This window comes from Eucalyptus grandis, chromosome 8, assembly GCF_016545825.1.
Source record: "Eucalyptus grandis isolate ANBG69807.140 chromosome 8, ASM1654582v1, whole genome shotgun sequence".
Lineage (NCBI taxonomy): Eukaryota > Viridiplantae > Streptophyta > Magnoliopsida > Myrtales > Myrtaceae > Eucalyptus > Eucalyptus grandis.
Genome location: NC_052619.1, coordinates 71,695,418 through 71,767,506, shown reverse-complemented (window position 1 = coordinate 71,767,506; position 72,089 = coordinate 71,695,418). Strand labels below are relative to the sequence as shown.

The 72,089-nt window shown below is 40.0% G+C and overlaps 2 protein-coding genes and 1 pseudogene across 4 annotated transcripts in view; all 3 read left to right on the top strand.

Moving 5' to 3' along the window:
- Positions 1–4,039, top strand: part of LOC104428919 (acidic leucine-rich nuclear phosphoprotein 32-related protein 1-like) — a 10,188-nt gene extending 6,149 nt beyond the window's left edge. The window contains exons 4-7 of one of the 3 annotated variants that reach the window (XM_039301012.1): positions 1–115; positions 2,198–2,233; positions 2,306–3,037; positions 3,468–4,039. The exon at positions 1–115 is cut by the window's left edge and continues 1,486 nt beyond it. In XM_039301012.1, coding sequence (XP_039156946.1) covers positions 1–115; positions 2,198–2,233; positions 2,306–3,037; positions 3,468–3,599 — 1,015 coding nt within the window. In that variant the 3' untranslated portion in view covers positions 3,600–4,039. Of the gene's footprint in view, positions 116–2,197; positions 3,038–3,467 lie in introns of all 3 variants that reach the window. The other 2 variants (XM_039301013.1, XM_039301011.1) reach the window with 2 other exon arrangements.
- A 28,061-nt stretch (positions 4,040–32,100) lies between these two features.
- On the top strand, positions 32,101–35,784 carry LOC104416031 (gibberellin 20 oxidase 2). The gene is made up of 3 exons (XM_010027474.3): positions 32,101–32,666; positions 33,423–33,744; positions 35,168–35,784. The coding sequence occupies exons 1-3, from the start codon at positions 32,110–32,112 to the stop codon at positions 35,435–35,437; spliced, it is 1,149 nt and encodes a 382-aa protein (XP_010025776.2). The 5' UTR covers positions 32,101–32,109; the 3' UTR covers positions 35,438–35,784.
- An 8,010-nt stretch (positions 35,785–43,794) lies between these two features.
- Positions 43,795–44,965, top strand: LOC120287511 (annotated as a pseudogene).
- The last annotated feature ends 27,124 nt before the right edge of the window (positions 44,966–72,089 follow it).

The following is a 72,089-nucleotide window of genomic DNA, read 5'->3' as shown; positions in this document are numbered from 1 at the left end:
GTCTTACAGAGAGAAGACTCTAAATGCCCCAACACAAGTGTCGGACTCTGAATTCAATACTACTTTTTACGACTGTGAAACGGAAATAGCAACAAGGGATCTTCTATCGGAACAGGTGTGCCTTTTTTCTATTTATGGATCATCAGCGTCTCTTATGCTTTATTCGCTTTCTATTTCGGTTCTATTCTAGTGTAGAGAGAGAAAATGATTCCAAAACGTGCAACCGGGGATAATCACATAAAAAAAATCCCCATATTACTAGAAATTTTCATCTGCTATATGTGTGTCAACTTCAGAAGTGAGGCTAGGAATCTTATATCACTCACCATCTGACTGAGAATTCATACTCTCCTTCATCCTATTTGTGCTCTTAGTTCATTTTGTGGTATCACAATTACTCAAATGACGTGGAGCCTATTTTTACCCTAAAAATTGGAGGATGAAACTTCATGTCTTCTTTTTTCCACTTGCTAAAATCAATATGTGTAATAGGATCATGCAATTTACCAAAATCACAAGATACCAGAAGATTAAATAAGAAATAGATTCAATACACCACAATTTGCGTAGGTCAACTCAAAAAGTGATCTAGATCCACAGGAAGTGTAACAGTGATAGATCCACCACAAATGAGGAGATTCTAACATAAAAAATAATCTCTCGATTCCAACTTTTGATTTCACCCAATTCTTATTCAGTGTTTCATTCTCTCGTGCTGTTTTTTTCAAACTAAACTCACAGAGAACCTAAAACAAGGTTGGTGCTCTTTTTACCTCCCAATATAACTAAATTCACCCTATTTACATTAAAAGGACTTGCCCTTAATCATTCAATTACAAAGTGATGGTCCCATTCTTTCTTTTTCTACCTTTTCTATTCCTATTTAGAATCTAAATATCACAATTAAGCATTTTAAATGTTTTATTTTTTAGTATATGAAGAAAATCTACAAAATCTATCACTTCATCGACAATCTGCTAATGTTTGTGCTCTTTTTGTAACTCCACTTATTTATATGTACACCACTTAGATCTTTCTTTACAATTGCTTACTCTCTCCTATTATAAGATAGAGCAAACTCATCAAAGGTAACGTCTTCGCTGATCATAACTCTAGATAAAAACTCATAGTTGCACCATATCTTGTGTCTCGGCGCCAATGCATAGTTTAGGAATATGTATCTCCTTGCTTGAGTGCCATCTTTCGCATGAGCATAAATAGGGGAATTACAACTTCTCAATCAAGTGTGATAAGTAACTTGCTCAACCGCATATCCTCAAATTACTACAATCAATTGATATTGATGGTTATACTGTATTCATGGCCAAAATTGTAAAGAGTGAGCTCTCTCCAATGAAGTTATATTCATCTATCCTTTGAGTTTGCTTAAGTGTGGTGTGTTCACAGTAGTGTGGTGTCTCACTAAGCTCTCCTCAGTGCAAATCGGCTAGAATTTATATATAGAAAAGAAGATAGAAATTAGGGGAAAAAAGAAGGTAAAAGAAAAGAGGATAAGAATTAAAAGAATTACAAAGCGAAAATATTTTTATTTTTTTGAAAAAGAAGGTAAGATTGTGGGGCTGCATCGGTGAGGGCTTGTGACCCTCGTTGCGTATCAGTGAGGGCTATCGACCCTCGTCGCTCGGAAACGAGGGCTTGCCAACCCTTGTATGTGTCTAACGGTGCTGGCACCAGTATTGCCACAAACAACCTACCAGCCATTAATCAAGCGAGCACCATCCTCAGCCACCATCCTTGTTGAGAGTCGACACAACAAGCTATGACACCAACGTGACCCATTTTCCACAACTATCGTACCAGTATTTGATCCCTGCAAATATTCACTTTTGTCTCCAGAATTAGATTTCCTTCTTTTCTTCATTTGTATACAAAATCAGATTTTCCTTGTTTTCTTCATTTTGAGGGAACGAAGATATGTGAGTATGTGAATGCTGCTTGATTCTTTTAGACACATGTTCAATAGATGCTTTAGAAAGCATTTTTAGGGGGATTAAGTGTAGGGAAAACCCTTTATGTTGATTCTTGCTTGGTGTTTGCGTTTGGGTGTTCAAACTTAAGATTATAGTCATATGATTTTTGAGAAATCTATCATCTTCTTTAACATGTTTAATCCACATTTTTTTTAACAAAGTTTAATCCACATTAGATATGATACTTTTGAACCTTCCTCTCTCAGCAAGATGATGGTGACGAGCATGAGGACGGTGACAAGGTCGACGGCAAGGAGGATGACGATTTCCTCTCTTGGCAAGATGATGGTGACGAGCATGAGGACAGTGACAAGGTCGACGGCAAGGAGGATGACAATAGCGAGGACAATGGCAAGGAGGATGACGATGATGACAACCACGTGCATATAGATGATGATGATGGCAAGGAGGATGACGATGATGACAACCACGTGCATATAGATGATGATGATGGCAAGGAGGATGATGATGACGATGACCATGTGCATGTGGACAATGAGGATGATGATAGCGAAGATGATGAGAATGTGCATTCATTGGGTAAGCCTTCGCCGGTTTGTTCGGTGGACGGTAACGATGAGAACGACAATGTTATCGAGGAAGGTCAATGGGAAGGTGACATCAACAGCCATAGCAAGGACGACGAGGACGAGGACGATGATGGTGAGGATGACGAGGACCACAATGTGCATGGGCTTTTGCATTCGTCTAGGGAGCCTTCGCCAGTTGGTTCCGTGGACGGTAATGATGAGAACGACGATGTCAACAAGGAAGGTCAATACGAAGGTGACAGCAACAGCCATAGCAAGGATGGTGAGGACGAGGACGATGACGGTGAGGATGATGAGGACAACAATGTGCGTGAGCTTTCTCAATCATCTTGGGGGCCTTCACCGGTTGGTTCCGTGGATGATAATGTTGAGAATTATGATTTCAATGAGGAAGGCGAAGGTGACGGCTACGACTACAGCTATGGCGACGGCAATGATGATGAGGGCAAGGATGAGGACGAGGAGGAGAGGGATGATGAAGAAGGCAAACAAGAGGTAAGAGACGACAACAACCTAAAACTCAACTAACTGTTCTCTGTTCAAAACTCATGAATTTTTGAAAAGCTTAGATTAAATCTAGGGATAGTTAATCGCAAGCTTGCTGCATCTATTAACCGTAATTGAAGAAATTGATATTGAATTGTCGGGTTTTACTCAAGAGAAGGGCTCTCTGCACATCTCTATCCCTTGCTTTGCCCTACTTTCTCCAAATCCGAGTACCAACTAATTACCAGGAAAAAGTCACGTCAATAATTTCTATCAATCAATTTGGATAGAATTAAGAGATTATGTTGATTCTTGCTAGTTGCTTGCGTTTGGGTGTTCAAACTAGGGATTAATGTAAAGTAATATAATATTTGGGGATTTTGACATTTTCTTCTTAAGATGTTTAATCCACGTTGAACATGATAATTTCAAACCTCAGCAAGATGACGGTGATGACTACAACAACAACGAATACAATGACAACAAGGAAGACGATGGCGATAAAGATGGTGACGAGGGTGACTACAATGGCGAGGGTGAATACAACGGAGAGGACGATGACGGCTACTAGGACGGCAATGTGCAGGAGGTTTTATGGTCATCTTGTGGGCCTCCGCGGGTTCATTCTGTGGACAATGACAATAAGGAGGAAGGTTGAAGGCAAAGGCGAAGGCGGATGCGATGGCAACAACGAGGACAAGAAAGAGGGCACTGATGAAGAGGCCGAAGAGGAGGTGAGTGATGGAATGGAATGGTGTACTCGGCTTCTTTTTTTTCCTTCAAAACATGCGGTGAGATGATTATGGCTAGCAGCTAAAAGATTGTCGATGCCTAATCCTTCCTGTCTCAAGAGCTTATTAGTGAAGCAACCCTGGTTTCTCGCCTCTTTTAGTTCTTATCAGGTTTCCTTTTCGATAGTTCAGATGTTAATTCCCTCCTTTCTTTTCCCTCCATAAAACAACTATGGTGTGCAAATGCCCCTATTTATATCACAAATTAGTTTGGATCTTACTTGTTAGTCAGTTCTAATTCTCTGTGTATGCATCTAATTATGTCGAAAATTCCCCAGAAACATGCTTCATGAATCTGTCTTTGCTGATATTGGACAAGACTCATTGACTAAACACTCTATGACACTCAAAAACCATAAAAACGGTACTAATGTTCCTTTTCTAGACCAAATCCTTCGTCCTTTGCCTTCCAGGTAAACAGGAGATTCCCACAATTCTTCTTCTTGCTTTTTCATTGTTGATCACATTATGGGCCGACTCCACTTTGTCTGTGAAGGCAGGTCCAATTAGTCAGGGCTTCTTGTCCATCTCCATAATGTAATTTCATTGTCGACATTCTTACTTGTCATTAAGGTATATAAACAATAACAAGTCCATCTCATTGGGATTAAGAAAGGAAAATAACACAAATGGTCCATGAGCTTTGATCAATATGTGATGCGGTCTATGAATTTTTAATTTGTTTAATGTGATTTATAAACTTTAGTCCAATATATAATGTCTTCCTTGAATTTTTAATTTATTCGATATGATCTTTGAACTTTTGATATATATTCAAGTTAGTCTCTGAATTATATGAAAATATTCAATATCATTCATGAACTTAAAATAATGAAATGACAGTATTGGATATTTTTATATAATTCAAGGATCACATTATTTATTGTGCCAAATTTCAGGAACTATTTGTGTTGTTATCCCCATTAGGAAATGAATTAATGTATTCAATCTCATGTACAATTTGTCCAAGTCGATGCGATGGCCTTTTGAAGGACCAATTGAAGACCGCAATTGAAAAACACTTGCTTACTAAAAGAATGAACGCAAATCCATCAGCAAAAGATCGCTTCAAGTGCCAAAAGTTGGCACAAATAGACACTTAAGTGTCAAAAGTTACAAAAGTGACACTTAAGTGCCAAAATTGGAGTAAAATGGATCACTTCAGTACTAATCTGGCCAAAATATTAACATGTGCAATTTCCGGCGAAGCAAGTGTAAAACATCGTTATTTTGCACATTAACGTGGCTAGACAATGCAAAAACGACATCGTTTTGGTGCGATGTGGTAAAAAATTAATTAAATAAAATTTAAAACTAAATTTATTTAAAACAATTAAAAATTAAAATTAAAAAATTAAAAATATATATATTTTGAAAAAAATTAATTAAGAAAAAAAAGTAGGGTGGCAGCTAAGGGTTGAGCCCTCGCCGAATTGGCACTTAAGTGTTGCTCTAATTTTGACACTTAAGTGTCACTTCCATAACTTTTGGCACTTAAATGTCCTTTTATGCCAACTTTTGGCATTTCAGCGGTTCGGGTGTCCAAATCCATCCAAGACGGCTTTGCAAAAAGAGAATTCATCAATAATGAATGAATTAAGCAAGAACGTACGCAAAAGGAGAAGGTAGATCAAAGGGCCCATGGTGACAGAAAGTTAGAAACATTGTTTACTGTGCACTTCTCTTTTACGTCCTCCTTTGATGAAATCTTAAATAGCAGTCTAAAGTAACACAAAAGAAAGGGTTCTGAGAACAAGGCTATATGATTTTATTTTATTTTTAGTCGGTAAAGCTTTCTTTCATTCTATGTATGATTAGAAAGAAGAGATTTCATTCAAAATTGTAACTAACGACGGTGTTGTTGTCCCAAGTGATATGTATTTTGCGTGCGCTTTTCAACGTTGGATGAATGTGCATTTTGCGTGTGCTCTTCAATATTTGACTTTCTTAGTCCTTTTATTGTGTATCCAATATTTTATTGTGATTGAAACACGTTATTAAGAAAGTGATCGACAAGGAATAATAAGTTTATAGTTGTCCCAAGTGATACGTATTTCGGCGCATCCTCTTCAACGTTGGAACCAGAATGTGCATTTCGCATGTGCCCTTCAATATTTGACTTTCTTAGTCATTTTATTGTGAACTCAATATTTTATTGTAATCGAAAGAAGTTATGAAGAAAGTAATCGAAAAGGACTAATAATTTTATAGTTGTCCCAAGTGATATATATTTTGTGCGTGCTCTTTAATATTTGATTTTCTTAGTCCTTTTATTGTGATCGAAACAAATTACAGGACTAATAATTTTCTGGTTGTCTCAATATTTTATTGTGATTGAAACAATATTTTATTGTGTACGCTCGAATACATGTGTGGAATATGCGGTGCAAGCATGACTCGTGAGCGTTTCTGAAGTGATACATACGAGCCACAAATTTCATAAACCGGATGCTCCTTGAAGATTTGTCTCGTGTGAGATGGAGTGGGGTAGTTACACTTCCCATGCTCGATAGTGCTTGAATTACACAAAAGAAGCTGTGATGAGCGGGTAGGTACGAGATCAGCCGCTATCAACTCCAATGTGCAGTTTGTGACAACTCAAAATCCAATTTTAGGACTTCCATCAGTTCATCTTGATGTTTGCACGACCAATCTCTCGCCGTTGCAAATCAAGAACAGGACCCCAATTGCGACGGCAATCAATCAAATCCCAAGATGGCCGGCATATTGGGCCACGTTCACGTGCATGACACACGTCCAAGGTTATGATTAAATCTTATGAGGGTTTTTTATTCATGAGCAGTGCATACAAGGCCACTTGAATTTTTCGATGGGCTCGAACTATTGCCGATGCGTCCAGTGATGTCGTGTGCGCACATAGCAGCGAACAACAAGCATCGCAGAGGCAAAACCCGAACTGGATAATTCTCTCTTGTGGGTTTGGATTGCAATTGGGCCCTTCTTTTTCCCATAGAAATGTCATGAAACGTCTGCTATTTTCTTTGTGCTTTAATTTCCCACATTCTCAAGTATCTCCGATCCACGCACTCTGAAGATCGACATGACGGTTCCTTTGTTGCCGAATCGTTGGAAGGAGCCATCGCCTGCATTTGTCGAGACTCCATGGGTTGATTGCCACGGGTTGATTGGTAGACGGATTTGCGAGATTAGCACATGCTAGCTCGGCCGCGCGGGTGGAGTGCATAGTTATGGTGGAAATCCTAATCTTCCTCTCCCTTTCCGCATGAACTGAAGTTTCGTTTAAGTCTTGAGTCAGACAATGCAGATCTAATAAGAGCCTTATCAATCACAAATCAACTGAACTAGGGAGTACAATGGATGCACCAATTGAGAGAAGATATGATATGATGTTGAGTTTTTTAGGCCTTAAGTTAGCCAATTGCAGCAGGGAGTCCAACAAAATAGCTGACTAGGTCGCCGAAGCCTAATGAAAGAAAAGTCCTAGTAATTGGACTATTTATCCACCTCAAGTCCTTTGGAACTTGATTTGCTCTGAAGTTTAAACTTGTGTTCACTAAATACTTCTAAGGGACTGGCATTTACGCTTTCAGACATTGGGAAAAAAAAAAATCTCCTTCTGATTGTCTTTTCCAAAAAAAGTTTTGCACTAGATTGCCATGGAATTTGCTAGATTAGCAAACAAAATGGACCCATACAAATTTTAGTGACAAAACTAAAACATCGTGGAATGACATTGCTTGAGATGAACGCCAGCACATTTCGCACATACACACATTATCATATGGAAATAGATTTACTCAACTGAACAAGAATAGAATAACACTGAGAGCAAAGATTATGCAAAACGAATCTGACCAAATATCTTACACGCACACCAAAATCTGCGTTAGTTTAGTGTCAAAATCGCGTGAAGTTAAAGAGTAACCTCTATATTAAATTGACTATTAAAATTGATAACGATGCACAAGATTAAATCAGATGCACTCTTGCTAGGTTTTGGCTAGCTAGAACTCCTCAAGTCCAACGAGCCAAACGAATCTCGGAATTATTGTCAAGATTGATCTTGAATGAGGAAGATGTCCCAACAAATATTGCACTTGGTTTGTTTGCATTTGTCTAGCCCAAAGTCGCACTTCCTACCATGTAATTCTGTCTTTTGTGGTGTTTGATCCTGTCGCGTTCGTCCTGTACATCCAAAAGCCGAAGAAAAATAATGAGATCAAATGAGTTACTGGGTCGATGTGTAAGCTATCGCTTAATCCGTCTAGAATTTTCATTTGTTATGAAATCGCACGTCGATTCAGAAAAATAACGCTCGCAAACAATTCACCAAACAGAACATAGTAATAAAAGAGCAGAATCAGATGAACATGCCAGAAAATTTATTATCGAAGTTCATCCAAACTTGGACTACATCTCCACGCAGAGGCACTTTGCGAATCCACTAGACTTTAAAAAAAAGTTGGAATACAACGATGATCTTCTTTTAAGATCAGAGCACAAAAAGATTGAGAACCCTAATAAAAAAAAAAAACTCACTTTTTTCTTCTCTCTTTTTCTTGCTTCTCTATTTCCTTTTTCAGCGTCTTGACGGCTAGGGTTTTTCCATCGCTAATATAAAGATACCGCTTTTAACCTAAAAGGAAATATAATAAAAAAGACAAAAAAAAAGCCCATAAAAACAAATATTTGACTTTATCTCTAACAATTTCCCATTTGAAGACAAATATACCCAAGCACCAAGCAACTTTGCATCTATTTTCTTCAAGAAATAGTAGTTGAAAAACTTGTGCCTCTGCGATACTCCTCATCAATCAACATGGAGTAATACCAATGGTAGTAGTACAGAAAATATGCTTCTCTCTGTCTACTACCTTGGTCATCATGTCAGCTGGATTCTTCAAGCCATCAATCTTCTGTAGCTTTAACTCATTATCTTTCAATGCTGACCTGATAAAGTGATAACGCTTCTTGATATGTCTAGTCCTTGAGTGATAAGCTGCATTCTTTGCTAAGTGCATTGCACTTTGACTATCACTCCAAAGTGTACTGACTAGCTGTTTTCGATATAACTCATCCATATAATCTTGTAACCACATGATTTCCTTGGAGGCTTCTGTAACCACTACATATTCTGCCTCTGTCGTCAATAAAGCCACTACTTTTTGTAGTTGAGATACCCAACTCACTGTTGTACCTGCAACGGTAAAGACATATCTAGTAGTACTCTTACCACTATCTCGATCACCCGAATGATCTGCATCTACATAACCCTGCAACTCTAGAGATGTACCACCATAACAAAGTGAGTAATTAGAAGTACCTGCTAGATATCTCAATATCTATTTAACTGCATTCAATGCTCTCTACTTGGGTTTTGCATATATTGACTCACAACTCCCACTGCATGTGCAATGTCTGGTCTCATGCTCACCATGGCATACATCAAACTCCCCACTGCTGATGCATATGGAACTACCGCCATCTCATCTTTGAAAGCCTGAGTGCTTGGACACATATCCTTGGAAAGTTTGAAGTGACTCGCTAGAGGAGCTGCAACCAGTTTTGCCTTGTCCATGTTAAATCTCTTTAACACCTTGTTCACATAGTTTTCCTGCGACAACCATAATTTCTTATTTTTCCTATCCCTGATAATTTTCATGCCTAAAATATTCTTGGCCTCTCCCAAGTCTTTCATAGCAAACTGTAATGATAACATCTTTTTCACTTCTACGATTCTCTTCATATTGAAACTAGCCACCAGTATGTCATCCACATATATAGAGATACACAATATCACTATCATCATATTTGCGAAAATAAACACAGTGATCAGATTCACAGTGTCCAAATCCTTTTTCTTGCATGAAATTATCAAATTTTAAGTACCATTGCCGCGGAGCTTGTTTCAAGCCATACAAGCTTTTCTTCAAGCGACATACCATGTGCTCCTTACCTTTGACTTCAAAACCCTTAGGTTGTGCCATGTATAATTCTTCATCTAAGTCATGGTATAAAAACGTTGTTTTTACGTCTAACTACTCAAGATGAAGATCCTCCACTGCAACTATACTCAGCAGAACTCTAATTGATGTCATTTTCAATACAGGTGAAAATATCTCGAAGTAGTCGATCCATTTTTTTTTTTAGAAAAGCCCTTGACTACAAGTCTCGCCTTGTATCTAATACTACCATCTACTTCATTCTTAACCCTATACACCCATTTGTTTAATAAAGCTTTTTTACCTGTGGGCAACTTGGTCAACTCCCAAGTTTTGTTCTGAAGTAACGAGCTCATCTCGTCTTTCATAGCACACTCCCACTGCAAGTGAGACGTGTATGCCTTTGCCTCATCATAAGTCTCCGGTTCTCCTGAATCTGTATATAAGACATGGCTCAGAACGGTATTAGTTGATGGATCAAAAATTACCTTTGGCTTTCTTACACGTGTAGACCTTCTCAAGACAAGTACTTCAGGGTCATTCGTTTGCTCCGAATCATTGCGTTCTTCTTGAACTACCTCTTCACTAATAATAGGCTCATCTTGAACCTCTCTTTCAGGTGAACTTTGATATACTGGAAACATCTTCATGGGCATTATGTGTAATTCAACATATTTTGGTTGTACTACCTTCTCACGCTCTATCTCTGTCTGACAATCCTTGTACATCTTTTCTTCATGGAATACCACATTGCGACTGCGGATGACTTTGTTATTCTCATAATCCCAAAGCCTATAACCGTACTCGTCGCCACTGTATCCGATAAAGACGCACTTTTGGGACTTAGTATCAAGCTTTTTCCTATCCTCCTTATCAATCAAAGCATATGCAATACAATCAAACACCTTTAGATGTGAATAATTAATCTTTTTACCTGACCACCGCTCATATGGTATTTCTCTATCCAACACACTAGATGGACTTCTGTTGATAAGATAAACAGCTGCATCAACTGTGGCAGCCCATAAGTGTAGCGGGAGACCCACGTGTAGTCTCATGCATCTCGCACGTTCTAGAATAGTCCCGTTCATTCTTTCAGCTACACCGTTCTCTTGAGGAGTTCTAGGAATAGTCTTTAGCCCGTGTATGCCTTCTCAACTCAAATGTTCTGCAAATTTCTTACTTGTGTATTCTCCACCATTATCAGATTTCAGAGCTTTACTCTGATAACCTGTTTCTTTTTCTACCATGGTCTTCCACATCCTGAACATCCCAAATACTTCTGATTTTTCTTTAAGAGCATAGACCCAAGTCTTCCTTGTTGCATCATCAATGAATGTGACAAAATATCTCTTACCACCATAAGAGTGTTCCTGAGCAGGTCCCCATACATCAGTATGAACCAACTCTAGCTTCTAGCCTTTATTTTGTCACCCAGTCAATTGAAAACTAACAGCCTTTTGTTTTCCATAAATGCAACTCTCACAAAAATCTAACTCAACTTTTTGTAAACCTGGAAGTAATTTCCTCGAGTGTAACTGCTTTACACCTTTTTCACCAAGATGTCCCAAACGATAATGCCAAAGAGTAGATAAATTACTTGTAGTCATTGTAGTTGTAACCATATCACTGATATTGTTTCATTGGAGAAGGTAAAGTGTACCCGTACGCTTTCCCTTTGCTACTACTCTTACCCCTAAGGTTATCTTCCACTATCCGCAGCCAAAGGTTATTACCAAACCTTCTTGGTCAAGTTTACTGGTTGAAATTAGATTTTTCTTTAATTCCGGAATATGTCTAGTTTCACGCAAAACTAGACGTCCTCCACCTGAGATGTCACGGTTCCTTTCCTAATAATTGGACACATGTGGTGGTTTCCCACAACCACTTGTCCAAAATCTCCACTGGCATAATCATCAAATATGTCTCTTTGTGAGGTGCAATGAAAAGAAGCGCCAGAATCAATAAACCATTTATCTCAAGTCAAACCCTGCAGACAAACACAAGTTATCTAGCAAAGATTCATCACTAACTACATTAGCACCTTGATTCTCATCTTGTTGCTTCTTTTTGTAGGCTTCACACTGAAACCTCCGGTGTCCGGTTTTGTGACAAAACCAACACTCATCTTTGCAACCTGTCTCCCACCCCTTGATTGTGATCTGCTACGCCCGCTGAATTTTTCTCTACTTTTACTTCTTCCACGGTTCTCTACTGCAAGTGCCGTTGAAGATGTAGATGCAGAAAAATTATCTCCACCTGAGACTTTCCTTCGCATCTCTTCATCCATGATACTATTTACAGTATCATCAAGAGTTAAATCATTCTTCATGGTGCTCCAAATTCCCTGCACTGTGGTATTGTAGCTTTCTGGAAGAGAACATAAAAATAATAAAGCTTGAAGCTTCATATCTAAATTTATGCCTGTGGATTCCAATTGACCCGTGACCTGCATGAAACTATTAATATGCTCTGCCACATATTCTCTATTAGATAACTTCATATTAACCAGTTTCTTCAGCAAAAATACCTTATTTGATGTGGACGGCTTCTAAAAAATATTCGTTAGAATATCCATGGCTTCTTTTGCAATTTTTGCTTTCGCGATGTGGTACCCTATCTTTTCGTCAACCCTAGACGAATTGCACCTAATGCCTTTCGATCAAGAATTTTCCATCCGGCTTTTGCTATCGGATCCACTTCTGCCATCTCGGGTTTCCAACCCTCAAGTGGTGCATAGAGATCTTTTTGATAAAGATAATCCTCTATTTGTAGTTTCCACCATCCGAAATCCTCTCCATTGAACTTATCAATTCTGATTTTATCTTTCGCCATCCTGTTTGCTTTCAATCGAACGTCATCGAAAAACCCTCGATGTTCTCGATTAACCAACCCAGGCTCTGATATCAGTTGTTATGAAATCACACGTCGATTTCAGAAGAATAACTCTCGCAAACAATTCACCAGACAGAATATAGTAATAAAAAAACAGAATCAGATGAACACACCAGAAAATTTGTTATTGAAGTTCACCCAAACCTGGACTACGTCTCCGTGCAGAGGCACTCTGCGAATCTACTAGACTTCAAAAAAAGTTGAAATACAACGATGATTTTCTCTCAAGATTATATTACAAAGAGATTGAGAACCCTCATCAAGAAAAAACTCACTTTTTTTCTTCTCTCTTTTTCTTGCTTCTCTATTTCCTTTTTCAACGTATTGACGGCTAGGGTTTTTCCATCGCTAATATAAAGATACCACTTTTAACCTAAAAGGAAATCTAATAGAAAAGATTAAAAAAAAAAAACCCTAAAAACAAATATTTGACTTCATCTATAACATCATTTCCTATATCAATAACTTTCATAATAAACGAAGATGAGATCCACATAATGATTTGTTATCTTATAGGCGGCAGTATTCAATTTGCGGCCACTACATATCAAAGATCTTTACGTGAACTTTATGTCTTTTATTGTGTTCATTTTTTGTCAAAATGTACAGTCCTTGGCTTGATGGACAAACCCACGATATGGAAGAAAAATCATGTGTAAAGATATGATCATTTTGAGAATATAAACATAAATTGTTATTATAATGGAAAGATGAGTGCTCTAAATAGAATGCTCGCTGATTATATTGAACTCAAATTGGGAAGTTATCAATAGTTAGCCGGTGGATTTGCTATATTAATAGCAGAAATGTAGGCACGAGTGTTTAGGGAATTCTTTCATAAAAGTTTGAGATCAAAGCTTCCATTTAGTCTTTTTTTGGAAATGCAAATATAAATCATAAATCTATTATATAAATGTCAATATAGTTTTGAACCTTTTAATTTGACCAATTTAATTATATATATTTCAACAATTTGTCAATATAGACTTTTTGGCTAATTTTAGCTAGGAACCATTAAAACAGACATCATTCTACTTGGTATGGTTAGCTACTGGCAAGGGTCGCAGCCCTTGCCAATCACAAGCAAGGCAACTGCATAGCTCTGGTGAAGGCTTCAAGCCTTGTCCTCATGTACCACAATGGAAAAAAATATATGAAATATTAAAAATAATTGTAAAATTATTCACATTAGTACCGGATGGTATTTGTCGTCAATTTTTGGTCAACATTGATTGAAAGGATTATATCGGTGAATTGTCAAAAGATTTATAATTTAAGACTAAATTGGTGTTCGTATAATATGTTTGGGAATTTTTTTTTTGGGTAATATTCCCCAATAAACTAAAAGCATAATAAATGGATATACACTATATTCCTTTGATTAAAAATTGCAATTAAAACATAGAGAAAATGATGATTAGGAAATCGCATCATTTGTTAATATTTCCCAACTTGTTTTTTTTCAAATATTGGGCAAGTCTAGAGTTAAATATTAGGGAGTGCAATGAACAGAGCAGAAACCAAGACCCAAGGCAAGGGCGACGCAAGCAGAGGCAGATCGGGAGGGTAGAGAGGAGATGTGGGGTCCGTTCGACAAGCAAGCGGAGATGTATGTGGATGCTCGTCCGACATACTCAGCACACTGGTACTCCATGCTCGCTTCTCGCACTCCTCGTCACTCCCTCGCCCAAGACGTCGGCGCTAGCAATGGCCAAGCCGCCCTCAGCGTCAGTCCTCTCTCTCTCTCTCTTTTCTGCATGCAAGATTAGAACCATTTTACTGTTTGTCTTGATATGATGTTCGGGAGCCATGATGGTGTGAGCAGATTTTCTGGATTTTGCAAAAACAAAAATAGGCTAGACAAGATATGATCGCAGATCATGCGAAATTCAACACTTTTTATGATTAAATACATATCAAGTGCATGTCTTGCTGAAGAGGAATTTTGAGGAGAATCATTCATTCAAGCACTCACTATGTATGAATATTTTTCCTTTGTTTTTGCTTTTGGAAGTAATTGACTAGACATAGGGTGTAGAGAATGAGTGAAGATTAGCTCATCCTGGGTGAATTTTACCTAAATCCTCATATACTGCTTTTAACTCTGCTCATTATTCGATTTGATTTTGCTTGCGGCTTGGATAGGTTGTGTATTGCTTCCTAATCACTAATTGAAGGTGGTCATCCTCCGGTTCCACGTAATTTATCTCAAATCATTTGTGTTGGTTTGAATGCGAACTTTAAAACTGAAGTTCAACCCCTCCCAGTGTCTTCCAAGCTTTTTCTCCCTTTTTTTGTTTTGTTTTGTTTTTTTTTTTTTTTTTTTTTTCAAATGGGCTTCTCTTTCCTCTTTGATTTATTCAATCGAAGAATCTTCTGTCACCAAACCAGGTGAGTGAAGAAGAAAGAGCCAAAGAAGAAAGATCCGAAGGTCGTAGGGAAGAAGGAATGCCTTACTTCATTAATTGTATCTTCTGTACAGTGATGTATATAATACAAAAGAAATAATAATAAAAGTAAGTTAATATTTCCTGAATATCCTATGATCTTTCTAATCCTAATATAGACATGTATATATCAATTTACAAATCTTCCCGATCCTGTAGATCATATCTTCCAACACTCCCCCTCAAGCTGGTGGCTTGTATATGTCCAAGACGCCTAGCTTGCTTAGAAGATATGCATGTTGTTTCTGACATAGAGGTTTAGTGAACATGTCCGCCGGTTGCTCCGTGGTTCTGATTCCTCTAGTCTGGATAACTCCTTCTTGAATCTTCTCTCTAGTGAAATGGCAATCCACCTCTATGTGTTTTGTCCTTTCATGAACTATGGGATTTGTTGCAAGCTTGAGTGCTGAATCGTTGTCACAGAAGAGTGTAGTAGGTCCCTTAATTTGTGCCCCGAGATCCATAAGCAAACCTCTTAACCAAACTATTTCACAAACAATTTTGGCCATAGATCGATACTCGGCTTCAGTTGAAGATAAGGACACGGTTGATTGTTTCTTTATCTTCCATGAAAGTAATGATTCCCCAAATTTGATGCAGTAACCAGTAATAGATCTTCTGCTCATAGGGCATGTAGCATAATCCCCATCGCAATAGGTTGTCATTTCCATGTTGCATTTCCGAGAAAGAAGTATTCCCAATCCTGGGCATGTCTTCAAATATCTCACAATTTTCAAAGCTGCATTCATGTGAGATTGTTTTGGATTGTGCATGAATTGGCTAAGAGTCTGTACTGCATAGCAGATGTCCGGCCTTGTCATGGTAAGATAGATAAGTTTCCCTACAAGTCTCTGATATCCTGATGGATCGTTCAATAATGGATCATCAGAAGAGGATATTTCAGCATCATAGTCAACAGAAGTCAGCTTGACATTTTGCTCGATGGGAATAATGGCAGGTTTACAACCGACAATCTTGCTTCTGATATAATCTCCATTACGAATTTCCGCTGGCTGAGTGAGATTCCCTGATCTGAACGAGCTATCTCAATTTCGAGAAAATACTTAGGCGAGCCTAAATCTTTGATATGGAAAGTGGAATGTAGATATTCTTTCAGATTCTTGATAGCTGAGTCATCATTGCCCATGATGAGTATGTCATCAACATAAATCATCAAATAAATAGACGACACGCCTTTCTTCCAAGTGAACAATGCATAGTCGTATTTAGATTGTTTGAATCCAGCAGCAACAAGAGCACTAGTAAACTTGGCATACCATTGACGGGAAGCTTGTTTCAATCCATACAGAGATTTGCGGAGACGACATACCTTAGACTCCCCCTGTCTCCGTATCCTGGTGGAAGATGCATGTAGATTTCTTCATCCAAATCGCCATGTAAGAAGGCGTTATGTACATCCATTTGATGTAATGGCCAGTCTCGAAAAGCAGCAACCGACAGGAAGGAACGAACGGTGACATCTTTGGCTACTAGGGAGAAGGTTTCGTGATAATCAAAACCTTCTCATTGAGTGAAACCTTTGGCCACTAGTCGAGCCTTATATCTCTCTATAGAACCATCTGCTCGATACTTAATTTTATATACCCACTTACACCCAATAGGTTTTCTATGAGTGGATAATGGCACAATATCCCAAGTATGATTTTCCACTAAAGCCTGTAATTCTACCTCCATAGCCTTTTGCCAACGTGGATCATGCATTGCTTCATTATAACTAGAAGGTTCTTGCCCCTTAGAAATTTGACTCATGCAACATAGATGTTCTGACGATAGCCTATCAAATGAAATATAGGACGAGATGGGATATCGAGTACCTGGTGATCCTGATGAAGCACATACATAGTCTTTCGTCTAGATAGGTGGATGACTAACTCGACCAGATCGCCAAGGTTCTTGATGCTGCATAAAGGTCGAGTCTTCATTAGTACTCGATTCTGGAAGAGCTATCAGATGAGAATCTCTTTCTTGGGGTTCCTTGTCAATTGGATGATCCATATTGGCCTCAGTAGACATCGGAGATTGTGCAGCAGTTGATTCTGAATTTCTTGGAGGAGGAATAATAAGATAAGATTCTCCAGAAGGTGGTTCCTCCTCTGATAATGATCGAGTAATGCCTGGCCTTTCTTTTGGAGATACAGGAAGAGCATCTTTGAAAGGAAAAATATCTTCATAGAAAACCACATCTCTACTCACAATTTTTTTTTCTGTGGATGGTTCATAAACACGATATCCTTTCTTCAGATTTGAATACCCCATGAATATACACTGTTTTGCACGAGGTTCCATCTTATCCCTGTGCCCTACTGTGGTCACATAGCATAGGCACCCTAAAACTTTGAGATGACTCAAATCCGGTTTCTTCCCATACAACACTTCAAAAGGAGTTTTTCCTTTAAGAATGCGTGATGGCATACGATTGATCAGATATGCTGCTGTGACTACACAATCTCCCAAAAAAATTTCAGGAATAGAAGCCTGAAACTTAAGAGCCCGTGCTACTTCCAATAAGTGGCGGTGTTTTCTTTCAACCACTCCATTTTGCTGTGGTGTGTATGTATAAGAGCTTTCATGCAAAATTCTATTTAAGGAAAGAAAAGAAACACATTCCCCATTAAAGAATTCTCTACCACTGTCAGTACGTATACAACGAATTGATTTCCCAAATTGATTTTTGGACAAAGCAAGGAAAGTTTTCAGGTGAGATAGAACATGAGCCTTTGATTGCATGAGGAATATCCATGTCGCACGAGAAAAATCATCTACGATTGTGAGAAAAAATCGGGACCCATCATGATTCAAAGTGCGATAGGGTCCCCAGACATCAGCATGAATTAATGAGAATATTTTATTGACTTGAGAAGTGCTATTTGGGAAAGGAGGACGTGTCTCTTTTGCCAATGGACAAATAGGGCAGTGAGGACAAGGAAATAAAGCAGAATGACCCAATCTTTGATGATAAAGAAGATTCTTATCATTGATAGTAGTATTACACAATGATTTATTGGAAGATAATTGAAAATTCATCCAGAAATATAGCCCTTGAAAGACTCTACCCAAGCCCATTAGTTTCCCAGTCAAAAGGGCTTGAAAGAAACATTTATCAGATTTGAATAAGATACGGCAGGAATTTTCTTCACAAGCTCGAGATACTGATATGAGATTGAACTGGAAATTAGGGATGTAAAGCACATTTCAAAGTGTAATATGAGAACTAAGATTCACAGTGCCAATCATTTCGACTTGGATCATGTTTCCATTTGGGAGCTGAACAGATTTGGGAAATGACAATTTTCTAATATTTGAAAACAAGCTCATATCACAGACAATATGGTCACTTGCACCTGAATCAATAATCCATGCATTCTTCGAAATTGTATTTACCAGGCAATAAGAAGTACCTGTGAAATTTCCAGATTTATCAAAGGTGTCCAACTTCCTTAGAGCCTCCATAAGTCCCTGATAGTCATCATGACTAATTGTCTTCTCTACTGGTTGTCCTGATACCTGAAAAATCTGGGAAAATTTTCCTTTTTCTTTTTCACCAGGTTTCCCATGTAATTTCCAGCAATTCTCTATTGTGTGATGTGGACGTTTACAATAGTCACAGTATATTTTACCTTTGCCTTTGGAAGTAAAATTTCTCGGGCCGAAATGATTCCTGTTCGCAGTCTGTGAGGTTTGGGCCAAAGTCGGCCCATACGGCCCTTTTGCTCCACCGGATAAATCCCCGCGCAAATTTTCTAGCCCATGAATGCCCCGCGACTCGTCTGGGCCGGCCCAGCCGTGAATACTTCATGGCCCATCTGGGCCTATTGCGCGGCTTCCTCCTGAACCGTCCGATCTAGTCGCTGCCGAGGATGAACGAGGGTCGTCTGATCGTCCTATATATTCAAGATGGCTAGGGTTCTCGAGAAACCCTAGTTCCGCCCCTTTCTGTCCTCTCTCTCCTCCGTTCCTCGACGAAGATTGAGCTAGGTTTTTCGCCGCCAAAGCCATTCCATCTCCGCCTTTGTTGTAATCTGTTGTTCTCTGTTGATTCTCCTCTTGCACGGCTAGTTGATAGATTCGACCTATGCTTGGTAGGGGCTCCACAGTCAAGACCTGAGAACGAAACGGTAGGTAAGTCTCGTTGAGTATGAGTAAAAATCTCGTCGCCTTTTCCCTTTCGCGCATCCGTCTGTATTGTTGCAAAATCGGCTTGGGCCAGTCGAATCTCTCTTCGGTTGCCTCGAGTTCATTCCATAAAGCCGAAAGTTTATTGTATATACGGCTGGAATGGACATGTTTCCATGTTTAAGCTCCGAGAGTTGTTGTGTTAACGAAAAAATCTTGACTTGATCAAGTTTTCCAAACATCTCTTTGATATTCTCCCACATCTGTTTTGAATCCTCCGTCGGAGGGAGTCCGGCCGCAACTTCGGTTGTTATGCAATTTCCAATCCACGTTCGAACTAACTGGTTGCATTTTCTCCAAAAACGTGCCATCTTTTCGTCGGTTGGGATCGGTATTGTCCCGTTCGAGAAATCCATCTTTATCTTTTGTTACCAGTGCCTGTCGAAAATCTCGCGACCAGCTCGAGTAATTGTCGGCACCGGTCAATTGCTGGCTGATAAGCTTCAATTTCGGTCCGTCGGCGTTAGTCGTGTGGAGCGGGTCGCCTGGTTTCGGTCGGGCACCAGCAACAAAAAATGGGTAAGGAAAAATTCCAAGTCCGAGATTCGGTCCGGTTCCTTGAGCCGCATAACCCGCATGACCCGTATTGTGGAAAGTCGGGTGAGGGTTTCCTCCCATGCCCGATCCAGGTGTTCTGCCCGTCTGCTCTGTTCCGATGGTTGCGCTTGCCCCTTCGCCGGTTGGCAGGCCTCCATCGGAACCAACGTTGCTTTGGTAGCCTCCAGGCAGTGATGCATTTGGGTTTTGCCCAAGGAACCATGGATATGGTGCCCACTGGTATGGATGGCCCATAAACGGCTGCCCCAGATTGGACTGAGCCTGGAACGGCTGCCATTGCACGTGTTGTGCTTGTTGATGCGCCTGACCGAGTTGTTCTGGAGTTGAAGTCACGACAGAGGAGTCTTGGGTTTGCAAGGTTTCTGGTGGTGTTGTAGTTTTATCGCTTGAAGGTGAGGTAAGGTCTTGTGTTTTAGGCATGATGAAAAAATTTCTTCCCTAAATGAAATAACGATTCCTATGGCAACCCCTTTGCAGATTGGAGTTCCGTGAGGCAATCGAAGCGGAAGCAATGAAAGATTCAGAACTTCAAGAAGGCTCTGATACCATGTCACCAAACTAGGTGAGTGAAGAAGAAAGAGCCAAAGAAGAAAGATCCGAAGGTCGTAGGGAAGAAGGAATGCCTTACTTCATTAATTGTATCTTCTGTACAATGATGTATATAATACAAAAGAAATAATAATAAAAGTAAGTTAATATTTCCTGAATATCCTATGATCTTTCTAATCCTAATATAGACATGTATATATCAATTTACAAATCTTCCCGATCCTGTAGATCATATCTTCCAACATCGTCACTGGCCTTTAACTTCAAAACTCAACTTCTTTCATTACTTCCAGATTGTTCTTGTCACTTACAACTCCGTTATGCCCTGCACTTGCTTCTAAAATAGGCACCCGAGCACTACCACCAGGTGATCACCACTGATGCGAGCGCAGCCAGCTAAAATGTGCAATGCAGCATCCAAGGGTCCATTATGTCCACACCGCAATACTCATCTCCAATGATCCCTTTGTAAGAATAATTATGGCCCACATGATGTTATCAATTAATGGTTTAATAATTATATTTTTATTTCGTGTATAGATAGATACATAGATAGATATGTATCGTCCAATATTTTCTTTTCAAATTGATGACCAAAGATGAACATAGAAATTAATGTTCAGTGCAAAATTAATTGCAAGCCAGAATTTTCTGTTGTGAAAGTTTTTTTTTTTTTTTTTTTCCTTTTTAAATGTCGCCTTTCTAATTTGCTTCCGAAATGCTGAACGAAACATATAATTTATCGATTATACATGTTACATGGTATAACCAAATCGACCAGATCGTCATGTGTTTAACTTTATAAAATTCTTATTTACAATGGACTTGATTCCTCACATTTTGCTCCCGCATGATGTATCCCATGCACATGATACCCTCTTGAATGGTAGGTACTGTGTATGCCGTGGCAGCCCTCGGCCAACCTCGAGTAAGCCCAGCCGTCATGGACCGATCCGTTGGATTTCAAGGACCCAAACGATCCGACAGCCCATAATACTTTCGACCTCACAGGAATTATATGCATGGAAGAATAACTCGGCAGTGGACAGCACCCACGTGTCAAGTCAGCAGCTCACAACCAATCGTAAAGAATCCGTATTTACAGGAAAGCTGCGACCACGGCCACAGAAAATCTTAACGAAAAACTTGCATCGTGTCCCTTCCTTCTGCGCCACACTTAAGCGGCAGATCTTAGCTTCATTACTAGAACAATCTATGCATCTATCTAAGAATAATTCGTAGATGATGGTTTCAACTCAATGAATTCACGTAAATGTCCAAGTTCTGATAAGGAATATGTATCCATAAAATTGGCATGCCTCGAAGTAATGTGTTCTAATTGATATCATTCAAGCAATTAGCTTGTACTTTTCATTGCAAATTTAGTTTGGAGTTTTTAGCAATCAAAATTTAACCTAAAGGCCTAACAATCAACTAAGAGCATCATGTTGTCACAAGTTGATCAATTTAGTATTCTCTAACCGTGTGGCCTTCCAAAGTCAAGACATCCTCAATTTAGTATTCCCTAATAGTGCAGCCTTCCAAAGTCAACATGTGCTCATTTTCCCACTGACTCATAAGAATCTTAGAGGTCTTTGGGAGTTAGGCTAAAGGTCACTCATTCATGAATCGGTCACAGTCTTCGTTCAGAAAATCTCGGGATCATGTCGATTCATTGGGCCATAATATAGTGATATTTGTCTGGGGAAACTTAATAATAATAATAATAATAATAATAATAATAATAATAATAATAATTGGTCTAAAATTGTACTAACAACTTGTTAATCGACATCTAAACATAAACATAAATATTTTAAATTTAAATTTGAAAAAAAATCAAATGATTTGGAATGACCTATTTGTCCTCATGCAGAGATTTTTTTATTATTTTTTTTATATTCGTTGTTCGATAATATATAAAAGTCGAAGGTTAGTCGCTAAGAAGTCAAATATCATCCAAACATACCCTAATATTTGAATTATGGAGAGAATTGTACACATAATAATTGAAGATAGAGAAAGCGTTTTCTTCTTTATTTCTTGTAGATAGCCGCTTGGCACATATTGCCACATGACAAAGGACTTAATGAAAAGCCTACGTAAATATGGGTAGGTCCAAATCTCCCCAAATTGCTGCGGTGAGGAAAAACAATTAGAGTAATTTATACTCAAAATAAATGTTCACTTTCTTAATTATGGTTTGTGTTTCGTTAAGAAACTAATTCCCTCAAACTAATCGGTTGGATCATTCTGGCGACATTTCCAGGAGGGAATTGAAGATGTGAATTTTATCTTCTAAATACCCCAGAAAATGCATGCCCTATAAGCTCAAACTATGACAGCTAAAATTTATTTGCGTCATTGAAATTGAACATGCCATTTCATTTGGTTGGCAAAGAAAGCTGGCAAGCCGGGCATAATGTGTTACTCTATGTATTAAGATGTATAGACTTTGCATATGAATTACTCTAAGTATTAGGAAATCACTTTGCTTGTTGAAGTTTATCTTTTCTCTATGTGAGCTCCAGTGTACACATCTCTGACTTACATTGCCAAGACTTTTATTTAATTAAATTAGCTAATGTGTATTGATAACTCACGGGGTTGGCTTAGTGGTTAAATAACGAACTTACGTTGTTAGATTAGAGATGCACAACACACAGATCCAATTAGCCACACCAAGAGTGAAAACAGTGCCATGTTCGAGCTACTTTCCCAGCCTTTGACTCGCATATTAATTAGACCATGACGTTAGTAGGGCATCTCATAGAAATGGGTTCACCTACCTAAGGTATGGGCTTCCTCATTATAAAATAAAAAGGGTCTATGTAAATCTTCTCAGAGAAATGGCAATTTTATGGACAAATTTATTCAGAAAATTAATTTACTAGGTGATATGATGAAGTTTTAACAATGCTGCTTGACCATAAATCATTTAGTAGTCTGCCGTCTCATTTTCGTAATCACACTTACTATTCCTATTATCATTTTCGTAAAGTGATAGTTTAGAGGGCATTTGAGAACACTCTTCAACCCATTACCTCTAGTTGTAGTTTCAAATATCCAATTTAACTTGCTGTTCGAGCTTAAAAATTAGACGAAAGCGTAACGAAAAAAAAAAAAGACTACTTCCCCAGTTGTTACCTTGTGATTTAGGCTTTTGAAGGAACCTCCATGAGCTTTCGAGCTTTAAACCTTGGCATGTAAAAATGTAACATAGGGTAGTCAAGTCAACGTATTCGGAGATCATAACCACGATTGTTGCAAAAAAGGCGGAAGCCCGTGTTTGTCTTGTCCATCGCTAGTTTAGCTCTCTTTCTCCATTCAGAAAAAAATCTCATTGAGAAAATCTTTTGGGCTTATTAACTCTTGGGAAATTAATAATTAGGATTTGCTGATTTCCAAAGGGATTCTTTATCTTCTTAACTTGGTTCTCATTGTTCTTTCATGTTCAATAGCTTTATTCAAATCACTCTGTCTAACAGGCCTAATCAACCTTTTGATCCATCCCACTAAGGCTCTGTTTGGAATCAACTTTGGAAGGAGCTTTGGCCATCAAAAGCCCCTTGGGCCAAAATAAAGCATTTGGAAAAAAATTTTGCAAGTCTCTTAATGGCAAAGTTGGCATTTTGTAAGCTAAAAGCCCAAAGCAAGTCCTAGGCTGCCTGGCTGCCTTGGGTTTTCAGTATTTTCGGCAGGCCTGATGCACTGTTCATTGGCTTCTTCATCAAGTTCTCAAATGGTCGTCGGCGAGGTTGTGATGGGTCGGCGACGGGCTGGAGAGAGGCCGGCATGGTCGCGGCACCCCGGCAACTGTCACCGACCAGTCACGCAACCCAGATTTAGGTTACATCGGTCGCCTAGGTTGCGGTGAGGTCGGCCGCGACCTCCGGCGACCCACAACGGAACCTCGGGTCGCGGAGGTCGCAGAGGTCACATGAGGTTGGGACGAGGTCGTCGGCAACCGGCGACCCACAACCTCGCGTGACCCGCAACGGGTCCAAATTTGGGTCACGGCGGAGGACCCACGGTCGCGACACGATCAACGGAGGTTTCGGGTGACCTCACGCGACCTCCGCGACCCAGATCTGGGTTGCCAAGGTCGCGAAGGTCGCCTGGGTCGTCGGCGACCTCTACGGCACGATGGGTCTCGCAATGGTGCGGCGAGGGTCATGACCTTAGCCAGACGCTGCCCTTCGCCGTGCCGCCTCCCCCTCGCCGAACCATCTACCTTCACTAGCAACTATTAGCTCTTCGCCGGCGATAACCGGCGAAGCCCTTGGCCAACAGTAACTAGCAAAGCCTTTGGCCGGCCAACTCTCCTTTTTTTTTTTTTTTCCTTTGGAGTCTTTTGCAAATTTAATTTACCTAAACATTATTTTGCACAATAATACTTCACAATGGACTTTCACAAATAGATTTACCAAACACAATTTTCATTTTGGAAAACACATTTCATTCAATGGTCTTTGCATTTCCCCAAAGACTTTTCCAAACGCATTCGTTAGATCTCGTTTGTGGCAAGTTTTTTTGTTGCCATAGTTAGAATACCTATTAAAACATCCTCCGTGAGAACTCCCTGGCAGAGATGTGTCAATCATCCATGGTGTGTAAATCACGCTAAGTAAATCATGCTTTCGTAATTCTAGTATTCACCTAGCTGGGCAGGCAAGCTTGTTAGCCATAAATTTAGGCAAGCGACACAAATCCAATGAATGATAAGTGATAACAGGAGATGGGCATAGGGTGTAGGAACCCGTAAGAATGGTGATGTCAACGCTTTTTTTTTTTTTCCCGAGTCTTAAATGTGACAAACTGGCTCCCATGTCGAAGCCACAGCATCAAGAATACCCTCGATTTCTGACACCTAAGTCGTACACGAGCCACGGGGTGCAGTAAGCATGACTCTCGAGCGTCGAGGTGATACATGTAAGCCACAAATTTCATGAACCGGTTACTCCTTGCAGATTTGTCTCGCGTGAGATGGAGCGGGGTAAGTTGCATTTTAATGCTAAATAATGCCCAACTCACCAGAAAGAAGGCTTTAACACGTGGGTGGTACGAGATCTGCCGCTGTCAACGCCATGCCTAATAATCGCGTGACAACTCAAAATCCGATTGGACAAGTTCCGCCTGTTCATGCAATTGAATGCCAAGATCTTGATGTTGACGCGACCAATCTCTCGCAGGTGCAAATCAAGAACAGGATCCCAATTGCGATGGACACCCAATTAAACGCCCCGATGGCCGGCATGCTGTGCCGCGTTCACGTGCGCGACACATGTCCAAGGTTACGATCAAGCCTCATGAGGGCTTCTGATTCACGAGCAGGGCATATGGGTCGAATACCGAGGACCACGTGAATTTCTCCGATGTGCTTTACCATCGCCAACGTGTCCAATGATGTCGTGCGCGCGCGCATAACGTCGGACAGCAAGGATCGGCGAGGCGTTACCTGAACCTGAGAATTCTCTCTTGGGGTCACGGATTTAGGTGGCGGCGGCAGGCAATGGGGCCCTTCTATCTCACAGAGAAATATCGCGAAAGGTGTGATGTTTACTTTGGGCTTTAATTTCCTAGTTCGTACACTCAAATTTCTCTGATTGATTGGTCTTGTTGAGAAGCTTTTACCCTAGATGGCCATAGAATTTACTAAAAGTGCCAACAGTGGTGGATTCACATTCGCTTGAGATTAAGGCTAACCCTTCCCTAGGGGTGTCATGCGCACACACAATTATATAAAATTAGATTTATAAGAGGAAAATTGTCTAAGAGAAACCCTACATCTCATCTCACTCTCTAGGGAACCTTTACCTTTGGTCAAAGAAAATTGAACCATCTATGGTTATTTGCAAGTAGGAAATGGGAGAATGTTGCATTCCATTTGTTCACGTTTTTTTTCTACGAGATACATTTAAAATTACAACAAATAAATATTTGTTCCAAGTACTTAAATTTAATTTTTCTTTCTTTGGCTTGCTTTGATGTCACGTAATTGTTTTTTTGTTGAAAACCAAAAAAATTTCGCGTCAAAATCGGTTCCATGGATCCACCGGGAACCGGACCGGACCGGCGGTCCGGTTCCCGGGTGGATCCACGCAACAAACGGGTGGATCCCGGTTCCAAGAACCGGTCCTTCGCGGGCGGTTCCCGGTTCTAGGTCGGGAACCGCCCGCCCGGACCATGCACACCCCTACTTCCCTCACGCACACACACAATCATATAAAATTAGATTTATAAGAGAAAAATTGTCTAAAAAGTCATAAACCTATGACATATTTATCAATTCACCTATTGAGTCATTAATATTTTCATATTTTGCTAATCAAGTCGATCAAGCCATTTTTTACTTAAAATTGTTGACTTGAATATTAATTGTCCTTTGTGGCGCAGTTGGTGTTGACATAAATTTTTTAATAATTTTTCATTTTTTTTTTTGTTTTTCCTTCTATCTTTTCTAATCTTTTCTTTATTTTTATTTTTTTAGTATCGATTGACCCTAGCCCTTGCCCAAGCGAGGTCAGCTCCACTTGTGGTTGTCGCCCTAGTAGTTGCAACCCTTGCCCAGGCCCTCCGGCCATCAATCGTCAAGAGCAACCTCACCCCCAACAAGGGCAGCCCTCTTCAGCCCTCTTCAGCCATGCCTAAGACTGGCCATTAGCAAAAAGGAAAGAAAAAACAGAAAATGGAAAAAATTTCAATTTAAAAAAAAAATTGTTTACGTTAGTGCCGAATGCTACGTAAGATAATCAACACTTGGACCATGCATTAATAGTTTGTGGTCAAAATTGACTAAATAGACTCAATTGGTAAAACATGAAAATGTTTATAACTCAATGAACATAATTAAGATGTTTAGGACTGAATATGGCCAAAGTACAATAGGTTGAGGATTGATTTTATTTAATGTGAAATAAGTAGGGGACTTTTTGGACAATTTTTTTTTTCCAAATAGCAACGTTTATAAATAGCATATCTAACCAAAAACCACACATACATCAAAATCCACAATAGCCAGTGTCAAAATCATGTGAAAAGTTTGATTAACCTCTATATTAAATTGTCTTTTATAATTGATAATGATGCATTTGACTAAACTAGATGCCCTGTTGCGAGGTTTTGGCTAGCTAGGACTCTTCAAGGCCATTGAGCACAAGTAGGTGTAGGGCCAAACAAATCGCGGAAATATTGTTAGAATCGATCTCGAATAAGGAACATGTCCCAATGAATCAGGCCATTCGTCTGTTTGCACTAGTCTAGTCCAAAGTCGCACTTCTCACCATGTAATTTTGTTTTTGGTTTTCCCGATGTTTGATCCTGTCGGGTTTGTCGTATACATTCAAAAGCCGAAGAAAGAAAACGCAAGATCAAATAAGTTGTTGGGTCAAAATGTCAAGCTAGAGCTAAGCTTAGTTAGGCATCTCAACAAAAAATCATCAGAAAGTTGTGAAGATCTCGCGCTATTCTGGGAATATAATCTGTGGACATGTGGCGTATGGATTTATCTAAGCATCTGGCGTTTGTGGTCAGCACTTAATCCCTCTATTGTTTTCACTTCCGACATCAATAGCTTTCATAATAAATGAAGCTGAGATCATGACAACGATGCCTTCTCCCAATAATTACAATACACATATGGGCCCATAGAGCGTCGTATCCCTGAACAAGATGGTTAAATGATTCAGATCATAAATCTTTATTAGGTGGATTTCGTTGGTATAAAACGCCAAAGAGCCAATGGAGAGAAAAATCTTTAAAATAATAATTAAAAAAAAAAAAAAGAAAAGAAACTTGCATGGCTCAAGTCAAAATCTGTAAGTCTCGCAATGTTAGCAACTTATTGGCCTTTGCATACCACGAGTAATTTACACTATTTATGTCATTGAATTTTCCATGATATAGTCTCTTCAAAGACATGATAAGATGGTTTTTCCAATAAATATGAGAATTTTTGCTCAAGAGGAGAAGTTTTACGACCTCTAGCCAACCAAAATCCTAACGACTCAACACTAACACACTTACTTCCTCCAACCTACTCTTTTCGATTGGAAACATTTGATATAGTATTTTCAACTCTACTTATAGTTTAATGCAGTTTCATTGTGATTTGCACTTAAGAAAGTGTTGGAGATAAACATTATGTTTTCCTAGATTCTCCATATCCATCACGATTTTTGGGAGCAGCCCAACATGTTTGGGAGTCGATTTGAAATAACCCGATGATTGCTCATCAAGAATACCTAATAGGAAAGAGTCTTATTATGGTGGGACGCTAAAATGGAAGAAGCCTACATAAGGAGTCTTATTTAGGAAGAATACCAAGATGGAACCAATTCTGGTGATTACTAAATTAGAGGAATTCCAATTAATATAGGAGATTTCTAATTGGGAGGTGATTGTCAATTAATTAGGGATGATTCCTAACTTAGGTGGTGGTCTACCACTATAAACAAAAGGGCTTAGGTGGAGGTTTCTATGTGCACCAAAAAATTACTTTGGAGAGATTACAAGAGTTTTCAATAATGTATATAAACAAGAAAGATCTTAAGAGTTCATCAAGTGACAATTTATTTTGTGATAGTTGTGAAAATCTATGGTGAGAGAAACGCCATTAAAGTGTTAATTGCAATCATATGATTATAGTGAAGCTGCTCTTGAATCAATGTCCTTGATTATAATGGAGCTGTTCCTAAATCAACATCTGTAGTTTTTTCCCACATTAGATTTCCACGTAAAATTTTGATGTATCATTTTTCTTGCCTCTTACTTGCTATGTTATTTACTTTTTTTTTCTGCAAAGAGAATATATGGTCACAATTGCGCGATTCTAACAGGTAGATTCCATTGCAATTGGTTGTAATCTAACTTAATTTACAACATGATTGTACATATCTCTCTCTTAATTGTGCATAACCGTGATGGATTATAATTGATGTGGTAATACCTTGTTACCTTAAATAGTCATATAATAAAACTTATAAATAAACTCATATACTATCAATTAATATGTTTAAAGAAATATATAGAAATTTTAAAATTCCCTTTTCTGCATTGTTCTTATTTAAAAAGAAGCTAAAGCTAACTCCTATGATTTATTTACGCTGTCGCTATTTATTTAAAGGATTGCAGCTTGATTCATGGACGACTCTACTACGAGCACTAATGGCTCTGGCCATGTGTAAAATAGACTTGACCAGATGGGTTGTCGTCGTCATAAGTCTAAACCCTAGAATTGAACCTAACTTGTCATTCAAGACTGTTCATATAACAGCAAAACAGTACATGAAAATTTTCACAAAGATGAGCGGGCCGGGGCTTTTCCAGCCTCTCCTTGCATCGCGGGCCTAGCTGGAAAAACGCGACAGTACACAGATGGCCACGCATGTAGTAAAATCAGCTTATTTTCTTCTTAATATTTCTAGCCCTAGGAGAAATGATCTTATTACAGAACATATGACTATGGGCATGGGGGGCTGCACTTCCCCAAAAAATTAACAGGACATATGGCTGGTGGACAACTGTGAGGAAAGGGATCGGGGTCACATGATTTCTTGTCTTCTTCGTGGAACAAGACTAGTGTTGGAATTTGGAAATTGATTCTCATTAACCAAATTTGTCTACGCCTCTCCATGACGATCTTGGAATGCATGTATTTTGTCTCGTGTCTTACGTCCTTTTTCACCCGCATGCACCCTTGACAGATACTTTATTCCGGTGAGAGAGAGAGAGAGAGAGAGGACAATATACCGTCGTATAGGACGAATGGAGCATTAAAGATGGTTAAAGTCACGTACGGCCTTGAAATTTCAACTTTTTTAACCACGAGTCTGTAAGTATGATAAGAGTACAAAAGCCTCCCAGAACAAAAATTGATTCATGCACTGAATCCATAAAGTGGCGTATCAAATTCTCGTACTAAACAAGCCAATCATATCCAATTGTCCAACGAGTCTTTGACGTGTGATCTGTTAAACTAATCTCGTGTAATAGTTTTTGCATCGTTAGCTTGATTAATATAGTCATTGAGAATCTATCATGACCTAAGGGGGAAATCAATGAGGATCCATCAAGTAATTTTCTCTCTAACACTTAGTACATGTCATATTTAATAATTCTACCAGAATACAATGTTCCAATTTAATTTAAAAAATTAAGTGGTCTAGTTGTTTGTTAGTGAGAAAGTGATTGGGTTAGTGGCTGCTGCTCGCCCTTAACCCTCTTCTCCAAACCTTTGCTTCAACCTTTCCAATGGATTGTTTTATGACAACTTACATTTTAATGGATTTTTTAGGCATATAAGATATGCACGAGTTAATGATAATTAGGTACAAAATGGGTGGCTTTTGGCCTTTCTCTACTCCCAATCTTTAATAACCTTTCTCAACCCTGTCGTCGATAATGATTCATTGAAATAATTATCAGTAGTCTAAGACCAATTTATCAAATTGGTGTGCTAAGAAATGTAATGGATTAATTGCGAGTGTTGGTTATGTCCTACTTTATTTAAATATTTGGTCGCAGTTTGTGATCTTATTGAGTATTGCACCGAATTCCTAGATCAATCGAAATATATATATTTCCTGTCGTTCCATTTTAACTCAATTAGAAAAGAAAGGTGAATTCTAGTCTTGGTCCCAGAACTGTTCCCAAACATCACATTTCGGCCCCTCCATCCCCAAATGTCCACATTGTTACCATCAAATTATCAATGTCGCAACTACTCGAAGACAAATAGTTTCTTCCAGCTTGTTCGAGTGAAGTAATGTGTCAATATAAGATGACAAGAATGTCATATCTAAGTCAGCGATATCACAGATAAGTGATATTGATTAACTAGTCTCGCACACAACATGATGGATGGGGAATGATTAATCCTTAAATTGTCACATAAGAAAAGGAATTTTATTAGGTATACTTGCAGTGTAAATAATTCGTATTACTATTGTAAATGTGATATTGATATATGAAAATTTAGTTGCGTAATTAACTATCAAATATATACGTCTCACCTCTTTAATAATAACGGCAAAAAACTCTTTTTACATCATTAGTGTGCCTAATAAGAGGCAATTTAATACAACCTTTCTACAACAGCTTAGGAATCATTAAGGGTGTTGTACCTTTAATGGGATTTTCATTGATTACTCAATTTTAAAGTGTTGCAACTTTAAAATACGCATTACCAAGCATATCAACGTACTTCACAGCACAGCTTACCTTTCAGCCACAGATAACCAAATGGGTTCTAAATCCATTACGAAAGTTAGAATTACGATTTTAAAGTATCAAATCAAGTTTTTCAAGTGTTAGGTAAAATTTATATATATGCATAGGTGTGTTTATTATTTAAACCGTTTAGATAAATGTGTGGTTTATTGTATAAGTATTCGAACATTTTCATCAATTTTTCACAACAAGGGTAATTTACACTTTTCCATTCAATAAATCCACTCCGATTGCGTTGTTTAGGACTCCAAGGATTGCAGGGTAGCAGACGTAATGCACAAAAAATTTTCAAGTAGAGGATGATATGATTTTTTTGCATTATAATTTAAGATATAATTATCTTTTTCTTGGTGATACTTCGGAGTCTGAATAAAAGAAAAAAAAAATTATTCTCAATAATCTCTCCTTGTCTCGTTGTCCGAACCGGTGGCCCCCTTCTTGTGGTTGCTCTATAAGTAGCCAGCTTTTTCAGCAGCAAAAGAGCATAAAAAAACATGTCTTTCTTATTGGACACAAGAACTTCCCCATCAACCCATGTTTTATGTCCTGCAATGGAGCTAAAGGATGGGAAGGAGACCCTCGTATTTGATTCCTCCTTGCTTCAAAAGCAACCAAACTTGCCAAAAGAGTTCATTTGGCCACACAAAGACCTTGTTCGCACCCAAGAAGACCTCAAAGAGCCACTCATAGACTTGTCAGGCTTCCTAAAAGGCAATGAAGAAGCAACTTCCCGAGCAGCTGAGCTCATCAGGACTGCCTGCACCAACCATGGCTTTTTCCAGGTCATCAACCATGGAGTCGACCCAGGCCTCATAAGCGCCGCCCACAATGAGATTGACTCGATTTTCAAGCTCCCCATAAGCAAGAAGCTCGGCATGAAGAGGAGGCCCGGTGGAGTGTTTGGTTACGCCGGTGCTCATGCGGATCGGTACTCATCCAAGTTGCCATGGAAGGAGACTTTCTCTTTTGAGTTTCGCAAGAACGAGAGCTCTGAGCTTTTGGTGGTTGATTACTTCAAATCTGTCTTGGGCGATGATTTTGAACATACAGGGTAAGATAATTTTTGTGGGTATTAGTGTTTTTATATCTATATCTATATCTATATCTATATCTATATCTACATCTATATCTATATCTATATCAAAATAAATAATTCCACAGCCTTAAATACGAAAAAAAAAAAAAATACCTCGGGCTGATCTTAGGTTTTTTTATTTAACCCGATTTAGATACTTTGCATGAGTCTTGAATTTTCTCAATGTCAATAGGAAAAAAATAATGTTGAAAGTGGATCGCCCTATATGCAAACATAGATGAGTTGGTCATAGAATTACAAAATTTAACATCTTGCCAAAATAAAGGTTAAATTTTCATTCAGTTACTGGTTAATCTCTTCCCTTTTATATGAGAGAACAATGCTTACTTCAAAGTCATTTTTCTGCTTTTTTCTTTTTTTCTTGTGGGGGGGCGCCCGCTGTTCTTACCTCATATACCGCTACCAATGCATGCATGGAAAAGTCTTGAACTTAATCATTATAGATTTGCAAAAATAGGTTAACTTTCCATGGAAACATAGACAGTGAAAAGCAGTACTTCCATTTATAGGCGTCTTCACAATTATGATGCCAAAGCCCTTTCATAAATAGGTGCCTTACTTAGATGATCGCGGGACGTGACTTTGGTGAGGTCCCCTGGTAATGGAGAAAATTCTGTACACAGGCAACTCATTCATCTTCATCTTTATCTTCATCTTCATCTTCATTAGCAACTGTCACTCAACCCTAAATACGCACGCGTTCTTAATCAGATGGGTGTACCAGAAGTATTGTGAAGCGATGAAGGAGCTAGCACTGGTGATCATGGAGTTACTGGCGATAAGCTTGGGGATCGACCGCATGCACTACAGGGACTTCTTCGAGGACGGGAGCTCAATAATGAGGTGCAATTCGTACCCGCCGTGCCTGAACCACGGGCTCGCGATGGGCACGGGTCCTCACACCGACCCGACATCCTTGACCATCCTCCACCAGGACCAAGTCGGTGGCCTCCAAGTCTTTGCCAGCAACAAGTGGCAAGCCATCACGCCTCGTCAAGACGCACTCGTCATCAACATTGGAGACACTTTCATGGTACTTTCCCACAACTTTTTCCCAACTCCATTTGAAAGTTCTAAACTTTGATAAATCTGGTAATTACTGTTATTTTTGCAATGAGTCGGAGGATTTTTCAAAATACACTCATCGATATCATCATCATCCTGATTCTTTTCCAATATATAATGATCATGCAACATAATTTCTGTTGTTTTTCGAATAGTAAGAATGAGCAAAGTAATGACCGACATAAAATATCACTTATTACTTAAATACAGGATTGTAATAAGTCTCATACTCACATGAAAGAATCCAACTTGAAAAGTTCTTGAATTGGAATTAGGTGAGCCTGTTTCCACATCCATCCTGGCCCAATTGTATATCAACGTATTTTGGGTGTGGCTCTTGTTCATCCTATTCTCATTTCCGCAATTTCATTCCTGTTGTTTATAGGGATTTATTGTGATATACATGTGAGAGCGGGTGTTATAAAATACCAAACATGCTTAGGTACGGGATTATAATAGTATTTGTATTAATGTAACTTACTTTCATTTAAAAATTTAACTTTGGGGTTAACTTTCTAACAACCACAAAGGTCACATGTCTAAAGTTTGGAGATGACGAATTTTGGGACTTGCAATATAGATGATGTACGTAAGAGTCCAAAATAGAACGATGAAAAAGTTGCTCATCAATTAGCACTTTATAATATGTTAAAGTGAACCTATCATGAAAAGAGAAGTTGAAAAAAGATACACGGCAAGCCAGGAAAAAAGGCTTGCACAATCCGAGTAATTCTAACTAAAAGTAGTCCATACTGTCCAGTCAAATAAATCATCCCCGGTCGGTTCATATATAGTCGACTTGTGGCGCTATTCTTGTCCGTTCTTGATACTAAAAATTGCACTTTTATTGGTTCTCGTCCTAGTAATGCAAAATCTATCATTCTTGACAATGATTTGACGCGCCACAACTAAAACAGGCAGGATGAAATTGGCCGATGAAGTGGTTATACATCGTTGGGTCAATAACAACGGGAGTAGCTAGAAATAATAATACTAACTTGTCAACGTTGGAACAGTAGTTACCTCGACCTCTATTTTTCGTCTTGTGTTTTAGCTGTTCCGCTGAATCATCAGCCAACTTGTCCTTCGACCGTATGTGCTTGCCAATGAACATGCAAGGCGACGTGGGCACTCGGGGGACCACTAGTTCTATTGCCTCCATCTCCATAATAATTTAGGGTTTGTTCAAGATGAGAGTGTGATGCGTAAGGAGCTTTAAGAGTGAAACTAAAGCATTACTGAGACAAGAGGAGGGCGAATTGTTTTCTTCTGAGATTTCACCCAAAACCCTAGGACACCATCCATGGTTTCAATAATTGTCGAGTTAGAGTTAGAAAGCCATCTCAACAGTTGTTTTAATGGCAATTGATCGAGAAAGTATTGAGATGCAGGCATTAACGAATGGGATGTACAAGAGCTGCTTGCACAGGGCGGTGGTGAACAGGGAGAGGGAGAGGAAGTCACTGGTGTTCTTCGTGTGCCCGAGAGAGGACCGGATTGTGAGACCCCCACCAGATCTTCTTGGGACCGACAAGGAAGTGCCAAGGAATTACCCGGACTTCACATGGTCCGACCTCTTTGAGTTCACGCAGACCCACTATCGCAGTGACGTCGCTACCTTCCAAAACTTCATCCACTGGTTCCTATCTCCCAAAGCCTAAATGTCTCTCTAGTTTTGGGCGTGCATGGACTTTGGATGCTGTGGATCATCATATGGTTTGTCTTATATGTGTCATCACTTTGTCCCATCTCTCGTCTTTATAGATCCCCCCCAATCCCCCATATTTTGGATCATTTGGGCGGTTATATCATTGTGTGTACGTGTCGGACTCTCTCAGCTTTCTTGCCACATTATTATATAGTGGTGTTTTTTCTAGGGCTTGTGTGTAATGTTTTGTTTGCCGGCCTGATTAAGATCGCACAAACGCTTCAGGAGTGTATAACATCTTTCTCGACGGGCAAGTAAAAGAAGAGAAAGTGAAAGGAAAAAATGAAGGGGTTTTTTTAAGTTTACGTGTACCCACAATTCAAAGTCATGGGAGACTTAACTTTTGCAGATCATACTATGTTGATGGCTCATGAGCAATCCATAAAATGCGAAATAGATATTTCAAAAATCATCCGATCTTTTTTTTTTTTGTCACAATGTGTAAAGTTTGGTCCCCGTTGAGCAAGGGACAAGAGCAATGGCCCACATAATCAAGGAGTAGGGATATGATCAAGAATTCGTTTGTTCATGATATGCTTGATAAGGAACGATTTGGAAGGGGTCTACATCTGTGTTAAAGAACTTTGTCCTAAGGAATTGCAACATGACCCAGTGGCCATCCTCGTGCAGACTTAACCTTATGTCTGTTTCGGTTTGACATGATTGGACACCTTCCATTTGAGATTGAAAATTGCAAACTTGACCGCTATAAAGGGTTAGCACGTGTGCCCGTGATGATGATTGGAAAAGCTTCAGGAGAAAGTGGTGCCTCACTTCGATTATGGGACATTTGATAATAACCATCTTTTCCTCCGCTATATTATCGAAAGCTGCAGTTCTATTACGCTACTTGAGATGATTTCGCAAGAGAAATTACCAGAGTTTAATCTACCAAGAGCTGATCTAGTGACGGTTAAACGCACCACTTTTCTAGCAAATTCAAATTGTAATCGATGGATGCTTTAACTATAATAATCGACGATTGTGACTGCTATATATATACATAATAATTGACAAGCGCAGATGAGCGGTGGACACTAAAATGGGCCCGTTCGATCATTTCTTTTTCAGCAAAAAGTTGTCTGTTGACTACCCTATTATAAGCTAAGACGTATTCGGGTTTCAAATTGATTATAAATGATTTATATACAGGTCTACATATCAATATTAATACATTTTGACACGATATATTGAGCTACATATACCCAGGTTCTAGTATGGACAGGTGTATCCGAACATAAGTTCAAGACTTTACAAGTCTTTTGAAAAATTGAGATGAGGTTCTAATTTTCTAGGCAGTTGACAGCGTAGTAACCAAAATCTGAACTTGAATACCTTCCCTTTGGACCCTTTAATGCCTTGGCAAGCAGGAACCGCAAAAGTATTTCTGTGGCATATGATCTTTTCATTTTCAAAAAAATCTAGGACTGAAGTTTGGTGCTTGATTAAATAAAAGAGTTTGGGGATGGAAGAATGCAGTTTAGTCATAACGTTTAACGGATCGGACACAAAAACTAATACTTCAAGATGACCGTTTGCAACTTTAGGGAATCAAATTGGCAACTTTTATGAATTTCATGTAAACGCCATTTGTTATAAACCATCTTCCAATTAGGAAAAACAAGCTGTAAATCATGTCGTATATGAGATAATGCACGATAATCTGGTCCTCTCAACTCGCAACATGTCCAGAGAGTCAGCCCCCCCTCTATTTTGAGGAGAATATGCCTCTTGTCTCGCGAAACGTAGCGGTCGAACCTTCAACATTGAGTTCAGCTCTTCGACATGGGATTGGGCTTCCTTGCTCAAATCCATTGAAGTTCTTGGTTTGGTTCAACTTTTACCTTTTAAAGCAATGTTTCGAGGCAATCTAAAATATAAGAGACACCGGTCGTATTTCATCAAAGCAAACGTATGCATGAACTTCTCTTAAACATTTACCCCATATCGCTTGGTTATGGGTTTATCTAAACTTTATACTAATAGGGTCTCTCTCCATCTATTGGTATAGACTTTGGGTTTGACCTTTTGACACGGTATCAAAATCAGGTTTCACCCCCTAGTTTATTTCGTGTGTAAGACTCCCCCGTTTGTTAATTCCACTTGTTATTCTCAATCCAGCTTACACATGAGAATGGGCTTGTCTAAGCAGTTTGTACGACTTATATCAACTTAAATTTTTGGATTGGATACTCTTGCATTAGTAATACAATTTGATATCATATCTATCCTTTAATGGTTGTGAGTATAACATGATATCAGTTGTGAGTATAATATGATATCATATCATATACCGAGTGAACAAACATAACATAGGTGCACCTTCATAAAGACTTTATAATTGCTACATGTCGATATTACATCAACCTAGGTAAACTTCAATCTAAATGTTCAATTGCAAATTTTTACATTACCTGGTCGTAGAAAATGCATAAATTTTCAACAAATCACATGGTTGGTGTGCTTTTGTCAAAACTCAAGGAAATTCATGTAGTGAATCCTCCTGATCTTAAAAGTGAAACCAAATGAGGTCATCTAAATTGGGAATACAATATATGAAGCAACATATATGTGGCTTCATTGTATTAATTGAGATTATAGTATGTAGTCATCGCATTATTTCCACAATTTCTTGAAAGTATTTTCACCCGATGATGGACTTCAACAATAAAAAAAATCCCTTCTTATTACTTACACATAAAAGAAGAAATCAACTTTTTTAAAGTACATATCTAATTAATATTCACTTTGGTATTTCCCTCATGACTAAAGTCAAATTTTTTGCAAAGAGAAGCTGCTTGCTTTATCACCCAAATAAAAAATAAGAGTATCATAGATTGGGACGAGGGAAATCTCTAGAAATAGGTCTTAATATCCAAGAAGATCTCCTTGGTCCATTGGGGATACTATTTTGCAATGGTGGTCGATAATAATATACTTGAAATAGTATTTGGCCCTACAATTTGCTAGTCAGAAGTGCAGAGAGTTTGATTGTTTGTCGCCATCAACAGAAAAGATCTTCTAGCTCGGACCACTTTGGTAATGTTGCGGTCAGCAGCATAAAAAAAGAGAAGATAAGGAGGGCGAAAACAAAATAATATCTTCTAGCTCGGACCACTTTGGCTTACTTGTGGATTCGACTAATGTAGTGACCTAAAAAATATGAGCAGTCATCGGAGGCTGAAAACTAAGATGGTCAAGAGGCAAGTCTTCTATCTACTCTTTTTCCCCTTAAGGTTTTGTTACCTCATCGAATCTACTCATGTAGTTTCCTCAACTTCCCTTCTCACCTTCTAGTATTTTAACTCTTTTTACCTTCGCTGTGCATAAGGGGGATAGTGCAAGATGATCAATGATTCACATTTCTGAATTCTACAACACCAAATAACCCTTTTCAGAGTTGCCAAGCTGGTTTGTCTTTTGCACAAAAAAAAAAAACCTAAGGGTCTTATTTGGTAGCGTGAATGGTATTCTCTCACTTGATAAATACATAGACCTCAAATGACACCGAGATGGCACAAGCTGAGGGATGTCTAGCTGTGCGGCCCATCCAAGGGCCTCGCTTGGAGATCACGTTTAGAGCGGCCTTTGAATAGAGGAGGGCTGGACAACATTGTGGTATGTCTCATTCCTACCTCTTTTAGCTCTCTCTTTCTACCTTACTCTTTATTTTACTTACATATCAGAGAGTCCTCCGGAGTAAAATCCAGAAAACTTTCCTGTTCATAACGTGCGGGTCCGGCGCCCACATCGGGCCTTGGGATCGGCCCAACAGCTTTGGCCCAATGTTAGCAGCCTTCGAGAATTGCACGTCCTCACTACCTCTAATCAATTACTCCACACATGCAATCATCGCATGATATACGCAATCTGTTCAGAAGTTTATGTTTTTTCTTTCAAATCGCCGTTGCAATCAATGCCTAACAATTTCTGCAATCGGCGATCATGGATATGGATCTCAGGCTTTAGGCCCAAAATCAACCTACTTGCATGGCTTATGTCCTAGCAACAAGGCCACAATGTACTTGCTCTTTTGCCGAAACAAGGCTATATAGACCAACATACTTCAATGGTGCTCACATCCATTTGGGCCTCAGTATTGAGCAAAACCCATCGAACTAGAGGAACAGTCAAAAGTCATAAAAGAGATCGACAACCAACTTATAATTTAGCTCTAGACCAATTCATCTTGACCACTGAGCCCCTACAAAAAAACTATGCACCTCCACCTTTAGAATTTTTCTCACTCACGATCAACAATATAGAAAGGATTAATCTTCGATACACAGATCATGTAAGGTCTCTCCTACGTAAGCCAACGCTTGTGTTGACGTTTTTCGTTCAAGAGGGATTTTGTAGTTTGGCAATAACGTCGTTAATTTTCAAAACCTTACTCGGCCACTTGGATGAAGCTCCAAAATAAAGTTCGCACGCCCCTCTTTCGAATTTTGATTTCGATTTTCAGTGACTCGCTTCCGAACCCTAATAGACAAGGGGAAAGAGAGAACACGTTTGCTCCGCCGCCAGATATAAACACTATGAAAGAGGGAGAGAGGTCTTGAATGGATTAGCGGTATATGTGTTCGCTAATAAGGTTATGAAAATTAGAGCATACAATGACGAGTGTAGACGGCTGCTTGTGGAAAGATATTTTTATATCAGCGGTGAATTCTACCTTTGAACTCGACAATTAAATAAAAAAATTGGACATACAAAGAAGGTGCCGTTCAGGAGGTGGACCGGGAGCGAAAGGTGGAGGAGGAAGGAGCGAGAGTAAGGGTACGTTTGGTAACACGATTCTATTCCCATAAACAAATTTTGATAAGAAATAATTCTTTTTTATTCTATTCCCAAGAACAATTTATAAACATTTTAACCTGTTTGGTAACTATCCAAAATTTATGATTCTAGAATAAAATTGTGTTTGGTATCGTGCTCAAAATTTCTACTCCAAATCATTTTCTTTTAATTTTTAAATAATTTTTTTTTTTTTTTTTCTCTCTCATATTCTTCTTCTTCGGGTGGCCGATCATTTGGACTAGCGATCGACTAGACGAGGGCCTGGCGACCTCACTGGAGCATCGTTGATCCTTGACAAGGCCAGCCCTCATTGGTTGAGTCTCATCGGTGGCCAGGCAAGCCTCACCGGGGCTAGGCAAGGCCCACCTGGCCACCGGCGAGGCTCAACCTTGCCCTAGCCTAGCGAGCCTCTGGCGACCAGGTGTGACAGGTAGTGGTGAACAGCAACTGTGGGATGGCAGTAGATGAAGAAGAAAAAAATGGAAGAATAAGAGAAATATGATCTTGATTCTTATATTTGTTTTCGGGAGTAAGAATCAACTTTTTATTTTTATTTTTAATTCTATTCTAAATCTACTTCCGGAAACAAAAAAATAAAAATTTGTTTCCGGTAACAAAATTTTATCAAATACGATTATGTTCCCAAACAGCTTCCGAGAACAAAAAAAATCAAAATCAGATACTATTTAGATGGTTAATAAACAGGCCCTAAAGGGGCAAAGATTCTAACAAATACAAGGGAAAGAGAAAGGGATCCGAAGTTCTGTTGAGTGGGGCCCAGGGTGTCCCCGTGGCATCCTACCTGGCGCCCCATATAAAAATGTAAATTATCAAACATAGGATGACGTCACTTTCCCAAATCGGCCACATCATCGAGAACTTTGGAAGGCGATGTACGGCTAAAAAGCAGTGAAAAGATTGAAAACGAGTATCCAGAAGAGTCGGATGAGATGACAGAACATCGGACGAGACTACTACAAAAGCAGAACACAAACACAGAAACTCCGGAACCGAACGCAACAGCACATCGATATTATCGGGCGGGCTAGGATGACGTGGGACTGCACGTCATGTGGCGGGCCAGAAGAAAGCCCGGAATTTCAGCGACGAGGGCTTCAAAGCTTCGGAACAAGCAGGCGAACACAAGACCCTTTATGCGTCCGCGCCGGCGAGGAAGAAGAAGCCTCTCTCGACTCTTCATTGCTGGTTCCTTCTCTTTCATGGCTTCCTGCATGTAAGCCATCGCGCTCTCTTTCCCGTGCTTTTAATAGAGAGAGAGAGAGAGAGAGAGAGAGAGGAGGCTCGGTCTTTGCTTGGATGGAGAGATGGGGTGATCATATTTATAGGTTTAGTCGTTCGGCATGTTTGCTGGTCAAAACGTACATTTCGAGGAAAGTTCAGAGGAGTTTGATACTTTAAATTAATCGAGTCGACGACGGAAAGAAACACCAAATGAATAAAAAAGGTTGGTGATGGACATTAACGAGCTGCTTACGTGAGCGAATGATTCATTGCGGTTGGCGTTCTCCTCCTCCGAGTTCGTCATTTGTGGGTCATTTATTAGCCGCCCACGTGAGCAGATGATCTACGCAGTTTGCAGTTTGCACCGCCTCCTTTTTCCGAGTTGTTAATTGTCGCTTCTTTTCTCAGTTCTTTCTTGTTCAGGAGAAACCGGAAACCATGCATCGGAAGCCCGGTTTTAACGATGGCTCTCATTCTTTTATGGAAAAATATTAGATCCTATCTAACACGGTTCAGACACGTAGTTGTATTATGAGAAAAATAACATACATAATCAGTAAATTTTGACTAAATATATCCCTGAGTATTTGATTTGTTCGACTTTGATCTGTGAACTTTAATCCAATATATAATATTATCATTGAATTTTTAATTTATTTAATATAATTCATAATTTTTTTTTTTTTTTGTAAATAGTCTATGAACTATATGAAATATATAATTTTATAATTCTATTAATACAAATTAGCGGAATTTGTTAATTTGACTTCCAATGTAAGTTTAAACGGTGGACAAAAAATAATGTTATAAATGGTTATCCAAGTAATATATTCAACTCATATTCGAATATTTAATTTGTTTAAATCTAGAATAATGGCTACTCAAATTATTTGATGACATGAATTATTCTGAACATTTTAATATGAGAACTTTTTCTATTACCGTGATGGGTAAATCATTAACTTTTGGTATGGACAGCCGAATAACTTAAGACTCGATAACTCATTCGTGTTTTTTTTCAAGATAAGTTGTCCACTTGATTGCTCTACAATCCATCTTGACTGCTAAGCCCCTCCCCGGAATACTAAGCACCTCGAGCAAGCTCAAGCAACACCAGCCTTAGGCAAGCTTGTCCCTCACCCGTGACCGGTCGTTGGGAAGGAAAAGGAAAATGAACGAAAATAAAAATAAAATAAAATTTTGATGTTTTAAATATTTTTTATTAGAACGAACATTTCGTTAACCAAGGAACCGAACTTAAGCATTAAGAACTCACACACAGCCTTTATAGACCTAGGCTTGGGTGTAAGGGCATCAGGCACAAGCATGATGGCTTCGAGCCTATTGTCGATGGACCTGAGCCCAAGCATTGAAGACTGGTCCCGATTGCCAAGAATTAAGATGGGGGTTTCCGTACCTAAGTGTAGACTTTCGGGTCTTAACGGCGATATCTAGTCATTTATATATATATATATATATATATATATATATATATATATGTTTTCTGAATTTTTAAAGAAAAATCATTTTTCTAAATTTAAGCATAGATATTTGGCTGACTAGAAAAATATTTTACGTTGAATTACTTTCCTAAACGAACTAAATGTTAGAAAATGAGGAAAATGTTTTTTGCAAAATAAACAGAGGCTAAGACGAAGGAAACTCATTGACTGCACTCTAATCGTACAGGCCTTGAGTAGTCATCCAAGTGATAAAAAAATATTTAGTGATTTATAGTCACCATGTCACCAGCCCATGTGGCGTATGTGAGCTTAGTCAGCTCTACTCAAAAGGCGATACATGTCCTTTAATACGGATCAGATGGAAAATAAAAAATTAAAACTGGAGGCTTTCTTTTCTCTCTCCTCTGGTTTGCTGACTACGGTGATAATGAAAAAGGATTTGAGAACAAGTAAAAATAAATGCCTACACTTAATCTCCTGCTTAGAACTCTCTCTTATCTTTTCAATTTTCAAGGGCTTCTTCACTTGGTCTCTTAGAGAATAACAACCAGGACACACACACACACACACTCTCTCTCCCCCTTTCTCCAGCACGTCCTTATCGCATCTGCGTCCTCCAAGATTCCCCGCCAGTCGCAACTGCTGGGTCTCGAGCTTTTTGGCACGATACCTCCCCCAAGAATCGCGCCGGTCACATTTGCTAGGTCCCGAGCCCCCTTTGCCTCCAGAACTCCATTGGCGACTACGATTCATCAGCTGACTCCCCTCTCTCTTTCTCATGCAGAGACGATCACACCAACGTGCCATGAATGGTGCTAAATCCCCGGCTGTTTTTGACGCGGCAATTGAGCATAAGGTCTACGCTAGCATCGGTCTCTTGCGGAAGCCTAGCAACATCTATCGTGCACCCTATCTCTCAGCCTCGGCAATTTCTGGGCCTTCGTTCGATAGCGTCCCTATAACAAGTTCGTCATCACACCTCATACCATCCACTTTAATTTTCTTGATTTTTGGTAAGGTTCACCTTGATGTATGAGCGATCTGGGTTTTGGTTTAATTCTTTTGGATTGGGGTCAATTGATGCCAGGAAGTTGTGTGGACTTCCTTTTTACTGTGATCGCATCATGAATCTAGTTGCGTCTCACTTTATCTCTATCTCAGTTCGTTTCAATTCTCTTGCTAATGCTTAAGTTTTCAAAATGTGGTTGAAAGTTGTGCTCTGATGAGTTGATGAATGACGTGATAGCAGCATTGTGTGTCCAGGTCTTTGCAACTGTATTTTGAGATTTTTTTTTTTTTTTTTTTTTTTTTTTAGGCGAGTTATTTGTATGTTTTCGCTGTTTGAGAGGATTGACTCGAAATGGATGCAAACGCAGGTGAATTGGCTACAACGCGAAGGTTATTATGGAGGAGTTCGTTTGCTCATGGCCCTTTGTAAAGTTTTTCAGAGTTATTGCAATTAAGCAGCATCGATTTTCATGGAAATAATTCCAAGCTCTCTTGTAAGACATATGTCCCTGGTCAGGTAAAGTGTTTAGGGTCCTTATGTTTTTTATCTTCTGAAGGTGTTTATTTGGTTTGTTTCGTTAATCATTTTATGCAACGTGAATTGCTAAAATATGACATTCTTTTTAGAATGCTTCCTGTCTATTTGAATTATACAGGTGAATTTTCATGGAAAAGGTTGATCGCTTGTAACCACAAGTCACTAGACTTTTGTGGTTTCATTCAGGAGCATGTCTGGAGATGAATACCTTGGTGCTTTAAACAAAGAGATGGTGGAGGTGGCCCGACGAGTGGGCGTTGCACCAAAGTTCACTGGCAGTGGATGAGCTGAGGTTGCTTTCTGCCCTGACGGGCCACCGCAGTCAAAGCTTCTGGAGGACGAATGTCGAAAAGCTTGATTCATTCTCAAACCAATACAAGTAGTGCCATCCCGCTTGAATGACATCGATCTTAACACATTGAAGAATTAGTTAGCATTGATGAGTCCCGGCAGATTGGGAATTTATTTCATTTATTAATTACCATTGCTTCGTGCAGTGAAAAGTCTAGTGATGTGGTGGTCGGCTATTGATGCTCTTGCAATGCCTGCTTGTCCTCAGTTATATCTTTAATCTCTCTTGATTGAAGCGAGTTGCCTAATCCTATTATGGGCAATCCCGACTCTGAGAGTGTGCCCAGCCTGTATCGTCTCGGGATGGCAGCGAGATGGTTATTTGGAGGCGAGAATGTATCCTGTTTCCTCCAACATTTAGACTATGTCCAATTTAATTTTTTTGAAAAATTAAGAGACAGACAATGACATGCACCGAGCAAGTCGCTATCTATTGGACAGGCCTAGAACATTTTACGCAAAAGATAAAACAAGATCAAATCCGACCTTGTTGAGATTAAAATGGAATCCATGGACTTATTGTACCTGAAGATCAACTCAGCAGAACATAACTTCCAACCACATTTCCAAAACTCAAGCACGAGCAAGAGAATTGAAACAAATCAAGATCGCAATAAAGTTAAAAACAACTAGATCCATAACATGATTTCAGTGAAAATGGTGTCCACACAACTTCTAGGCGTCAATAGATGCCGTTCCAGAAGAATCAAATCAAAATCCAAATCACGCACACATTGAGGTGGACCTTACTAGATGATTGAGAAATTTAAAGTAGACGGAGTGAGGTGTGATGATGAACTCGTCAGAGGGATGATCTCGAACTGAGGCTCAGAAGTTGCCAAGGCTGAGAGAGATGGTGCAGCCATGGTAAATGTTGCTAGGATTCCCCAGGAGACCGATGCAAGTGTAGACTTTGTGCTTGATTGCTGTGTCAGTGCCGTCGTGCGTGAGAGAGAGAGAAGTCAGTTGATGAATCATAGCCGCTGATGGGGCTCTGGAGGCGACAGGGGAGGCGATGTGCTAGAGACGGACGAGGCTCAGGACATTGCAGCTGCGACCAGTGGGGGGGCTCTTGAGGAATGCGGGGGCGGTGGGGACGTGCTTCGCCAGCAACATCCACCTCACAGGCGCAAGTCCATCACCGATCTGTCATGCCACAAACCCCATCAGTTCGCACCTTGCCTGCTCGCTCGACTTGTCGGGCAACAAACTGAGCAGCGAGATCCCAGCCAGGATAGGGAGCTGCTCGGACCTGGCGTTCTTCCGTGCAGGCTGCAATTCCCTTGCTGGTAAGCTCCCTGACGACTTGCACACTGCGATGTCACTCGAGGAACTTTCTCTGGGTGTGAATCAATCGACGGCCCGATTGGCCACGAGATTGGGAATTTGAGCAATCTCAGGGTTCTTAATCTGTACTTCCAACAATTTCTGTGGCTCCATAGCTAAACATTATTGGGAATTAACTGGACCGTTGCCCTCTTCATTGAAGAATCACGCGGCAGGACGGTGGATGACGGAGGTCGACTTCCCGAGCGACCACGAGGCAGTGAGGTGGCCGGGGAGGGAGAGGCGGAGGACGAAGAGAGAGATTAACGGGAGAAGAAATTGCAGTGTGTACACGTGGCGACAATTCATTGGACAATTATATGTATTGTATGGATCTTTTCCTCGTGTACATGAACCGAACGTGACGTTACTTTCCAACATCAGTCGCCCATGCTACCGAGAATTTTGGAACACCATGTTTAACTGAAACAGTGAAAGATCGAAAACAAGTAGCAGAACATCAGACGTAAAACACACAGCCATTTTCCCGCGCGGAACTACTACAAACGAAGAGCACAAACGCAGAACGCAGGAATCGAACGCCACGACAGATCAACATTATCGAGTGGTCCAGGATGATCTCTTCCAGCAACACCAATGAGCAAGCGAAGAGAATAGAGGCGGCTCGTCATTCGATGTGGGAGCCTACGTTAGCCTGCGGCCAAGGAGAAGGCCGGAGATCTTAGCGACAAGGGCTTTACAGCTGCAGAGCAGGCAGGCAAATATGAGACGCTTTATGAGCCCGCGCCTGGGAGGATGACGATGAAGAAGCAGCTCTCGCCTCATCGCTGCTAATCCCTTCTCTTCCATTGCTTCCGGCATGGAAGCCATTGCCGCGTTCTTTCCCATGCTGCCTTGCTCCTTGGGTGGAGAGATCTGGTGTTTATATTTATAGGGCTAGTCTTCGGTGGGCGAATACTGAAATGTGTCTCTGGAGTTGGGGCTTCCTCGAAGGATCATGCTTCGGGTGGACACTGTACTTCCATATGTTTCAGCGTCAACGGAAGACCAGCGCAGGTAATGTATATAAAAAGATGGAAAATGCAGAATATTATAAACCTACGAAAATATATAATGTTTAGGGCCATTTGCGTGTTTTCACAAAATTCGGACCCATATTTTAAAACCGCCGTATTGAGACTATAAAAAGAAAATTCCATCTCCTCCCTACGTCGCTTTACCTACCAATAAGTAAATTAGTCCAATGTATCTGGAATTGTTCTAAAAGAAGGTCGTCAACGGAAATGAGAATTTTTAAATTCAGAAAAATATTTAAAAATTGAAAAAGAATAGTAACTCAATGCTAGCCATGCTACGTCAAATGGCCAGAGTTCACGTCAGCAATTCCAACCTAAATTCACTCGATTGACCAAACCGGCAAAACGTGAAAATGCTTAAAATTAAATTAGTTCAATTAAAAAGTTTATAACTTATTTAGACTTTTTGGTACTTTTTCTCAATAGAAATACAAAGAAAAAAAATGCTGTCAATGGATATTAACGAGCTGCTCATGGGTGGCAAATGATTCTCTGTGGTTTGTTTATTAGTTACTTATTTCTTGGCTGCTCCCGTTAGTAAATGATCTTTGGCAATTTGCACCGTCTCCTTTTCCTGGTTTTTAATTGGCGCTTTTTTTCTTAGTTCTTTCTTGTTAAAAAAGAAACTATGACCATGTATAGATTCTACGATTCTAAAGATCACTCTAATTCTTTTATGAAAAGATATTAGATCCTACCTATGACTAGGAATGAGTGATTCTAGTATTGGTCTAATATCTATTTGAAACTTGGAACTTACCCATTAGAACCGGTAGCCAAATTTTTGGAACCTTGAACCAACCATGTATACTTCGGAACATGAAACCTAACTGATCACAGGTTTCAGAGTCTACCCAAATTTCACATGTATTCTTAATTGAATAATTGCTATGAATTAGCACCTCTGATAACCACACTTTATCTAGGTTTTTCTATCAAAGTTTATAAATTCAGGAAAATAAATTCCCTTTGAAAGAACCAAAAAGCATTTTCCCATATATTTTCCTAGTCTTAGGATCATAGGAATCATTGGTTAATGAAACTTTTATTCTTATAAAAAAAATTTAAAATCTATTTTTATTATTTTTATTTTAAAAATTATTTTATTATTTTATTATTTTCTTTTCTTTTAAAAATTAAAATTCGATTTTTTCCTGCAATAAAGTCATGAGATTGAAATCATTTTCCAATGAGATTCAAATATCGAAAACGTTTTTGATCATCTATCATCAAACGAAGGAAAACTAATGATCATTTATCAAATTCAAATAATTATTTGGTCCTATACTTTGCTAGTCAAAAGTAATCGGTTCCTAGTCCGGTACATTTTAATGGAACTGGTAACTTTTTTTTTTTTCCCATTAAAGAATGTTTGTGCACAACAAGAGAGTGACAAATCTTAAGATATTAATGAAAGTGACAATGAGTGAAGAGTTATTTGTGCTGCAACTTGTGATGCCACTAGACAAGATAGAGTTTAGTTCACATTTTACTAAATTATTTGAAGAAATAATTATAATAATAAGTATATTTATTAGGTCACTGTCGAACCGGTCAAACACTGATTCCACTTTTAGGAATCGGGAACCAGACCTAATCATCAGTTCAATCTGATCTACGTTATTCTTGATTCGGGCAATCTATTTTGCACACTCTAGTAACAATCACTTATCTCCGACCATTTTGGTAATGTTGTGGTCAGTAGCAGAAAAAGAGGAGATAAGGAGAGGGAAAACAAAACGGGTTTTACTTGATCGTCCATGTAGCTCTCGGCTGGTTTACTTGTCGATTCAACTAATGCAGTGACCTAAAAATACGAGCAGCCATTGGAGGAGTTGTGCAAGGGGAAACTACACCTTTACTTTTGTTTCCCTTTCGAATCTACTCCTTTAGTTTTCTCAACTTCCCTTCTCACCTTGTAGTCCTTCAACTCTCTCTTTTCCTTCGCTGTGCGTGAGGGGGATTGTGCATGGTGATCACTGATTCACATTTCCGATTCTACAGCAACCAAATAACCCTTTTCAGAGTTGCCAAGCTGGTTCGGTTTTTGCACGAAAAGCCCAAGCGGTCTTATTTTGTCACACCAATGGCATTCTCTTGCTTGATAAGTATGTAAATCTCAAATGAAACCGAGATGGCCCAAAATGAGAGGGAGGCCTAGTCGCACGGCCCGTCGAAGGGACTTTCATGGGGGTCACGTTTAGAGCGGCCTATGAATAGAAGATAGTGGGGCAACAGCGTGATATGTCTAATTCCCGCCTCTTTCAGCTCTCTCCTACTGTCTTACTCCACACGTTTCCTTTATTAACTTACGTATCATAGGGCCCTCCTGAGTAAAACCCGTAAAACTTTCCTGTTTATAGCATGCAGGTCCGGCACTCATATCGGGGCTTGGGGTGGTCAGCCCAACTGCTTCAGCCCAATGTTAGCTTGCCTTCTAGATTTGCACGTCCTCACCACCAACGATCAAACACTCAATTGCCCTCTTGCTAACTAGAGGCTATTTTGGGCCAACATACTTCAATGGCGCTCAGATCCATTTGGGCCACAGTACTAAGCAAACCCATAGAACTAGAGGAACAGTCAAAAGTCATAACAAGGGATGGAAACTAACTTATGATGCCATGCACGACCAAAAGAAAGACATCATATATGTAATTACCATATCTTAGTAACCTAAATTTTGTACACGTGCGTCACTATTTTACTAAATCTTTCTACAAGTTATGCCCTCAGAGAATTACCAGAAATTAACTAATCGGACTAATAAGCATCATCCAAACCCAGAAGTTTATTAGGGTTAATTTATACCAAAGTGCTCGATTACGGCATGGCCATCGTCATTTGCATTGGGACCCTGATTTCCCCATACGCCGTTTCGCAGAAGCTTCGTCTGTCTATGCCTTCGTTCCGGGCCCAAAACACCCATCAAACCCCTTCACCTATTTTTTTGACATTGCGTCTTCTACTTTTGGATCAACTCATGTCTCTACGCTCTCATTCATGTGCATACATAACCCTTGAACTATCATTTAAGTCATTCTCAAGGATCAACTTTTGTGTCGCGTGAAATTAAGAATGGATGCGAGTTTATAATATTAAATCATCTGGAGTTGCGCAAGTCATGTCTCCACAAAAATCCAAGAAGGAATCTATAATTTGAGCCCATTAACAATCTATTTGAGTCAACTTTCCCTTAGAAGTTTAAACCATAAAACTAATGACCAGCTAGATAGTATCCATTACTCCTTTTTAATTCTAAAACATTTTATTGTGAAAGTTTTTTTCTAGTAACATGATGGGTAAATCGTCAGCTTTTCATACGAATAACCAAATACTTGAGATTTGGTAACTAATAGACAAGAGGAAAAGAAAAACACATAATTTGCAACATTGACCACATAGAGACATCATGACGGAGGGTGAGAGGTCTTGAATGGATTAATGTTGAATATGCTCACTTATAATGTTACGAAAATTAGAGCATACACTGCCGATGTAATTAATTAATAAATTGCAGTAGCGGTTTAATCCACCACTGATTGAGAGTATTATTTAACTAACCAATTTCTCGTTAATCATCCAATAAAGGGTGTAGAAGGCCGCTTGCGGAAAGATATTTTCACATCAACGTTGAGCGCCATCTTCGACCTCGACAATCGAAGAAATCGACATATATTTCCTCATCAAAGCTCACTGTCATCAATTCTCCACGTAAGGGGAAAAATGTGGATCGAATTACAAGCTTTTGGCACACGATAGTCATCGGTCCTCGAGTAGTGCCCAGTCAGACATACATATTATTAGTCCACTAATTTGTCGCCACGTGTACATGCGTATCCCACTTTCTTTTCGTTTTCTTCCCTTTGTTTCTCCTGCTTTTGTCTCTGCCTCCGTCTCTCCGTCCTCCGCCTCTCCCTCCCCGGCCGCCTCCTGATCGGCACCGTCTCGCCATCGCTCGGGAAGTTGACCTCCCTCACCCACCTCAGCCTCTCGCGCAACGGGCTGTCCGGCCCCCATTCCGCCGTTTTCTTCGCCGCCCTCGCCGAGCTCCGAGTCCTCGACATCGGCTTCAATGGGCTCTCCGGCGAAATCCCCGTCCTTTCCTGCCGTGGGACAGCGCCGTCCAGACCATGAAGTTTCCGACAACGCCTTCCGCGGCATCATCCTCCACCCCCCTTCGATCTTCCATATTGAGTGGAAACCTGACCCACTTCAACACCGGCGACAACCAGCTCGCGGGCGCAATCCGTTGCCGATCTGTGACGCCACAAAACCCCGTCAGTTCGTACCCTGTCCGCTCTCTCGACTCGTCGGGCAACGACCTGAGCGGCGAGATCCCCCTGGCGTTCTTCCGCGCGGGCTATTCCCTCGCTTGGGCTCCCCGGCGGCTCGTGCGCCGCGACGTCGCTCGAGGACTTTCTCTGCTTGTAAATAGATTGATGCCTTCTTCATTGAAAGAATCGCGCGCGGCGAGGGTGGGTGAGGGAGGTCAACTTCCCGAGCGACGGCGAGACGGTGCCGTTCAGGAGGTGGCCGGGAGAAGATGAAAAAAGAACCAAAAAAAAAGAAGAGAGAGAGAGAGAGAGAGAGAGAGAGAGAGAAGAGTGGGGCCCAGGATGTGCACGTGCAACCCAATATTTTATACGAAGAAAAGACTTCAATATATATTATTTATGTTTTCCTCATGTACAGGACTCGAAACATAGGATGACGTCACTTTCCAGAACTGGTCGCTCGTGTCGCCGAGAATTCTGGGCAACGACGTCCGGCAGAGCCGGTGAAAAGATTGAAGACAAAGCAGCAGAAGAAGTCGGACGAAATAACATAACATCAGACGAATAACACGTAGCCATTTTTCCCGCGCGGAACTATTACAGAAAGCAGAACACAAACACAGATCTCAGGAACCGAACGCCACAACCGATCGACATCATGCAGCGGGTCGAGGGGCGGTTTCTTCTTGCAAACCTAGCGAGTAAGCGAAGACACGAGAGGCGACGTTTGATTCGACGTGGGAGCGCACGTCACGTCGCGGCCGAGAAGAGAGCCCAAGGTTTTAGCGATGAGGGCTATAAAGCTTCGCAACAGGCGGGCGAATAAGAGACGCTTTATGCGACCGCGCCGGGGAGGAAGAAGCGGCACCTTTCGACTCTTCACTGCTGGTTCCTTCTCTTCCTGCATGTAATCCATCGCGCTTTCTTTGCGGTACATTTTAGAGAGAGAGAGAGAGAGAGAGAGAGAGAGAGAGAGAGAGAGAAACAGAGACAGAGAGACAGACAGAGACAGAGAAAGAGGGGGAGAGGGAGAGAGAGAGAGAGAGAGAGAGAGAGAGAGAGAGAGAGAGAGAGAAAGAGGGAGAGTTGGTCTTGCTTGGGTATGAGATGTGGTGGACTGGTCATATTTATAGGTTAGTCGTGCGGTGTGTTCGCAGGTCGTGATGAATATTTCCTGGAAGTTTCGATGTGCTCGTTCCGGTGCCTACGTTCCACGTAGCATTGTTTTTTGTTCTTTTGTGTCTTCGTTAGTCGTCAGTATGAATGCATGGAGAAAGGCAAGGCAAGACCCAACCCCAATCAGAAAACTGGATCCACTCGTTACTATCAGATATGTTGAACCGGAAGAGGAAAGAGCAAACCGAAGATCATAGCCAACTATGTATGAGCAAGTTGGAGAGCCTTGGATAAGGCTGCTCGTATAGATTTATAATGGATTTGATTTTTGTTCATTCTTCTATATTTGTAAAATGATGAAAATGGTTTCACTGGGAAGACAACAATCAAAATGGGGGGAGTTTTTTTTTTTTGTTCTCTTGTGTGCAATTTCATTTAAAACCCGCCCATTTATTTCACACTTTACAATATTTTTTTGTCAAACCATGCTTTTTAATGTGAAGGATCAACTTTGATATACTATAAAGTTTTATGAAGTCATTGTCAATTAACTTCAATATCATGTGAAATTTTGTATAATTATTGTTAAAGGTTCAAAAAATTTAAAGCTATTATATGAATGTGTGATTTAATATTAAAATATTTGACAGATATCTTGGATTATTGTAAAAAGAAAGTCGGTCAAAACACCAATTAAAAGGTTGTCAAGGGACATTAAGGAGCCGCTCGCGCGAGCAAATGATTCCTTTTGCGGTTTTGACCAGTCTACTCTTCTAAGTTGTCGTCATTCGTTCGTTCTTTCTTATTGGCTGCTCACGTGACCAAGTGGTCTTTTCAGTTTGAAACGGCCTCCTTTTGCGAGTTGTTATTTTTGGTTCTTTCTAACTTCTTTCTTGTTTGAAAGAAACTATGGCCATATATAAAATCTACGATTCCGAAGATCACTCTAATTCTTTGATTGAAAAACATTAGATCCTACATTTAATATAGTCAAGACAGGTAGTTGTATTTTAGACATATGGTACATGATCTATGTAACTTTTCTTTTTGGTGCATAAGTAATTTCATTTTAGTAAGTAATTGACTTCTCAACGAAGAAAAACGTGGGATATATAGAAAAAAACAGTTATGCAGTACTTTGGTCGACTGATTATTAAACCAAATTGCAAGTCTACAACCCAGATGACTTATGGGTTTTTTTTTTTTTTTTGGCATGTAAACTCTCGAATAATCCTACTCCACTTAAGATATGGACTGAGTCTTCCCGGTCGATCCTTGGTAATTCGTGTACAGTACTTGGGCATGTTTAAAAGTGTGGATCCGAAGTACTCTTAACTCGCTGTGAAACAGTTTTGCAAGCTACAAAATAAGAAACGAATCACGTAGAAAGAAGTTCGTGTGTAGAAAATGAAGTACTATTTCCCATCATCAATTAGAAAAGTGATTAATTCCAAAAAGTTTAGGGGCCTAAACCTTCAGTTGATGGGAAGATGGGAACCAACAGCTACTTCTTGTCCTATTATCATACATGGTATCTCACGATGAAGGTACTGGATTAAATAGTCTTTTCCCACAAATTTACAAATGGGACCAAAGTCTTATATCATCATCATTAACAGTTTTGGATCATTCTCCCTCCTCTATCAAATATCAGAAAGATTTAGACCAGGGTTTGTAATGGGAACTTTCAGGTACTTTTCCTTTATTGTCAATCAGACGACGTCGAAAAGGGATGGCCAACGAACCGATCTCCGAATCAAGTATGTGGAAGCTAATGCACTTTTTGCTATGATTAGGAATCAGAATGAGATCTTCTCAATCCATCTGTTGGATTGAGATAACTGGTCATGGTGGGGTCTGAACATAATTTTACTCTTGGGTGTAGTGAGAGATTAATTCTTGATTGTATAGTGAGTGGATTTTCTATCTATACGGCTCCCAGGAGGATCCCAAACGAAGTTATATATATGTCATGGACATGCGGGGTCCATATGATCTCCTTTCAATATTCAACAGCACATGGTTCATATAATTATATTAGGGGGTATCTGCTTTCTGTTTTTTAGTTAGCATAATATTTTGTGTACATACTTCAACGGGTGCTCAAATCCGTTTGGGCCACAGTATTGAGCAAACCCATCGAACTAGAGGAATAGTCAAAAGTAAAAAAAAAGAAAAAGAAAAAGAGATGGAAACTAACTTATGATGCCATGTACGACCAAAGAAAGACATCAAATATGTAATTACCAAATCTTAGTAAGCTAAATTATGTACACGTGCGGCACTATTTTAGTAAATTTCTCAACGGCAATTTAGATACTCCAACGTTTACTAGAGATTAACTAACCAGACACATAAGCATTAACAAACCCAGAAGTTGGTTTATTGTTAATTAAGAGGAAAGTTGTCGATTACGGCATGGCCATCGTCATTTGCATTGGAACCCCGTTTTTCCCATACGCGTTTCGCAGAAGCTTCGTCTGTCCATACCTTCGTTCCCGGGCCCAAAACCCCCCACCAAACCCTTGCGACTCTCTTTTGACCTGGCGTCTACTACTTTTGATCAGCTCATCTCTCTCTACTCTCGCTCATCCATGTGCATACATAACCCCATTGAATTATCATCTAAGTTATTCTCATGGATTGACTTCTGTTTTGCATGAACTGAAGGATGAAAGTAAGGTCGTACTATTAACGCATCCAGGGTTGTGCGAGTCGTGCCTCCACTAAAATCCAAGAAGAAGCCTATTATATGAGCCCACCGACAATTTTTTGGACCGACCCTCAAAAGTTTAAGACATGAAGTTAATGCCATTGCTCTCAAAAGTTTAAGCCATAAAACTAATGACCAGTTAGATATTATCAATTACTCCTTTTAACTCTAAACATTTTAATGTGAGAATTCTTTCTATTGCCGTGATTTTCACATGGACAGCCGAATGACTTAAGACTCGGTGACTAATAGGCAGGGGAAAAGCATGTATAATTTGTGCCACCACGACATAGAGACAGAGTGGTCTTGAATGGATTAGTATTATATATGCTTACTTATAATGTTATGAAAACTAGGGCATACACTACCGATGTAAAAGAAAAAAAAAACAAATGAGCATTTTAATCCAGCATTGATTAAGGGTTTTATTAACTAATCAATTTCTCGTTTAACCATCCAATCAAGGATGGAGAAGGTTGCTTGTGGAAAGATAAATTTACATCGACTGCAAATGCTACCTTCGACCTCGACAGTCGAAGAAATTGACATTTATTTCCTCATCAAAGCTCATTGCCACTAATTCTCGTTTAAGTTATATAGATTACGTGGATCGAATTACAAGCTTTTGACACATGATATTGATATGGAGATATCTATCGGTCCTCGAGGAAAGTAAGAACCACTAATTTGTCGTCGCGGGTATATGCTTGTCCCACTCTTCAAAAACTTCAGATTCCTTTTTCATTATGTTTTCCCCTTTGTCTCTCCTGCTTCTCTCTGTCTCTATCTGTCCATCCTCCGCTTCTCCCTCCACAGCCACCGCCCCATCGGCACCGTCTCGCCGTCGCTCGGGAAGTTGACCTCCTTCACCCAAACCCAACCTCTCTCGCAACGGGCTGTCCGGCCCCCTGTCCGTCGTTTTCTTCGAGGCGCTCGGCGAGCTCCGAGTCCTCGACCTCGGCTTCAACGGGCTCTCCGGCGAAATCCCCCTCGGGGAGCTCCCCAGGGAGGGAATTGCAGCCCACGCGGAAGAACGCCAGGTCCGAGCAACTCCCTATCCCGGCCAGGATCTCGCCGCTCAGGTCGTTGCCCGACGAGTCGAGCGAGCGGACGAGGCGCGAACTGATTGGGGTTTGTGGCGTCACAGATCGGCGATGGGATTGCGCCTGCGTGGTGGTTGGTGCTGGCGTTGAAGCTGGTCAGCTTCCCCCCAGACTGAAAGATCGCAGGGGGATGACGCCACGGAAGGCGTTGCTGGAAAAATCCGTGTTCTGGACGGCGCTGTCCCAGGGAAGGATGGGGATTTCGCCGGATAGCCCGTTGAAGCCGAGGTCGAAGACTCGGAGCTCGCCGAGCGCCTCGAAGAAAACGACACAGAGGGGTCCGGTGAGCCGGTTGCGGGAGAGGTTGAGGCGGGGAAGGGAGGTCAACTCCCGACCGGCGGCGAGACGGTGCCGATCAAGAGGTGGCCGGGGAGGGAAAGGCGGAGGAAGAAGAGAGAGAGAGAGAGAGAGAGCGACAGGAGCAGTTGGAAAAAAAAAAGCCAGAGAGAGAGAGAAGAGTGGGGCCCAGGGTGTGTGCGTGGACACCCGATATTTTCTCCGAAGAAAAGACTTCAATAAAATAAATATATTATTTATCTTTCCCTCGTGTACAAGAATCGAAACGTAGGATGACGTCACTTTTCAGAACTGGGTCGCTCGTGTGGCCGAGATTTTTGGGAAACGACGTCCGGCTGAGCCGTTGAAAGATTGGAGACAAAGCAGCAGAAGACGTCGGACGACATGACACGACATCAGACGATAGAACACGCAGCCATTTTAGGACCGAACGCGACAACCGATCGACATTATCGAGCGGGCTAGGATGATTTCTTCCGGCAACCCAGCGACCGAACGATGATAAGAGACAAGAATTTTGCTCTGTCGTGGGAGCGCAGGTGGCGTCGCGGCCGAGAAGAAATATCTTGTATTTATTTTTGAACTCCACGACAAGTAATAGAAGCCATTTATGAATTCTCTTATGGTATCATAGCAGAGAGATTAAAACACACTAGGCATGTTCCCCGTCCTTCATGATATGGCTAAGGAAGCATTATCGAGGATGAGATGGATGGACCCTTCCTCACCATCTTATCTCAACACTTACAGTAATCTCGGAAGCGTATTTTCCCAGTAATCTCGGAAGCGTATTTCCGTGCATGATGACGGAGAAAACTACACATCATGGTTGAAGGCGATGATAAACATATTGCAGGAGAAAAAGAAATGAGTTTATTGGCTGATCACTAGCTGAATCCAACAGCACTCGAATTTGATGCCTACAACGTCTGTAATTCCATGATAACTTTCATGAATTTTCAATTCCCTCATAAAGAGTTTACAGGGAACCTCATAAAGAGTTTACAGGGAACCTTGGCATATGTAGAAAGGCAATGTGGGATGAGCCAAAGGGGAGATTCACTCAAATGAATGGACCTTGCATCCACGACATCAAAATCGAGATTGGGCCACTACAACAAGGAGGGGTCTTGATCGTGGAAACTTATGCTAAGTTGAAGGTTTTATGGGATAAAAGTCAATGACTATAATGATGTCCCATAATGTACATGTGTTGGAGCTACGAAGTACGCGAAAAAGAAAGAGGTGGAGAAGATCCCCCAGTTTCATTTGGGCCTCAATGCAAATATTCAACCTTGAGCCACTCCTGTCCTTTGGTAAAGTTTATTTTATGATCACACAGGAGGAGCGGCAACAATTAATTATCTGAGGAAGGGAAGAAAAGGTTAAGTTTGCCCTTTTTCTGGTTGGAAGAGCAGAAAATATACAGTCAAGAAAACCTAAATGCGACCACTATGGGAAGGACAAGCATGAGAAGAGTCATCATTGGAAGTTGACTGGATATTCTCCAAATTGGGAGCCGAAGCTCGGTGATCGGCACAAAAAATGAGTGCTCCCACAGTTGCTATACACTTGACACAAACCAGCGACGACGATTCTGGCATTACCATAGCCCTAAATCAACCCCAGCATCGGAGGGTCATCTTGAGCAAAACCCAAAAGGCTTCCTTAATTGCAGCATGCAAGTAGGGGTGTCAAAAATGGGTCACAAACCCATATTTGAACTCATATGTATTGGAGTGGGTTAATATCATGTCAAATTATGTAAAAATGGGTTCCAAAGTGAAAAAGTCCAAAAAGGAGGGTATGTAATAAAGTCACTTTTGACCGCTTTAATCAAAATACGTAAATTGAGAAAGCATCATCAAATTGGGAATTGGGTTATGTTTGAAAGGGTAAAAAATAAATATGACAAAATTGACCCATTTACTTCATATTAATTTATTTTTATATAATACAATTTTAGCAATCCATATTCGAACCTAACTTATACCCAATCCAACCGCTCTCCAATTCTCAGTAATTTACCCCCCTTGACTATGGAAATGTTGTGTCATGACCCTCTTGAGACAGACCTTGTCACGCCCCGAACCTCGAGCGCGCCAACATCCCACCATGGTCTTGCAAATGCGACATTCCCAGGTAGTGTCGCCGACCCCATTCATTTATTATTACGCAAGCGGAACGTATTATAAAACCCCTGACAATAAAATATGGGATAGAAAAGCAAGAAACAATTTCACAACCAATCACTTACACAAACCAACGGAGTTATAGACGAAGGCCTATAGCCAAAAGTCTACAAAACACCGGCTCTTAAAAATGAACTGTCATATGACCTACAAATCGGACACGCTCTCCAATCCTTATGGCTTCACCTCTGCAACTCCTCAAAGCCAACCAAAGCTATCCGCCGCTCCGTCCACCGAGGACGAAATTTTAATCCCACAACCGAGATGAGACGATGTCTCGGCCAAGTTCAACCCCCTAAACCCTTATTAGAAAGAAAATACGCCCCGGGTGGCCTAGCCACATCACACAAAAGACTTACCTCGCCTCAGCCTTCATCTGCAGGTTAGCACAATTTATATAATTCAACCACGTGCAATTATGATAACCAAACAACTGCGGCACAATCACATCATCAGAACAATTTAACTACTTGGATCGTCTCATCGATCAATCGACTTGGCCGATTACATGTCATTCTAGCAAATCAATCATTGATCTCAATCACGGCCTTACTCGGCCACGATTTTAGAATCGGTGGCATCACGGCTCCCAGGCGCGACCTTTATCGGTGGCAATTCACGGCCCCCAGGCGCGACCTTTATCAGTGGCATATCACGGCCCCACCGAGCACCACGACCTCTAATAGGTGGCATATCACGGCCCCAGGCGCGACCTTTATCGGGTGGCAATTTACGGCCCTTTGGGTGTGACCTCTAATAGGTGGCATATCACGGCCCCATTGGGCGCGACCTCTAATATGTGGCATATCACGGCCACAGGTGGCGCGACCTCTAATATGTGGCATATCACGTCCAATCTCCCATCAGCTTCTACACTTAGGATTTTATAAAGAATCCCTATGTATCACAATCACACTCCATTTGCCACAATCAATCATCAAATTCAAATTCTAAATACATAGCGATCGATCGCACGAAATTCTAAGAATTTGGGGTCCTAAAATAATTTTTCGAAATTTATTAAATAATTAAATTTATTCTGAAAATTAATATATTAATAATATCATATTTTTCACGATCCATGCTCAATTTATAATATCCAATCATCAATTTCAAAATCCGACTACGCATTAGCGATCGGACGAAATTACGAAAGAACCGGGTCAAAATATTTTTCTTTTTTATAATTAATAATATTTTAATAATTTCGGAATATAATATAATATTATAAATTCCAGAATTCGAAATCACTAAATAATTCAAAAATAAAACCCTATTATGTCACATCAAAGCTTTATATTAAAAATAAACATACTTAACTTTAAACTAAACACACTTTAACTTAATTAAACACCATAATCTAATCATCAACCAAATAAACTAATTTAACCACCTAAGCTTACTTAACTTAGGCTAAGCACACTTAGGGCATCATTAACCGTCTAATCAAGGTTTAGTGAGTTAAACTCACCATATTAGCGAGCCGAGCGGACCAAAACGACGGGGACGACGAGGGGATCGACTTTCCTCAAAGCGGGCCGAGCATCCGGGCTTGGGAAGGCGGCCAAAACGGGCCACGAGCGGGCTGCAATACCCATTTTTCCAGCCACTGATTTGGGGCCGAGAAGGGCGGATCCGGCGCCGGTTCGGGCAGAGGAACGGCGGAGGAGACCGGCGAGGGCTTGGACGGCCGGTGGGGAGGTCAACGGCGGCTCACGGCGGCGGGGACGAGCTCCAGCAGCTCGGGACGACGGACGATGGCTGCTGGCGCGCGGACGAAGCAGGGATGACACGGCTGGAGACTCGGGCGGAGGCGGAACGATGAGCTAGCCCGTGCGGGGTGCGCGCGAACGAGCAGCGACCATGACGGCGAGGAGCTCCGGCTAGCGACGTGCGACGGCCATGGCTGCTCGGGTTGCTGCTAGGACACGAGTAGCAACCGAAGATGGAGAAGAGAGGGCTTCAACGACGCAAGGGTAGAGGGAGAGAGGCGGAGGAGCGAGCGGCTAGGCGCGGCTGCGACGGCGGCGGCGAACGGCGCGGCTCCGGAGGCGTGCAAGCGTGCGTCGAGCGAAGGGGAGGCCGGTCGGTCGCTGGTTTTTCCTCCCCCCTTTTCCCTCCCATCCGATTCTCAAGGAAGAAGAAGAAGATTGATGGGAGAGCCCCACTTTTTGGGAGCCAATTAACACTTGCCACTTGTCAAGCTTTCATCAGTTGGCTCCAACCACAATGACATAAGGTGATGTCGTTTTCCACTAACTCCAACCTCCCATAACCTAGTAAATAGGTTTCAATTTTATTTTCCAGGCATAAAGTCTTGTCTGCAACCAATTCTTCAATTTCACATGATTCTCTTCTAATTGAATCAAATTGAAGATCATAAAATTAATCCAACATCACCACACTTCAATTCACATCTTCACTTGTCCATAGAATCAACTTAAGTCCCAAAAGCGACCAAAGACAGTGTCTATTCTCCGATTATTTTCTTTGAAAAACTCGACTTGCATGAAAAATCTTCCAAATATGAGTCAATACTCTAAAATGATTTGTGACACAGACTTCCATTTCGGTCGATCTCAATTCACGGTTAATTTCACTTTGGCATGATCTTAGCGCGGCCCAACCTACGGGTAGCCTTTAGAAATTTTTATGCATTTGACATGTGGTTGATCATCTCAAGCCACAATGTACATATACGAAACATTGGCGGCTTTCGGTTGTCGGGGTAATCTCAGGTTTCAAATACGAACACACGTAGTACCCAATCGATAGAAAAGTCGGTCCGGTCGATCGACGAGAATTGTGCGATCGGTGGAATCACCCACACTCGATCACATGCCCTGTCGAGTCAACCTATCTCCGGTCTCTAATCGATTTTTATTTGTGCCGTAATGACCTTTGCAGATTAGCTCGGTTGAAAGGTCGCTTCTTGGTCAAATTCTCGAGTCTGATGCATTGGAAACTCTTAACGGCTTCACTCGATAGACTAGTTTTCACATGAGTGGCCGACTCAAGGAAAAGAACTATATGCGTGCCAACGAAATGCCAGTCTCAATTTATTGAAAATAGGATTGGAAAATCGGGATGTCACAGATCTTGAGGGGTCTAATGGATTGCTAGGTTGGTACAAACAACCCTCTTTCTAGATGATGTTTACATTTGCATGGGCTCTCTCAAGCCTAATGACTAACACTTGATTTCTCATGTATTACTCATTGGTTTTTAAAATAGAGCCATTACTAATCTATTCCTGGCCCTTTAGGAGCCAAGTATAACATGGAAGCTCACCTTACTTTTGCGAACCAAAAGTCCGGGGTTCGGAAACTTGGTGACACTAGTTATGGTTAACTCCCATAGTTAGTACCTTTTCCCTTTTAGTAAAACATATTTCATGCAATCTCTCTCTCTCTCTCTAACAATAATATTAAATGGTCAATAACAAAGTAAATAAATAAAAACAGCAAAAGAAAGAAAACGGAAAATAACCTGATAAAGTCTCGAGATAAGGCCCTGTGAGTTATGCATTAAACTAAACGTATACTAACCTAATAAATGGAATTTTTTAATCTAGGTGATGATAAGTTACTTCTAAGCGCAGCTAGCAAATAAAAAAAATTAACCTAATCCTAGCATGTAATACAAAAAAGAAAGCCTAAATGCAACCTAAAAGTTTATATAGTAAGTTTATCAGGAAAAAACCAAAATAAGAGAAGACTAAAATATTTTTTTGTCCAAAGTATCTAAAAGGTTTGTTAAATCTACGAAAAAAAAAAAAACGAAATACCACAATACTGTTTAGCCTCCAAAAATTGTAAAGAAGAATATTCAGAAAAACAAATGAAAGTGTCGTCGCAGGCTTGGAGATTCCAAATCTGCAGCACACACTTCTAGTTCAAGTCTGGATTGTACGAGATCACCCCACCAGCGGCCCCGTCGGTGGTGGCCCTAGTGACGATCACCGGCGATGTGGTTGTTGGTGACATGTCGGACCCGAAGCCACCTTCAACGAAGGTTTGGTCCTCTTTCTCACTCTCGTAATCTTGAGTGCGCGCTTGGCAATAGCAATTAAGCCATCGCCATATCCAGCCGCGGCGGGATGATCATCCTCAAGCGATGCGAAGTGGTGGTCGAAGCGGATGATCTTCTCTCTCTCCCCACTGATTCTTTTCAGACCCGTTCTGAAGCAGGTCCGGCATCCGTGCCGAGGCTTGGCGTCAACCCAACCGCTTCGGCCCAGTGTCAGTGGCCACAACTCAACTGCCCTTTTGCCAACTAGAGGCTATTTGGGCCAGCATGCTTCAACTTTGCTCCAATTCCATTTGGGCCACGGTATTAAGCAAACCATCGAAACAGAGGAATAGTTTTTTTTTTTTTTTTTTTTTTGAGCAAACAGAGGAATAGTTAAAAAGTGATGAAAGAGGTCGACAACTATAACTTATAATCTCATGCCCGACCAAAAGAATTACATGAAATATGTAATTACCTAATCTTAGAGAACTGAATTGTGCACATGTGTAGCACTGTTTTAATAAGTTTTTCCACAACGATCTATGTGCTCCCAGAATTACCGGACAAATAAAGATATCCATACCCAAAAGTTTATTAGAATTAATTAAGACCAAAGTGCTCGATTACGGTGTAGCTATCGTCATTGCATACCTCAAAAGAGGTTTTTCCGTTTATCTCGTTTAACTTTGGTTCCGGGGCCCAAAACACCCACCGAACCACCCCCTCTCTTTTTAGGCGTGGGATCAAAACTACTTTTGACCGACTCATCTCTCTCTGCTGTCTCATTCAATAATTCATATGTATAACCCCAACGAATTATATCTGGGACGGAACTCATCTGAGTTATTCTCATGGACCAACTTATGTGTCGCATGAAATGAAGAACGAATGCAAGATCGTATTATTAGAGAATCCAAGATTGCACAAGTCATGCCTCATGTAATGACGAGAACTTCATGAGGAGAAGATTCAAGAGAGAGCCCATAAGTCGAGCCCATTGATGATGTACATCGATTAACCTCCCGCTCAAAAAAGTTTAAGTCATGAAGTTAATGGCCAACTAATATTATCAGTTGCTTCCTTTAACTCTAGCCCTCTGATGTGGGACTTCTTCCTTTCACTACAACAGAAAAATCTTTGATATTATATTTGGAAAACTGAATAAGTTAAGAAATTGTTAAGACAATTTAATATTATATTTTCATTCGACCACTAAGTCCCTCCCAAGAAACTAAGCAACTCCACCGATAGAATTTGTTCACTCACAATTGTTAATAAAAAAAAAAAAGGATTAGTCTTTGATATAAAGGTCGATGATTAAATAACTTTCTGAAAATGATGGTAGAAGTCACTTTCATTTAGAGCATAATAGTTTTTCTTGTGGGACAAGGTTCCTTTTGTTTAGTAAGGTTTCTGAAATAAATTGTCAATTTGTTGATATTATAGAAAATACCAATACTATCGTGATATTACAATAAACGCATTATAAAAATAAGTTAAAAAAAGGATTAACATGTAGAAGAAAGAGCATCAATTGGAAGATAAAGCCATCTACCGCGCACCACGTCAAAATTACTACAAAACACAAAACCATCATCACCAAGTAGTAACAGGCTAAGTGAAGACACCGTAGAAAGGAGGACAAATTACCACCATTGGAAACATTGGTTTCAGCCGTATTTTACCGTGGACACTGGTGAAAAAGGGGACACTTTTCCTATGGTCCCTGAGGCCTTTCGATAAGTAACATCCTTGTACTCTCTCCGAAAGGTCAGATTCGTTGCTGTCGAAGGAGCACCCTCGCCGATGTCTCGTCGAAGAGAAATCCCAGCCATTGGATGCTTCTGCTTTTTTCCCGTCTCTGCCCGAGACACTAGATGGAAGTCTCCAATCACCATTTTCGCTTGAAAATAAAATCTGGGAAGTCCAGTAGTGCCATGGCTATGGAGTAGCTTTCGACCTTTCGGGTCCCATCGACCGCATGAGGAAGCGAACTTTATCCATGGGTGATTAATTAATGGTATCGGGATTCGGCAGTATCAAATTTTTCGTTTCTTGGGGTGATGATAATCGGATCTCATCGTCTTCCTCAACCCCCAATTGGAATTAAGGTGATTGTTACGTGTCCACATAATGGGTTATGGTCCTTTTCCTTGTACTGAACTGTCAATCCTCGTGCTAATTGACACAAACAAAAAATAATGATAAATATATATTTATTTATATGCATACATGTATTGTTACGTGCAGGAATTGGAAATAGGGTGACTTGACTTTCCAAGATCGGTTGATCATACCACCGAGGATGAAAATATGGAACAAACAAGTACTACAGATCAATATGCAATGTTAAAGTGAGTAGACACTTGGAGATGAGATCGTTTAGAGATAAAAAAAATATATATATATGGATAAAATTGCAGAAGAAGAACTGCTCTCAAGTTATGTTGTAAGCATTATAAACACGTGTTCCACTACTCAAGGCACCGCAACAAACAAACATTTGCACTTTAGTTGTGTTTCCAAAATCACATCATTGATTTAATTCCGATGTTTTTTTTAGATATAGTTTCTAGATCCGTATCGCCGATTAAATTCAGGCATTGCATCTTTATGTCTTTAGATTTTGTTGTCAATTGAATTTCAAGAAAGTTTGTGTACTTTCTGTTTTGTGTGAAGCAAAGTTACTGGTTTCCTTCTATATTTGTGAAATTTCCTGTTCGGAATTACCATAAGACTTGTCTCCTCTAATAAAAACTGAAGAACTTGCCCAAAGGAGCCACTTCTAATACTTTTGCAGTAGCTGAGTGCTTGATGTATTTAGTCGCAGAAGTCAATTCCGATGAATCACCTACTTTAATACATAATGTCAGGACAATTTGGGTTCCGGCCTCTCTCTCTTTTGATGTCCAGGGACGAGACTATTTGCAGGCTTTCATGAAATTCAAATCAAAATTCGAAATGCCTGATGTTATGACTAAAAAACAGAAAATTTATCCTCCCCTTGGTCACTTTACGTACATCTCGAATTGTTCGAAAAGAAGGTTGTTAGCAGAAACACCAAAAGAAAAAGTTGTGAATGCAGATTGACGACCTGCGCACATGTGGCAAATCATTCTTTGCAGTTTGCAGTTGCGTCGCCTCCTTTTCTTTAGTCATTTGTTGGTTCTTCTTTAAAAACTGAACCGCCTACCAGAATTATATGTTTAGAAACAAAGATTCTGAAGATCACCGTAAATTTTTTACGGAAAGATTTTAGGCGCGATGCTGTACAACCTCTTTATACATATGCTGACATCGAGATGGGTAATTTTATTTCGCATTAATATAGGATATATGGGCTGTGTAAATCTTTTATTTTCCACAGATCACATTGTGGGGATGGTGGGTAGTTTGATTTTTAGCCAGTAGCTAGCTGCTCATATCGATAGCGAGAAAAGAGGATGTGCAGAGAAAAATTACTTGGGCATGTCAACTCTAAGTATTTTGATGGATCTATTATTAGACCAGTTCCAAATCTAGACCATATTGGCCCAAACAGCTAAGGTTATTTTCATGCGGATGTCAACTTTCAATCAACCCCGCTGCTCTTTGAGATTAAGGATGGGTCTTTCGTGATCCTTGTGAATGTGTATAGAATACCTAGGCATGTCCAAAAGCGTAGCACCGAATCACTTGTAAGATACTAGGTGAAATAGCCTTGCAAGCTAAAAAAAGTTAAGAAATAATATGATTATTTGTGAAAACAAATCAAATGTAAACAACGCATAGAAAATAAAAAACCTTTTTCCATTAGTGACTCACGAAATGATTAGAAATCAAAAAGGTGAGGGCATATTGATCCTCATAATCCTTCAGTTGATGGGGAAAATTTCCCATTATTCCACCAAACGGCTACTTTCTTATCCTCTGATTATACTTGTGTATCTCATGATTAAGACGGGATTAAAGCATCTTTTTCCCCACAAATTTACAAACGAGACCAAAGTCTCTCAGCGTCATTCTCAGCCCTTCCTTATTGTTCTCCTTCCTCTTATTTAATTATAGAAAAGAACATGACAAAACCAAAAAGGTTTAAACCTGGATTTGTATTGAAAAATGTGAGGGCCTTTTTAGATTGTCGATCATATGATGTTGACAAATATGTCCATCGAAAAAGATCTGCACCGATTGGATACTTTTTACTATGTTTTGGAATCATAAAAGAATATCCTAGATCCGCGTTCTAGATTCAGATAACTCAAATGACTTATGAGAGAGAATGATTCTTAATTCCGATATGAATAGATATTCTATATATAAAGTCAAAGTGGAACCTTCCTGGAAGGATTTAAAATGGAGTTTTTTTCTAAAGGCGTCCCTTAATGCTTCATCTCCACTACGGCATTGATTAGGTTCATCATCTAGAACCCGTTGCTTGAGCCCTTCCCATGACTATCATTTTATTTTATTCTAATAAGTCATGTACATTCGTATTCAATAACTTTTGTTTTTCATTTAGTTGTGCATTTGCTTTTTGAGTTTGATTCGTACTCACACTAGAAATGAAAATTCCAATTGAGTTTGTGAAATTGATCTATGATGTTCTATTGACGCTTATTTGATATGACCCACTTGTTCACGTACTTGTTTACTTTGTGAGGCCATTTTATAAATCAATTTTGTAGATGATTCTTGACAATTACACCATTATAGTAACCTTCAAATTATGGGTAGTAAAGCACTTTGATAGTCATCTTATTGTGGGTGTAAATTTTATAAGCTAATGCCCTCATTTGGTTTTTTTTCTCTCTTTTTGGTCTCTGTTTAACTACATGAACTATCCTGCAGCATCCCCTTCCAAGTAAACTCTAGATAGTTGATGCTAGTTCTTAAAAACATGCATTAAATACTGCTCTCTTAGCTTCATTAATAATATCAAAGAAATCTGAAATGTGAGCCGACAAGACTTGGACCAAAAAAATTCGCGGAGTGGCACCGAAATAGTGGATTATTTAAGTTATAAAGAAATAATATTTTATTTGGGTTTTGGCTTCTCATGGGTTCCTTATCCATGGGAAAATTAGGAGCCGTGACCGACCGCACAGGTCCATACAAGCCCACCAATTTGTACTTAAGCTGCACTGGCTGGCCACTAAGGTCACTCATAGATCTCGTTATTATTACCGATTGGTGTGCTTTGAGGAAAGTCAACAGAGTCGTATCGAGTACTTTTGTCCCTTTAGAGAAACATCGATCTCGTCGGCTTCCTCCATCCGATAAAAAATTCTACAGACTTGACATCTCTGCAAATCTGGGTTGGTTATCTAGTACCAGATTGGAAATTGAAATAATTGATCCGTGTCCGCACGAAGGTTTCTGGTCCTGTTTCTTATGCTGATTGCGACTGGTACAAACATAAATAAGGCCCCTAGAAAACTAATATATATATCATTGATCCTTTTTCATCTGTGCAGATATTCAACAAAGGTTGACCTGGCTTCCCAAAATCTTTCGGTCATATCACCGAGAACTTTGGGACGCGATGGATACTGAAGCAGTGGAAGATTGAAAAAAGTAGAAGAAGACGTCGGATAAGAGAGCAGTACATCAGTTGAAAAACATGGAGCCATTTTCCTTCACGAAACTGCTACAGAAGCAGAACGCTAACACGGAACTTAGGAATCAAATGCTACAACCGATTAACATTATCGAGCGGTCTAGGGTTCACTTTCTTTCAACCAGAACGAGGAAGCGAAGATAAGAGAGGGGACTTGTGATATTATGTGGGAGCCTAGGTTCTGTTGCGGCCAAGAAGAAAGCCGATGCTTCTAGCCACAAGGGCCTCAAGGCTTCCAAATAAACATTCGAACACAAGACGCTTTATGCGTCCGCGCCTGGGAGGATGAAGCGGCAGCTCTTGTCTCCTTGCTGCTAATTCCTTCTCTTTCACAGCTTCTGGCATGGCATCCATCGCGCTTTCTTTCCCGTGCTTCGCGGGTATGATCAAGATCACCAGATGTTTTGCTCAGCACGAGATGAGTTTAATTAATCAAAACAAACTTAAAAGAGAGGGATTTTTTTCCCTCAGGTGTAACGAGAGAGGTGACTCTTGAATCTGGTTATCGTGCATGGTTCTATAAATAAACGCAGGGGAGCCGAACTTGCTCTGAAGCTTCTTCTGCTGCTTGGCCCCATCTCCCATGACTTTGACATATTTTATCCGAAGAAGCGATGGACATTCGGAGTCCATGTGATTTCTATTTTACATTCAATAATTAACTTTTTACATAGTTGTGCGTTTGCTTTCCAAGTTGATAATGTTCTTAAGAGGAATGGAAAACTGAATTAATTTTTGAGAATGATTGTTGTGCTTTTGCAGACATTGGTTTCATATGGCTCGCTTGTTCACATACTTATTGATTTTGTCAGCTCATTTTACAAATTGATTTTGTAAATCATTCTTGAAATCACACCCTCATAGTAGTCTCAAATTATGAAGTTCAACAACCCGTAGTAATCTTGTTATGGATATGCATTTTAGAGATAAAAGGGTATCAAAAGTCCTAATTTTTTTTTAAATGCTATTGAGTCATAAAATTTTCGTATAATGCAATCAAGCCCTCCAGTTAATTTCATGCAACTTGACTACGGAAAATGTTGGTATGGCTTTTTTATTACTTTGTTAAGATATGTGGTGCCAATATGGTGCCCAACAAGGACCACATCAGAAAAATGATTTAAAATTTAAAAAGAAAAGCAAAGATAAAAAAAAAGTACAAAAGAAAAAGAAAATAATATTTGGTGAAGAAAGACCAAAACTTATACCGTTCATCTTCTTCTTTGGCCGCACACAACGATATCTTCTCTTCAAGTGGAGGGAATGAGGAACAGTCCTCTCATTAGATTTGGGCTTTGCATTGAAGAGAACAAATTCATCGTGAGACAGATAAAGTAAAATGACTTTTAATATAAATAAATGTGATGCACTAAGTTTTAAGGATATTTTCCTGTTTGTAATTTCCAGTGACTCATGTTTAGGGTTTTCAAGATTTTGAGGAACTTCTATCTTGGCCAATAATTTTCAACTTCTTTTTTCTCTATCTATCCTAATTTCAATTCAAACTAACATTATTCACAATGATTGTGAACACTTTTTTCCCTACTCCCAACTCATAGGTGCATTTCTCAACCATTTTTCTTATATTATTGCCTTTGTGATTAGACATCACCGCAAGATTGATGATTTTTTTGTGCGATTTCCAGTCGTCATTAATCAAGTGTGTGGTGAGACATAAATAGTTCAAATTTGAATAGACTCCATGTACCAGTCATAAGTGCAACCCTAGACTTAAATTTGTGAAAGTGAGTCTTCAAACTTTTTTTTTTTCACAAAAGATACAATTTTATGTAATCTCTAGCTATAGTAAATTGTAAGATGTGATTGAAGAGAGGTTATAAGTGATTAATAAAATCATGAAATTCGACATGTTCAACAATTGAAAAAGGTTCTTCATCCATCATGATCATCCAAACAAGCATTTGTCCATAATGATCTTGATCAAATTTCCATGCCGTTAATACATTAGCACTACCAATACCAGTATGCTTCGATGTCATTTGCTTTGATGTCATTTGAGTCCCATCTACTCTATGTGCGGTAAACAAATTTTGCTTCTTATCTAAATTGTGATGATACCTGTTGCACCTTTTCAAGTGCTTTAACATAGTAAAAGTACCGTTATCAATACAATGACCATAATTGGCCCCACAATATATACTAAACACAATTTTCCCATTCTTGATTTGTCCTTTACGAAAATGAAGCCAGACTATTGATTTTCATTTACCAGGAGGGCAAGGGTTAGGAACCTTGCTCATGTTGGGTGTCTCTTCGAGATCTTCTTCACCTTCATATTTTAGTAAGTCAATTATTAGATTCATAGCATCATTTGATTTGTCCACTTCCGTTGACATTTGAATAAATCACTTGAATCAAGCAAAACATAGATTGGAGCCATCAAACATAGAATTGAAACACCCACCAAATTTGGCTTTTTTCAAGTTCAAAGCATAGCTAAAATAAGCGCAATATTAAGAGTTTGATAAACCAAGCACAACAAATAAATTAAATGCTGTCGCGAGGTCTTCCTATCACATTCATATCATCCACTTTCCAGCACAATGAAGTTCAATTACAATGAACATAATGTAACAAATACATCATAACGGCTACATCAGATGGACCTAGTATTTACTACTTTTGGCCTTCACAGTGAGTATTCTCTAATCAAATTCGCCAGCTATATGATATAGTTTTATCAGGCCAGACTTTCACAACAACGATCAACTAGACGCAACCACATTCATCAAAACGTATCCAAACCATACACCTATCAACGCAAACGAGCACTCACGTGACCATCTCAGTTCACCCACACCAATCCATCCAGATCATGTCCCAACCCACCGCTCCCCAACGCAAATGGCAATTGTACCCACCCAAGCAAGTAGCAGCACTTCCATCAATCTCGATTCACACAGATGACACAAAGAATGACGGATACATGAGAGGGCACCGAATAAGGCTGGAACGGCGCAAGCAAAATGGGGAAATTTCAGAACTGGGTATGAAAGATCGAAGCTTCGTGAACCCTAAAAAAAAAGAAAAAAAAGAGAGAGAGATAGAAAATTAGAAGTAATCTGCATAAACTTGGCAAAGACAAGGAGAGAGAAATCTAACGAAGAGTTTTGGAGATACAGTTTGAAGATTGTGATCGTGGCATCGATCAACGGTGAGCGCCATCTTCGACCTCGACAATCGAAGAAATCGACATTTATTTCCTCATCAAAGCTCACTGTCATCAATTCTCGCGTAAGGGGGGGAAAACGCGGATCGAATTACAAGCTTTTGACACACGATAGTCATCGGTTCTCGAGTAGTGTCCAGTCAGACATACATTAGTCCACCAATTTGTCGCCACGTGTACATGCGTGTCCCACTTTCTTTTCGTTTTCTTCCCTTTGTTTCTCCTGCTTTTCTCCCTGCCTCCGTCTCTCCGTCCTCCGCCTCTCTCTCCCCGGCCACCTCCTGATCGGCACCGTCTCGCCATCGCTCGGGAAGTTGACCTCCCTCACCCACCTCAGCCTCT

Excerpts from the sequence above, each read along its gene's own strand:
- LOC104416031 (XM_010027474.3), top strand. The coding sequence starts at position 32,110 with ATGTCTTTCTTATTGGACACAAGAACTTCCCCATCAACCCATGTTTTA. Across the intron at positions 32,667-33,422 it reads GATGATTTTGAACATACAGG|ATGGGTGTACCAGAAGTATT; the intron begins GTAAGATAATTT and ends GTTCTTAATCAG. Across the intron at positions 33,745-35,167 it reads ACATTGGAGACACTTTCATG|GCATTAACGAATGGGATGTA; the intron begins GTACTTTCCCAC and ends ATTGAGATGCAG.